We start from the raw sequence: 72089 nt of genomic DNA, 5'->3' as shown, positions 1-72089 counted from the left end.
GCATTTCCCGTCAGCTAGTGTAAATATCTGGTCCCAGTCCCTCTGTGTAGTATAAGCCGTCGGTGGACAATATATTGATATTACATTTTCTAAGAAACTACAGTTTAGTATCTTCATATGGATCAATTCAATATGTGTGTTGGTTAGTTGAGAATTACATTGTTGTGCTTTAACTGATTTGTGGGCTAACACTGCCACACCCCCATATCCATCGCCACGATCAGATCTGAATATGTTGTAACCACTTATCTTGAATTGGCTAGCCGGGTCAAGCCATGTCTCACTTATTAAAGCAAGGTGTATCTTTTCTTGATGTAATAGCGATTCAAATTCTAGTCGTTTAGGGCGAATGCTTTGGGCATTCCATTGTATTACATTTAGGGTGACCCTATTACTAAGACTGCTGCTCGTCTGTCTGTCACCAGGCTGTAACTCATGAACCGTGATAGCTAGACAGTTGAAATTTTCACAGATGATGTATTTCTGTTGCCGCTATAACAAATACTAAAAACACAAACATGGTTTTTTTTGCGGGTTTTTGCGCAATGGTACGGAACCCTTCGTGCGCGAGTCCGACTCGCACTTGGCCGGTTTTTTTTCTCTTAGTTCCTAAAACTAAAAATAGAAACAAAGTTAAGCCGGGTTTTCATTAGGCAACTTTTGTTAATAAACACTGTTTAATGACTGTTTATAAACAGTGTTGCACAATGTTTCATCACCTCTGTAAACATGTTTATAAACAAGGATGATGAAATATTGTTGCATAAACATGTTGCTGTGTTCCCCACTCTAGGTGGAGAACAAGACGAAACATTCAGTTTATAAACGTTTATAAACAGATGTCATCGAGTGTGGACGTGTGTGACGCAAGTTTAGAAACATGGAAATAGTACTACCTCCTCGGGCGACATCCTAGCAACAACTAAACTAGTGTGGACTGCTAAGTTTCAGAAACAGTGTTTACGGTAAACTTGTTGCAAAACATGGTGATCAAATTCATAAACAGTTGTAATCAATCAGTTGTTAATACAAATGTTGCCTAATGAATACCCGGCTTTATACTTACTGTTGATCTGTGCTTGCAGTCCAACCCATGCCTCTGAGCATTGCCATACCAAATTCTTGAATAGGCACAGCATCATAATCTTCCAATGTTGACTGAAAAAAATATATATTGCTGTTATTAAATTTAATTTTAAACACAAGACATCCAAGGAAATAATTTTAGACCCAGCCCATAAATACATACACGCACCTTATACCGGGTGTCCCTAGCCATTGGACAAAGCCGAAATGTACATATGCATTAGGGTATTTAGAACCAGTACACAAAGTATCATAACAATCGGTGTAGCGGTTACGAAGAAATTAACAAATTACGATTTTTTTACTTTGGAGCAACCTGTATGTGTTAGTAGCTCCTGAGGTAATAAATAGTATGAAACCTTCTTCGACCGTTTTGATTATCTTTTTTATTTATGTCATTAATAAGATTCTGACTTTTGACAAATGTCATCATTGCCGCACATTTTCAAAAGCACTGCCAACGATTAATACAGTATGTTTCTTTTTGTTGTTGTTTATTTGAAATAACTTTTGTTTGATAATTATTTATTTTATCTTTTGTTCTAATTAAAAAAAATATTGCCGTTAGAGCATTTCTGAGAAGTAACCATACGTGGGATTTCAGGGTTTGTCCAATGGCTAAGGTCACCCTGTATATGACAATATAAACATCACAAAAACTTAATCTAAACCAACACAAAAATAAATTAATAAAAATTCTAACATCGTGACATCTAACTGAAGACCTTAATTCCTGAGTCACCGACGATTCTGTGGGCGTTTCTCATAAAAACTCATAGAACTTACAAACTTGCCTATAAACCCGGGCCAGAAGAAAGTTAACCTTAAAACTAATGAAATAGGGGTGAGGATGACTGTGTATGTTCCTTCATAAACTATAAAATCTGTGTTTTGATATAGGTTTAGGCTTGTATTGCCATAAGCGGCAATGCATTGGCCGTCTCAACCGCTCTTGATACAGCGTTGCAACAATCATCCGTCAGGGGTGCAGTGGCAATTGATGACGATGAGCACTTTGTATGTAACATCACCTTGTGTTGGGTGTAATAACTAAGAAGACATTCCATAATCTTTTATTTAATAATTTTACTGAAGACTAATAAAAGTAATAATTTTTTTCCAAGAGTGTAAAGTTTCTTTGGGCTCTATAATATTTTTTAATATGTAAATTACAATTTTACAAATCTAACGGCCAAACGCTTCTCGTCTTTTGTCAATTGAACTGTTCATATTTATGATTCGCCAAACTGCAGCTTTTTAAAAAGACCATGTCATTATAGAAATTAAGACAAATATGGTTATTTTTTTATTGTTGAATAAAGCAGAATATATATTTACCTCCTTTTGTCCATCTAAAACAGGTTGCGACGGCACAGCAACCGTCAAAACTGGCCCTTCCACTTTCTTCTCCTGCTTTGCTTCATTGAGCAACTCTCGGACAGCCATCTGGTCTATTGTTTCACTCTCCGGCTGACTATCCTCCTTAGCCCCATTATCTCCTGGTGCTGGCACCTCTTCTGCACCTTTTTCCACTTCTTCCGCTATCTGCTTCAGTCTTTCTGCTGTGATCAGCGTGTTTGGCTTCATTGTGATCACCAGTGGTGCCTTTTCTTCCACCACTTCACCGCTGGAATTGAGAAATATTACTAAGTATCATATGTCATACCAAATACGCGCCCATCCCCGAGTTGCAGAAACCTGCCCATGCTACAATACAATAGTGAGTAATAGTATATATATATATATATATATATAAGTTGATATTTTTAAGATTATATCATTGTTTTCATATTCTAGAGGTGAGTTTAAATATCATATGGGATTGCGTTTTATAAGAACCTTGTAACCTGTTTATATATTTTACTAATGTTAGTGAACTAGTTTCAAATCATAATCATTTAAGTAAGCTTAAATACTGTTGAAAATGCAAATATCAAGATGATATGATATGAGTCTACACGTCTTACAATGAGCAATAAAAATTTTGAAAGAAAATACTTGAGGTAAAAGACTCGTTTAATCTAGGAATTATGCGTTTAAAAGTGTATTTGCAAGTTTCTTACCCAACAACTTTGATCGATTTCTCTTCTAAACATTCTATATACTCCTTTCTTTCGACGGCCACAGGTTTCTCAACTTTTTTGGTTTTTGTGAAACCAAAAGATATTTTTTTACCCTCCATTGCGTTTTAGGTAATTAAAACATTAAAAACAGGACGAAGTTCAAAGCACACTATATACAATTAATTTCATTGTTATTTTATTAAAGTTTTGTTTCAAATTAAGAGGTTAGCATCAGTCTCACCCACCACCATCTTGCTTGACACTGACAGACATTGACAATGACATTTTCAATTTGGCACTTTTGGCAGTTCATCAGTATGACCCAATGCAGCCAATGTTGCCAAATTGCCAAATATGTATGTTCTGATACACGCACCACAATAAAACGAAATTATGAGGGTGCCGTTTTCTCGGTTACGGAACCCTAAACATAGGGGATATTACTGCAATGTTCTGCCGCCAGAGTGCAGCACTACCGACTCAGTAAATTCATAGACTACAGCTGGTCAAGCAAATCTTGTCAGTAAAAAAAGGCGCGAAATTCAAATTTTCTATGGGACGATATCCCTTCGTGCCTACATTTTTCAAATTTGCCGACTTTTTCTACTGACAAGATCTGCTTGACCAGCTATAACTTATACATACTGTGCCTTAAACTGTTTTTTGACAAGTATTCACAGATAATAAAATATGACCTTGTTAACCCTTAAACAGGTTGTGTATCTATAAGTACCACATAGCCAGAAGATTCTTGGATTGCTCCATCTGCCACGGGCGATTCTGCCTTAGTTGCCTAGAATTCATTGGCGTAAGTTATAATCGCTATTCCTTGATGACTATCGAACAGAGAATCAACTGGAAGTGCCGCTATTGCTATGATAAACCTCCTATTTCAATGAAATTGAAGAAATCGATTACGCCTTTGAGCAAACCGAGTACTTCGAACGCAATGGTGACCCCTCTCGACTGCTCCAATTCTAGTTCAACCCGACGGCAACCCGACCTTAGTCTAGACGATTCTAGCGTAGAAAATTACGCTTTCAATGAGCTGGCTCGTGAAATTAAGGCATTAAGAGATGAGGTAAGACTTCTGAACAGCCGATTCACTAAAATTGCAGACACCCCCCACCTCTATGAAAACTGCAATGCTAAACTGGATCCCTCTGAGAAAAATGTTAAGTCCACAAGCACCAACCAAGCTCCCTCTCAATCTGCCGAAATAAAGCAAGCACACAGTACTGCTAAGCGTAACCTCATTAAACCAAATAATAATGCACTAGTGCAGCTCAATTCTACTCCTCTTACAATTCCAAACCAGATTAATCCTCCTTCTAAACATCCTGTTATTATTTGCGAAAATGTTGAGAACGGTTTGCCATCTGCAAGCTCTGGAATCGCCCCCCAATCCATCGCAAATAACGCAATGCCAACGGCATCCATAAAGGAAAACGATAAGAAAACCTCAAGCAAAGACCCTGTTTTAAAAGTACACCACATGAAATCCATACACTGCACAGCCGGTCCAGATGTCACTACTTTAAAAGCTGCCGACGCTTTCAAGCTTATCCATCTCTGGAACATGGCATCAGACCGTAATGAAGTACTAACATACCTTCGACAACTTTGTCCGTCTGGAAACTGTTCAGTTGACGAATTAAAACCCAAAGGTAACTACAAATCCTTTAAACTCACCATTCCGAAAGAATATACCGATACTTGTCTCTCTGCTGATGTATGGCCTCTCAACGCAAGAATTAAACCCTGGACTTTTTTTCGAGGCTCTCACGTACCCGAAAACTAAAACACCCAGCTCCCCTAGCGCAAGTTACACAGATCACTGCACTCAACACCTTAACATTATTTACCAAAATGTAAGAGGACTCAAGACCAAGCTTCAGCACTTCAAACACGCCCTCCTTTGTCAGGATGCAGACATCGTCGCAGTTACCGAGACTTTTCTTGACAATTCCATAGAAGATGCTGAATTAGCTCCTAATGGATGGACTGTTTTTCGTCGTGACCGCCCCAATCGACGTGGAGGAGGAGTATTGCTCTCTGCCCGACCTGGCGTCATACTACAGAGACACATCGATCTTGAGACAAAAGGCGGCGAAGATCTGTGGTGCTCTTTTTCTCTAAACAACTTTAAATTTTATATAGCTGTATCTTAAGAAAAGGACGTCGGTTTACGGCTGTTTTCTGGATCTAAGCCGTGCTTTTGATACTATTGACTATAATTTATTATGGGACAAAGGGGCTATTCATAAATTACGTCATTTCAAATTAGGGGGGGGGGGGGGTCTGGACATCGGATGACGGTAGCATGAAGTAGGAGGAAATGGGGTCATTTGAAGCATGATTTTTGGATGATTATAGGGGGGGGGGGGTCCAAAATCGTCAAAAATCGATGACGTAATTTATGGACAGCCCCAAAGTATCAAAAGCAGGTGTACCGAGTAAAATAACCAGTCTGTTGAGATACTGGTACGGGAACCAGATGAATAGCGTCAGATGGGGAAATGCCAATTCGGACCCGTATAAGTTGCAATGCGGAGTTAGACAGGGTGGACTGACATCGCCATTGCTGTTTAACCTTTACATGAATGACCTGATAGAGGAGCTCAGCAGCGCCACCGTCGGGTGTCATGTCGCGGGCGTATGCGCCAACAACTTTAGCTACGCGGACGATATGGTGCTGTTGAGCCCCTCTATCACGGGTCTTAGATTACTAGTATCGATATGTGAGCGTTATGCTGCAACTCATGGACTAAAATATAATGTAAAAAAATCAGAATTAATTGTTTTTAAATATGATAAGGGCCCAGATAACGTTCCACCCGTTAGGCTAAACGGGACAGAATTAAAAATTGTTAATAGTTTTAAGTATCTGGGACACGTTTTGACAGACAGACTAAAAGACGATGACGATCTCGAAAGACAGCGGCGGGCCATAGCGATGAGAAGCAACATGTTGGCGCGTCGGTTTGCTCACTGTTCTGACCAAGCCAAAATTACTCTGTTCAAGGCATACTGTCAGGCGTTCTACACTAGTCAGCTGTGGTACCATTTCACGAAACGATCGTTCAACAGACTCCGAGTACAGTACAACAACGCGTTTCGTGCAATGTTACGGCTACCGTGGCGGTGTAGTGCGTCTGGTATGTTCGCCGAGAACAGAGTAGATGACTTTTACGCTATAATGCGTAAAAGGCACTGGTCGTTTGTCGGGAGAGTGAGTGAATCGACGAACAGCATTGTTAATGTAGTGTACATAACCTGCTACTGTATGAGCAAGATTTCCGCTGCACCTCTATAATTAGTACCTACTTTTTTAGTTGTAGTATATAGCTTTAATTTTAATTTAATATTGTAATATAATAGTACTTAATGAAATGTAATGGGTTTATACCTTAATAAATAACATTTTTATTATTTATTTATTTATACCCTATAATGGACACGGAACCAGTAATGGGACAAAAAAACACAATTCCTCTAAAATAAGTATATAAAAGTAGTTTATAAACACTGGATATATTTTTATCATAAATAAGAGTCCTAGAGCTGATTATGTTTGATTTTTTAATCAATTCGGTTATTTTTTAAGACATGTGCGTCAACCCAAAAGTTGTCATGCCACTGAAAAAAAATATCACAAAAAATTCTTAACAACTTCGCTAAGAGAGGTGAGTTAATTTATTAAATTTTAATTAATTAATACTTGATGAAAACTAGAATGTGTTTTGTTAATTGCATTTACCATGAGATAAGGTATACAACACACTATGTTGTGACTCCACAGATGTAAAAAAATTGTGGTATTTGGCCCAATCCCATTATAGGAGCTGTAAAACTGCATACCTCCTATGATGGGACAATTGACATAATGATGCTTGCCATGCTATAATTTCATGTTTTAAACAATACAGAAGTAAAATGTAGTTACGAAATATGTCAACCAGGAGGTATTCTCGGACTTAGGATAAATTAATATCGTTTTTCCAAACTTTTATTTAACTTGCCTTGTTAGTTAGTGTGAGTCAAATCTTGGTAGCTGAATTTGACCCACTTTTCGATTTCCGATTCAGTTGAAATTTTGTGTAAGTACGTAATTAAGTATGCAAATCGGATGATAATGCAATATTATGATAACATGGACTTGATCTGATGATGGAGACAGGAGGTGGCCATGGGAACTTTATCGCAATAAACCCTAACTAATTGTGTTTGGGTATATTAGAATTGTCTCGAAAAAATCTAATACAATAATAATTGGCTGTGGAAAGAAAAATATATTCAGCGATAAAAGCTTATACCAAAAATTGATTTTTTTGCCATAACTTATTCCCCATTTCAATATTTTATACTGATAGAGCAATGTCCATTATAGGGGGCCCATTACTGGATCCACGTCCATTACCGGGGGCCCATTACTGGAGCTTTGGTGTCCATGACTGGAGAAAAAAAGCATAGTTTTAATTTGTTAATTATGTGGAAACTCATTGCAGTATCTTTGATACAACACGCCTAAAACATGAAAGGCGGATAGGACTTTCATCTTTTAACACGCTAAGCGGAAGACCATTTACATGTACAAGGGAAATATCATAAATACTCCAAATTTCCTCTTAAATGTCCCATGACTGGTGCTGTTACTATATGTACCTACTATCATTACTTTTTAAATTATTGCGACATTTCTGATCGAAATAATGTTTTAAATCTCTTCGGGAGCAAACTTGACGTAGTTTTGGTGCAAAATTCTTTCACAGCAAATGTTCATAAACTAACTGGTGACGGTCTGGTCCCCCACTCTGATGCTTACCATCCACCTCTTGAAATCTCAATTAAACATGCTCTATCTCGCTCTAGGCAAGAGTCCTGTCTTTACCCCAGTAATTTCGACACCAGCAGAGACTGGAATTTTGCGAAAGCGGATTACGATTTACTCTACCAAAGGCTCCAAAATAACAATTGGTCTCTTGTCTATCAATACTCAGATGTCGATAGTGCTGTTACTGCTTTTTATAGTTTAATTTACAGTATATTTGATGAATCTATCCCTAAGAAGGTACGATCGCAAAAAAATAATAGATGTTATCCTGTTTGGTATACATCTGAAATTATAAAACTAATTACCAAAAAAAGTTACCAACACAAAATGTGGAAGTCTACAAATGATTTGAAGTTTTATCATTCTTTTAGCCAGCTAAGAACTCGCGTAAAGGTGCTCTCAGATAAAGCTTACAAAGATCACATGCAACTTCTTCAACAAAACATCAGAGTTAATCCTCAACAATTCTGGAATCATATCCGCAGTTTGAAAACGGGCGGGTTCGAAACCTCTGTTTCATACAAAGGCGAAGAGTGTAAGGGTGTTGACACTGCGTTAGCTTTCTCCCACTTTTTCTCTAGTGTCTTTTTACCAGATATCCCACTTTTAGACTCCGCTCTTACCATAAAAAATGATTCGTTCTGCTCAGCTACTCGAATTGACGTTAAAGAAATATATTTGGATGATATAAATAAAGCAATTAATAAGTTAAAATCCAAATCCGCGATTGGCCCAGATAATGTGCCTCCGTATATCATTAAAGCTTGCAAGAAATTTTTGCTTCATCCTATCCACTTCATTTTTAATCTTTGCATAACCACCGGTACATATCCTACTGCATGGAAAATCTCTCGTGTAAAACCCATTCCGAAAACTAAAGACTCGTCAAAAGTTGAAAACTACCGTCCTATTGCTATTCTCTCTTCTTTAGCCAAAGTTTTCGAATCTATTCTACATCAAAAAATCTCTGTCCAAATCAGACCATACCTCAGCGACAGTCAACATGGATTTCGTCCTAAACGCTCGATTAACACAAATTTATTATCACTAACAGATTTTATTTCCCATCACCTTGATTTAGGTTTACAAGTAGATATAATATATTTTGATTTTCAAAAGGCATTTGATCGTGTCGATAACGACATCCTTTTAGAGAAACTCACCGCGTTTGGCTTCACTCCGCAACTACTTAAACTCATTGCTCACTATTTTAAAGATCGAAAACAGTTTATTCGTCACGGATGTTATGATTCACCTCCATATCATACCCGTTCTGGAGTAAGCCAAGGCTCGATTCTTGGTCCTTTGTTTTTTATTTTAATGATAAACGATCTCGAAAATGAAGTTCACCACTCTCGCACATTACTCTACGCTGACGACCTGAAGCTCATTCGTTGTATAAATAACTCCACGGACTGTGACCTACTCCAACAAGATATTGATGCTCTGCTTCACTGGAGTAAGAAAAACAAATTACTCTTTAATCTATCTAAGTGCAGTGTCATGACTTTTAGCCGTGCTCACTCTCCATTTCATTATGATTATATGCTAGACCATATTCCACTCACCCGGGTTAACACAGTTAAAGATCTTGGCATAATGTTTGACTCTAAACTTACTTTTAACGAGCATATAACATCTCTCGCTAAAGATTGTTATAATAAAAAACTGGGCTTTATCATCCGTAATTCGAAAAACTTTAATGATCCCACAGTAGTTCAGCTATTATACTTTGCATTAGTTAGAAGTAAAATTGAATCTGGCTCTTTAATCTGCAACCCGCATGAAAAATCCTACACCTTGCTTTTAGAAAAGGTACAGAAAGCTTTTCTCCGCTTCTTATATAAAAAAACTTACGGGTATTACCCCTTTCTATACCCAACCAAATTTTTACTGGGTATGCTACGCTTTAACTCCCTCGAGATAAGGCGTAATGTTAATCTAATGTCTGCTATATCTAAAATATTAAGGGGAGAATCAGACTGCCTAATAGACTTGGTGGCAAAAACGACTACCTTTTTTGTTCCCGACAACTACCTACGTTGTCGCAGCCATCGCCTCCTAGATAATGGAATCATTCACACGACTGCACACCAGTACTCTGCAATTGTCCGTTCCCGGACACTTCTTAATAATTTCTTATCTTTTGCACCTAACTCCGACTTGTTTGCCGACGAAAGTCATAAACTTGTTAAAGATTTTTTACGTTTTTGCGAACAAACACCCAATAGCTAGCTTATTAATCGCTCTATTATTAATTAGGTACTTAATTTTATAGTGCATTGGTGTTAGCTGTAATGCTGTAAAATTTAATTTCAATAAATATCAATATCAATATCAATAGCAAATGATTTTTTTTTGGCGAGCTGAGTAAATACAACGACCGCAAAATGTCATTGCCGTAAAGTCTATTAAGTGGGTGACATCGGAACGTAAAAAAATGACAGGTGTCAAAACAAATTTCTTTGAAAATTTAATTGTCAAGTTCAAATCGACTTAAAATGGCATTTTTTGTACGTTTCTCCCGCTGTATAAGTTCGCCACACCCATAAAAAGTACTGTAAGTATTTTATTGTTTTGTATTTTTATGGTAGATTATTAGATAATGTATGTGTAGTAAGTCATAACTTACCTTAGTTATTGTTTTCTGATAAAATATTCGATCTAAAAGTTTGTGGTTCGTATGAAACCTCTGCCCGTCTGGGGCACGTTCGAGTGGTTTATAAGTGGCCTCTTCTCTGCAGGGAGTTTACATGACATTTAAGGGTAAGATTCATTACTATGAATGAACCCTCATAGTACAAAAGTAATATATTTTCCTTTGGTTTTTAAATTAAATATTTATTCAACGGTCAATCTTACGAGCCACGACATCCATGCGAGCCAAGAAAGTGTTGGTAGTTAGTGCATTTTGTGACGCAAGTGTAAATGTGATAATATGCACATGACTTGTCCTTAAAACTACTCTGTATGGCTAACAAGGCAGTGGCCATATAAGGACCACGTAGCACCATTGCTCACGAGCAGTGGGCATATATGGCGTAATAAAAAAAATCAAGAAATTACTTTTCTTTTTAAGCTATTACCTACCCGAATCAGTAATCAAAAGTAAAAAATGCGTCAGGCCTGTTTAAGGGTTAAGGTCACCGGAGGACGCTGGATGCGGGTCGCTGCCAACCGGTGCGAATGGAGGTCCAAGGGGGAGGCCTATGTTCAGCAGTGGACGTCTTATGGCTGAGATGATGAAAATATGACATTGATGCATCAAGGCTGTTTGTTAACAAGGGCCTACCGGTAAACGCGAAGATCGAAATTTAGTTATCTGCCTCTTTATCGCTCGAATATGCAAGAGTGATAAAGAGATTAGATAACGAAATTTCGATTTTCTTGTTTCGCGGTAGGCCATATGTGTCAATGTGCTTTGTTTACTGTATGTACCACAAAGGTGCCACCTACGCAGAGCTTTGCCTAATATTCCCTATTCGAAGAACTGTTTTCTTATATATAAAAATATTGGTTTGCAATTAACTACATGATTTGGAAGCAACAAAGAAAGCGTAGGGGGCCTACCGTGAGCACCGATGTTCGCAAATTGCGGGCATATTTCTCTGTCAGTCTAACTACGCCTTGATTGGAGTAAAAGAGAAATATGCCCACAATTTGCGAACTGTATCTAACAGATCTTATTCTTAATCGTGTGAAAATGAGACCGAGAAATAAATATTATGCTGACCGGACCAAGGTCGCGGTCCCGTACGCCCGTCTGTTACAACCTTACAACTACTAAAGTTTGACAGAGTAGGTCGAGTAGGTATGCTAGATGAGATTGACAATCAAATTGGCAATTCAATTTATGAACAAATTGACAATCTATTTTACTGTCCCGTCTGGACTGTCTTTAAGAAGAGGTTAATTTAATTCTATTCTGACGGAAGAATTGCGCAAAAAATCCTAAATCAAGGAGTTTGTTGTTAGAATACTAAATTGTATAATACTTATAGTTGGCGCTGTCACGTGTTGTAAAATCCCTGGGGGCCAATTCCAGAAGGCACATTTGACGTTTCGATGGAATATCCAGTTGACGCGGATAATTCGTCACTTGTCGAATTGCGTACACTTGCCATCTGTCAGTGAACTATATCCTCACTAGAGGTGGGGCGTTGTACTGAAATAGTTTTTGGGACAGGTTTTTCTTAATGGACGACTTTTTGTTTGTCGAGTATTTAAAAGCACGGACTTTAATTTTCAAAATATAACAAATATGAAGTTGCCAACACCTCGTACCTCCATTCTTACCTTTACTTTAAGTAAAATATTTTTTTGTTAACTGACAGTCGTACGGGTATCTGTTGGATCAAAAAATAATGGAAATAATTTTTACATTGTTAATATGTCATTTGATTAATGGCCTTGACTCAAAACGTCACGATACGTCGGATCCCTACTAATGAAAAGTCGATATTTGCATAAATAACCCTTATTTGTAAGACGCTTAAGTACGGTAAACACTTAAATTGCCTATTTGGGGTGGTACACGTAAAACTGGTATTTTCATAGAAACGTACTTTTGGTACGCATTTTGCCAACGTGTCCCAGCTCTAGTTAGGATCGCAATGGATCGCAAGTTGTTGCATTTGACAGCGTGCGATCGTAACTGTCAATGAAATCACATCATCACTAGACTTTTTTGTCGATGGGTATGGCCGCCATATTTGGATTTATGACATTCAAAAGGGGATCCTACGGCATAGAGTAAACTGCATTCTTATTTTTCTACAATATTTTGATTCTTCTACTGGACGCAAGATGGAGTTAGCATCTTGGCGTTATAAAAATAAACCGCAAGAACATGACATGCAGTTGCGTGTGGTTGCGTGGGTGTAGATCTATCATGAAAACGAACATGACTGTGACAATTGTCTATGATTAAAAAAATAATTGACAAATATCATAAAGCAATACATATACTCCAAAATGGCAAAAAGAAAACAGATTTATTATAAACATACTTACAAATGATATAGGTAAAAAGTTTGATTTGTAAACCAATGGTCGTGGGTCCTAACCCCGGCTATTATTAACAATGAACTTGTTGTAACTATCTTAACCGATTGCTTTTCGGTGAAGTAAAATATCACGAGGAAGACGGAGTAGCTACTATAAGGTATATATTTTTCCCCTCTGGGTTAGATGGCAGGGAGAGATAGTGAAGAATGCCTGAAAATAAGCATTTATTTTGTTGTTAGACTAGTTTTCTTTTATAAAATTTTTAATTGTCACAACAGCAAGCTAAAAGCCCTAAGCCATGAGCCAGGGTATGTTAGGTGCAGGCTTAGGGGCTAATCTCGAGGAAACCGGAGCTTCGGCGACTAGCTGCCAACTTTCCCAACTCACTTTTACATCAGCTCCTTTGATTAATAAATTCAGGTAAAATTCGTAAGAACTAGTGCCTGTGCCATACTCTACATTGGACGCTATGCCTAATAAGTTGTTATTAATGTTGAATTTTCAATGGCATATAAGACACCGGTCGTATACCGACTTAGAAATTTGGATTTTCTCAGTTTGAATGAATAGCAAATTGGAGAGTTTTAGATTAATTTAAAACTTTACTTATTATTCATTTTAGGTATTTTGTGAAGAAAGGTCTTCACAGACATTGACAGAAAATCGGGAAACACCGGCCAGGTGCGTCAGACCACGCAAAATGGAGGATTCCATGCCTACTTATTTTACCATGTATATCCATATATCATTAAAATAGGTACCGTTTCTTCGCAGTACTACACTTCAGTCCTTTTATTACAAAAGTAATATGTTTACTTGTTTAGGTACCTATATGTAAGTAATTTTGTTCTGTGAAACTTATTGTTTGTGTTACGAGACTTACGAGTAGGTAACTTTGGCACAATAAAGCCTAGATCTCAATAAGGCCTCGTTTACCCTCTGGGTTGGAAGGTCAGAAGGCAGTCGCTTTCGTAAAAACTGGTGCCTACGCCCATTATTGGGATTAGTTGTCAAGTAGACCCCAGGCTCTCTCTCATGAGCCGTGGCAATTATGCCGGGATAACACAATAAATAATATTTGGCTAAATAGTTAAATCCTTATTTGATTAGACTCGTGTATTTAACCTACTCGTATTTTGCCACCTAGAAGGCTCGAATTGGTTGTTATTTGTGGCTTTCCATAAAATAAGGGCACGTCTTTATGCTTCAAGTGCAATAAGGACGTTTTCATCTGAAATTCCAATATAAATTGGACTAAATTGAACCAAAAGCCACATTTTTACAAGTTTTTATGTAGTTTCACTTTCACCTGTCCCGTTGTCTGTTTGTAACAATCAAACCTAAAGACCCAAGTAATCAAGTTTTCACAGATGTTCCGAATAAATATAGTTTTTTCAAAGGACTGTCTCATTTCAATCGTATACAGAGACAATCATAGGTACTATCTTTGTCTTACACATTACACTAGTACTAGCATCCAAAAGAAAAGGACGACTATAGTTTTCCCGGTTCTTACTGACTGATAAATTGGTTTGACCAACTATATAACATTGATGGATCAAGGCGGTTTGTTTACAGAGGGCTTGCGGCGAAACCCGAAAATCGAAATTTCGTTATCTGCCACTCTATCGCTCGGATATGCAAGAGTGATAGAGAGGCAGTTAACAAAATTTGGAATTTCGTGTTTCACGGTAGGCCCATTGTTTGTGGTATTTTTTCCGCAAAGACGAAGTACGCACGATAAACGCCAAAAAGTTAGTATTTAAATGTTTATGATATTCATTTAAATCGTCGTTGGTGGTTCTTGCTTGTGTGAGTTATAATGTCACTGTACCATCACCTGCGTACTCAACCTTCACGTTATAATTTTTTTTTTTAATATTAACGCTGTCATAGTAACGAAAATAATAAACACGTCAATCGAAGTAAAGAATTTAATATCCAAGAAAAAAATGCTGAATATGTAAAGCATCATTTATTATAGAATTAAAATGATATACCAATTATACGGGTTACATCTTAAAAAAGATGATTATCTTGGAAAGGATACAAAGGTGAACAAAGTTAAGGTAAAATAGGTAAGTACATAATTCACTCGGCTTGCCTGGCCCACGCATGTTGCACCTACCACGACCACAGCCCGTAGAAACCTGGGGGCCCGTAGGCCGCCACGCCAGGGGCCTAGCACGCGTTGCCTCTATGAGGAGCTGTCAAAGCGCCTTAAGGCCTGCGCAAACCGGCGGAGCGCAGCGCAGATCACTTTAAAATAAAATTATCAATGTATTTTCTTCCCTATTTCAATTACCTTCGTGTATAAATTTAAATGCTTTGAGACCGACTTCGGAGCATCACGGAGGATTGTTACTCCGTGGCATCGAGGAGCACGTTAGAGGATACCACGGCGGTAGGCGCCGGCATGCCGCGGCATCCCCCGGCATGCGCCGAGGCCTCCCGCGGCGTGCGCCGGAGTAGCGCCGGGACGACGGGGGAGAACTCGTGCACACTAGTCACTAATCCCTTGTGATAGAGTACACGCGGCGGCATGCCGCGGCATTTCCCGGCCTGCGCCAAAGTGCTCTCTGGTGCGCCGGCCGCCAGCGCTTGGGCTGTGCGCGCTCGCGATATCGCGGGGGATTTCACCTCGCCGGTGTGCGCTGCGCGGCGTAAATCCTCCTCGGTGATCTGCGCTGCGCTCCGCCGGTTTGCGCTGGCCTTTATACCTATATGCTTCTGGTAATGCTCTAGATAATGGGACGAACATCCACTTTGGTGGACACGTTCAGAAAAAGGAGAATATTATACAATGAGCTTTATTTCCATATGACCCAAGACTCTTTCGAAGATTTCAGAAACCAATATTCAGCAAGCACCGTCTGGCTTTCCGCTTGGAAGATATGGAAATACAATGCACGTACCTACATATATAAATATGTGTAATCATGTGCCGAAGCATATTAAGTTATTAAGAGGAAAGGGGATGACCGGTTCTCCATACAAACGTAGTCCCCATTTTCCTCTCTGGATATTTATATTATGGAATATAGGTAGTTAGCCATCAACAAACTGTAGTGCCCAATGCATTTTGCTACATTGTACTAATTTAGATTTCAGCTTGTCAGGTTTTGGCATTATTTTCTTCCATCAATCCCACGTTCTTCAGTGTTCATGTGTACAGATTTTTTCAGTTTCAGGAACGCGTGAAAATCGAAAGTTTAAATAAAAGAGAAGAAATTTCCGATGGCTGTGGGAATGTAACAAAATTTTAAAGTAGCAATTTAAGATAATCAATCATCTACAAACATGTTTTCGGCCACAGCGAATACGTTCACCACTAAGAATGTCGGTGGTGCACTCTCAAAGTAAAAAAAATGAGTAAGTAAATATTAACTATTAAGCTCATTACACGAATTGTCTAACAGTTACAAAAAATAAACTACATACTTATTGGGAAAAATATTTTGTTTGTCGATAATAGGTAGTTGAAATTTACTAAGCACTGTAAGTTTAGGGTTCCGTAGCAATAATGGCAAAAACGGAACACTAACAGTTTCGTCATGCATCTGTCTGTCTGTCCATATGTCACAGCAATTTTACTCAAAACTATAAGATAATGAAGGTAAGGTCACTGTGGGCAAGTCCGTCTACAAGGCAAGCCCGGCAACATCAAAGAGATACCTAATCACTACGTTTTAAGAGACGGGACTTCCATACTAGCGACTGGAATCAGTTTTTGTCAGTCTGTGTGTGAGTTTGGTTCTCCAACCACACCAACATGTACGACAAAGAACTGTCAAAGAACAATAGTACCAACATAACAGAGTCCAGGGCTCGGAACCGGTATTGATATACCGGTTAATATCGTTCATAAACCGTTATATTATTTCGTACATTAATAAACCGGTTAATTGATGGAACGCGAACTTTAAAATTTAGTTCTCTCTTCTAACCGGTTAGTTGAGAGAACCAAATGTTTTCGTTCTCGAGGAACGATATAATACCGGTTAATCTCAGCCGTCTACAATATTAATACATTATCCGGCTACCCGCTCTAAGTACTCGATCTCGATGTTGACTTGACGGTGCTGCTTGCTGACTGAATTGTTTATTTTTAGGGTTCCGTACCCAAAGGGTAAAACTATTACTAAGACTTCGCTGTCCGTCCGTCCGTCCGTCCGACCGTCCGTCCGTCCGTCCGTCCGTCCGTCCGTCCGTCTGTCTGTCACCAGGCTGTATCTCACGAACCGTGATAGCTAGACAGTTGAAATTTTCACAGATGATGTATTTCTGTTGCCGCTATAACAACAAATACTAAAAACAGAATAAAATAAAGATTTAAATGGGGCTCCCATACAACAAACGTGATTTTTGACCAAAGTTAAGCAACGTCGGGCGTGGTCAGTACTTGGATGGGTGACCGTTTTCTTTTTTGCATTTTTTTTTCCGTTTTTTTTTTTTGCATTATGGTACGGAACCCTTGGTGCGCGAGTCCGACTCGCATTTGCCCGGTTTTTCTTATTTATACTTTTTGGGCGTGTGAGTTTTGACTGTTGGTGTTGGTGGTGTTTTGTTACATTTAAAATGGATTCACAAAGTTGTAAATATATTCCGGACAGTCAACCATTTTTCAATGAAGAAGAGACCGATAATTTCGATTCTGACAACTGTAAGTAAAATAAGTGGGTACACATTTTTATGATAATCCTAGTCTGAAAGGATATAACGCTCTGAATTGTATTAGCAGCTTCTCCTCCTCTCCTCCTTGCATTTTGTATGCAAATTAAAAAGAATATTAAATGTTGGTGGACGTAATTAAGCAAACAATGCTGACACGCTGGCGTGCAAATTATTTATTGTCTATAGATATTCATTTTGAATTTTGTTAATCCTTTTTAACCGAGTTCCAAATCCCAAAGGAGGAGGTTATCAATTCGATTGTATGTTTTTTAGGGTTCCGTACCCAAAGGGTAAAACGGGACCCTATTACTAAGACTTCGCTGTCCGTCCGTCCGTCCGTCCGTTCGTCCGTCCGTCCGTCCGTCCGTCCGTCTGTCACCAGGCTGTATCTCACGAACCGTGATAGCTAGACAGTTGAAATTTTCACAGATGATGTATTTCTGTTGCCGCTATAACAACAGATACTAAAAACAGAATAAAATAAAGATTTAAATGGGGCTCCCATACAACAAACGTGATTTTTGACCAAAGTTAAGCAACGTCGGGAGTGGTCAGTACTTGGATGGGTGACCGTTTTTTTTTGCTTTTTTTTTTGTTTTTTTTTATATATGGTACGGAACCCTTCGTGCGCGAGTCCGACTCGCACTTGCACGATGTTTTTTTTATGTTTGTTACTCCATATCTCCGTCATTAGTGTCATTACTTAATTACTGGACCGATTTTGAAAATTCTTTTATGATTGTACGTATATGCATACAGATTGGTCCCGTTTTTGTCAAAACCCAGTTCTGATGATGGGATCCATGAGGAATCGAGGGAACTCCTCAAATCTTAAGGGCATACATATAGTGATTTTTGGGTTTTTATCAACAAATTAAGCATATACATCCAAAAAAGTGACATTTGATGAAGTGGAACTGCTGATGATGATCAGAACGGAACTCTTCAACGACGCATAGTTCACGTTTGGGGATTTGTCGTCTTCGTTATGTTTGTTAAGCAAGTTAAGTTTTTAAGCCACATTTTTGTCAAGCTCCAGTTCTGATGACGGGATCCATGAGGAATCGAGGGAACTCCTCAAATCTTAAAGGCATGCGTATAGAGATTTTTGTATTTACATCAGAAAATCAAGCATTTTCATTAAAAACTGTCGCATTTGATGAAGTGGAACTGCTGATGATGACTAGAACAGAACTCTTTAACGACGCATAGTTCACGTTTGGTGATTTCGAATTTCGATTTTGACTTGGACTGCGACCCGGACGCGAAACCAGAACCGGACTCATACCCGGATCCGGTTCGGACCTGGACCCGGACCTGGACTCGGACCCGGATTCGGACCCGGACTCGGACCCCGGACTCGGACCCGGACTCGGACCCGGACACGGACCCGGAACCGGATTCGGACCCGAGCTCGGAACCGGACTCGGACCCGGACTCGGACCCGAACTCGGACCCGAACTCGGACCCGGACTCGGACTCGGACCCGGACTCGGACCCGGACTCGGACCCGGACTCGGACTCGGAACCGAAATCGGACCCGGACTCGGACCCGGACACGAACCCGGACTCGAACCCGGACTCGGAACCGAACTCGGACCCGGACTCGGAACCGGACTCGGAACCGGACTCGGACTCGGACTCGGACTCGGAACCGCACTCGGACCCGGACTTGAACCCGGACTTGGACTCGGACTTGGACCCGGACTCGGACCCGGCCTCGGACTCGGACTCGGACCCGGACTCGGACTCGGACCCGGACTCGGACCCGGACCTTGACCCGGATAACCACTATGATACCTTAGGAAAATCTGTTAGAAATGTGCAGTCCAGCGTGAGTCGGACTTAATTACTTCGTTTTTGATCCGACCCTACGGGTTTTTCACTCACGTTTCACATAAAAAATACATTGTCAAAAATTGTGTAATGTTACATTTCTAATGTACGAACGGAACCCTTGCAACGCGAGTCTGACTCGCACTTGGCCGGTTTTTTTTTTATTTTCAAGCAGGGCTAATTGATGGTGGCAAAATGAAACTGATTAGTTTTCTTGTATAAATAAATAATTGGTTGATTTTAATCAATAATAAAAATAATTAATAATACCCTCTTCTATAATCATTCTAAAGCTGCTATAAAAAAAAATATTAAATAAAATTATAAAATAAAACATCTGAAACTATTATTTATTAACAAACAGGAAAAACATGTAACAAACATACACTAATTAATTAATAAGTAGAAAAGTAATAAAAAAACAATAAACAAAAAACACATATTTCGGCGCACACAGCGTACTGCAGGACGCAAAAGGATTCCTACGCAGCGATACGCTTCGCTTTTTCGAGGAAAGCACTGATATTCTGCCGGTTACAAATAATAATACTCATTTTATCTTGCTGCGACGTTTTCAATTTAACCGGTTTATTTCGTTCCTCAAGAGAGCGTAATTGGTGTAAACCGTTATTTCAAAAGAACAGTTCTTTAACCGGTAACCGCAAACGGAAACGAAATCCATTTCGTTCCCGGGCAAATGAACGAAACCGGTTTGAGCGTTGAGGACGGTTTCCGAGCCCTGTAACAGACTTAAATAGTGTAGTATGCTACATGCTTGCGTATTTTATCGATATCGATAAATTGGGGAGGGTTGAAACATAGGCCTGGTTAGGCATAGGTTAGAATCGATCACTGCGCACGACGGCCTTTCAGTCCTGCTTGTGACTTGTGACCAGTTAGAACTGTTTGACGGGATGACGAATAGGAACAGATTTGCCGTGTGACCAATAGCTACAAAACTATGATGTGACTTAATGACTGACGCTGACGCTTTTGTGATGATGATGCTGATGATGTGACTTTTTTTTTGAGAACTCAATTTACTTGTGACGAATTGAAACAAATAATTTCGCTTTTGGCGGTGTGACAGGTTATAACAAAATTTTGGTGTGACGAGTTGATGCCTGAATCCTTTTCGCATGGTGTTAGGTACTTTATTAAATTTTGATCTCAGTAAATTAAAAGAAACGATTGAAATTCAGTTTAAATGACTATTGATCCTTTATTTCGGAAATCAAAAAAATAATTACCTACGTGTAATTATTTGCCAAAAAAGGTTTACCACCCCATTTTCGTAGTATATGGGCGACTTGCCTTTGTATTAGAAAAATGGTGTTTATTTCTAATCTACACCCCATATTAACAAGTTTAAAGTACACTTTTCATTGTCTTGATTCGTTCCTTTTAGGAATTTGACTACGAACATAATATACGCACCCATAGATTGGCTGATATCATTACTAGACGGACTTCCCTTAAACTGCACGGGAAGTCCGTCTACTCGCCAAATTTTAAAAAAAAACTATTGTTTTTGCTTAATTTGTGTTTGAAATGATCTGTCACTAAAGCTAAACTATTAATCGAACGAGCGAGCGAAGCGAAGTATGTACTTACATTCGACTTTGAACACGCGGCTGGCTAGGGGCACGTCCTGGCATTTCGATGTTTTTAAGCTGAACTGGCAGAAGATAGTTTGATACTCAATAACTTAAGTAAATTTGTTCTAATTTAAATGAAATTAGGTAAACGTGTAGTCGAGGGCATTATATTTTAGTCATTAAATTATGAGCAGGCCCGATCAAGGGGTTATTGAGCTAGAAGAGCTTAGAAGGCCAAAAAGCTGTTTGTAAGAGGTCTTGCTATTCTGGTCATTTTAATTGCAAGAAACATGGTCGAGTTTAGTATCAAATGAAAGTGCTTGGTTTACACTTTTATAATATCGTTTTTAAATTTACCATTTTGGAATAATTAGCAAGATAAAAATAAAATAAACATAAGTATTTGACATTTGACAGGAAATGTTTCAGGTTAGCACAGATACAGTTTATTTTTATCTCTATGGTGGTGACTTAAGTCCAGGGGAGGGACAGCCGTATACAAAGCCCTTTATTCGAAAAAATAGCGCCATCTATATTACTTAACGCTAAACTTTTTTTTGTTAATATGGCTTCACTTTATTTCGTCAGAACGTCTTAAAAGTCTTGTATCCAGGGCATGAAACAAACAAATAAACATCTGATAGAACAGATTATTTATCGCGTTGCCATACTTGCCATGGAGGCAATTGTCACAAAAAAACAACTTTGTCGAATAAAACTCAAAATATTATAACACCGTATTTATAGTCTGTACTACGACATAATTCATATAAATAAAAATACTTTCAGTTTTACAATGTTAAAAGAAACAAAGTTTTCATACGCCATCACAGTTGCTGAGAACTTTATTATCAGAAAATTCAGAAAAGGGCGGGTAGATTCACAACCTGTGCTGCGTTCAATTGTGTTTCGTGGTAAATTGTGTGTTATTCCAGCCGTGTATGATAGGTACTTTATTTACATCAACAGTCAAGTTAAAAGTACCTAATCTGTTTTCGTGTATTAATAAATATCCTGAAGCCTTTCTTCAAAGTCGAAGTTTTTTACGTTCGCAACATAGGTAACGCTATTTATGCCCCTTCACCCCTGATATTGACGTTGATGTTTCTGGTTAAGAATTACAGATGGCGCTTCAAAATTGATGCAAAAAAGTTCCACGAGAAGGTCTCTTTGTCCTATACAGGGTGTCCCTAGCCATTGGACAAAGCCGAAATGTACATATGCATCAGGGTATATAGAACCAGTATACAAAGTATCATAACAATCGGTGTAGCGGTTACGAATAAATTAACAAATTACATTTTTTTTACTTTGGAGCAACCTCTGTGTTAATAGCTCCTGAGGTAATAAATAGTATAAAACCTTCTTGGACCGTTTTGATTATCTTTTTTATTTATGACATTAATAAGATTCTGACTTTTGACAAATGTCATCATTGTCGCACATTTTCAAAAAAAATGCCAAAAGCACTGCCAATGATTAATACAGTATGTTTCTTTTTGTTGTCGATTATTGTTAATAACTTTTGTATGATATATTTTTTTTTTAATTAAAATCATGGTATAATAATATACTCCGCCTGGTACTCTATTCCGAGATTCGCGTATGACCTAACTGACACGGGCCTACGTCATCATGCTGTTTACAGGTTCTCAAACTTTAAAATGTGGGAGAATTTTAACCAACGGTGAAAATTATATTAACGGCATTAATTTTAAGTTATTCATGTAGAAACATAGTAAAATAAAACAAATCTAATGTATTAAATTAAACTTTATTTATCTATACAAGACAAATGTTTAAAAAACGAATTCACAGTTACACATTAATTACCAAGCTTACGACGTGAAAAGTTTGGAAAACACTGCGACTGCTGACACTGAGCGAGAAGGAAATAACAATTAACACGCGTTCGACAAGGATGACGGTCAGGGCATGAAGTTATCTAGATCCGAATTGTCAAATGTGACAGCGCTATCCTGTGTTGCCAGTAATGTAAACAGAATTACCCGAACGTCTGAAATTTCTTTCGTGAATCGGAAGATATTGCTAACGAATAATTAAAATTGACGTGTTATTGTAAAATTTAAGATAAAATACATTATAAATGAAAATTATAAAATTATAAAGAAATATTTTAACTTATTAACCATAGCTATAATGTACCCATGTAACATGTTATGTTGAAATAAAGTGGCAATGTTATTGTGACGTAGGCCCGTGTCACTCTGGGAATAGAAGACCATGTTTTATTAGACCATGATTAAAATAATAATAACCGTTAGAGCATTTCTGAGAAGTAACCCTACGTGGGATATCAGGGTTTGTCCAATGGCTAAGGTCACCCTGTATATAGATGGTCAAGCAAATCTTGTCAGTAGAAAAAGGCGTGAAATTCAAATTTTGTATCAGACGATATCCCTTCGCGCCTACATTTTTCAAATTTTGTTCTATATATAGATGGTCAAGCAAATCTTGTCAGTAGAAAAAGGCGTGAAATTCAAATTTTGTATCGGACGATATCCCTTCGCGCCTACATTTTCCAAATTTGCCGCCTTTTTCTACTGACAAGATCTGCTTGACCAACTATATTATACATACTACTCTTTGCTTAAATCTGTCAGTTGCCGCCTATAGTGCGACATAAAATAGTAGAAATTAAATAAAATGGAACTCAAAAATGTCCATACTAAATTGTTGCCATGTGTAAGCATTTTACGTCAAAAATGTGACAGTTACGTAGAAACTGGCGCCCTCATTTATTTTCTATTATTTTATGTCACTATACGAGTACCTAAGTAGGTGCAACAAAGTCAATCGCTATATAATTTTTGGTTAACCGCGATTTCTCAGTTCGGGGCGAACTACTAGTTATTAAATACTTCATCGTATGCGATTACAAGCGTTAATGTAGGTTAATAATTAACGGAACTAGATCACTCCAAAGTGAAAAAAAAATATGCCGGTCTTGCCTACAGTGACCTTAAGTATATTTAATTTTGTAAACCTCTACTTAGGTTACAAGTTCAACCGGTTGGTGGTGGTGAACCGATTTGGAAAATTAGTTTTTTGTTTGGAAGTATATACATAGTTCCAAGTTGGTCCCGTTTTTATCCCAGTTCTAATGATGGGATCCATGAGGAATCCACGGAACTCTTCGAATCTTATAGGCATACATATAGCGTTTTTTGTGTTTTCATCAATAAAGCAAGTAGGTATTTACATTCAGTTTTTATTTATATCAGTTAAAGTGACAATTAACGAAATGGAACTGCTGACGATGATTAAAACGGAACTCTTTAACGATGCATAGTTCACTTTGGCGATTTGTACTCTTGGTTAAGTTTACTAAGGCCGTAAGATTTATAAAGAACATTTTTATCAAGGTTTAGTCTGATGATAGGTTCCATGAGGGATTGAGGGAACTCCTCAAACCTTATAAGCATACATACAGCGAGTTTTGTATTTTCATCAACTAAATAACTAAGCATTTACAGTTACAAAGTGCCATTTGATAAAGTGGAACTGCTGATGAAGGCTTGAAGTCGGTTTTACTTTTTTTAGGGTTCCGTACCCAAAGGGTAAAAACGGGACCCTTTACTAAGACTCCGCTGTCCGTCCGTCCGCCCGTCTGTCACCAGGCTGTATCTCATGAACCGTGATAGCTAGGCAGTTGAAATTTTCACAGATGATGTATTTCTGTTGCCGCTATAACAAGAAATACTAAAAAGTACGGAACCCTCGGTGGGCGAGTCCGACTCGCACTTGTCCGGTTTTTTCTTAATTATCTTAAGCCTTTTTACGTAATTATATACTTTTTTCGACTTATAAATATTTGACGCTGTCATGTTTTTCGAATAGTAAAATAAACATGTCAAGAGAAAAAATAGTGATCTTATTTATAGAAAGCTACTAAAGTATGAATAAATACCTACGCAAGAGTAACATAACAACATAAGATGTACTAATTAAGGTATTTGCTTAAGTATGATATGGTGTAGGTTGTTTGTGTTATCCGCCTGTATTTTAGGATTTCGTTATCTATCCAAAACATGGGCACCCAAGTTATTTCCATGTTTTTGTCCCCCAAAACCCTGATCGTGTGAAGAGATTTTATTTACTTTGACAAATAGAGCATTTGCATTAACTACAGATATGAAAAAACGGGACCCTTTAGGTATCACTTCGTTGTCCGTCCGCCTGTCGGTGGGTCTATCCGTCCGTCTATCCGTGTATCCGTCCGTCCGTCCGTCCGTCCGTCTGTCAAGACCCTTGATCTCGGGAACGGGTGGAGGTATCGAGTTGAAGAGGAATAAAGTAAATACGAGTATTATTATTTACTAGGTATACAGTATGTCCAAAAGAAGAGTGCTATGATAAGCAGAAGTAATTTTTTAGGGTCCGGTACCTCAAAAGGAAAAAACGGGACTCTTTAAGGATCAATTCGTTTTCCGTCCGTCCGTCTGTCCGTCTGTGAGTCCGTCCGTCCGTCTGTGAGTCCGTCCGTCCGTGTGTCTATCTGTCTTTCCGTCTGTCCATCCGTCCGTCTGTCCGTCCGTCCGTCTGTATGTCAAGACCCTTTATCTCGGGAAAGGGTGGAGGTATCGAGTTGAAGAGGAATAAAGTAAATACGATTATTATTTACTGTACAGTAGGTATGTCCAAAGATTTTCAAATCTTTTATATACAGGTACTTATAGTATATTTTTTCCACGACAAAGCATGGTTTCATGAAACATTTCCCGAAAACGCGTAAAGAGGCACAATCCACCTGATGATGCCGACATGGCTCCCAGCTTCAACTGCCACAAATGCGGTCGCAAATGCCGGTCCCGCATTGGCTTATACAGCCACGAGAGACGTTGTTCCTCGCTTACAGACGCTGCATAAATCATCTGTCAAGATGTTAAAGGCCTGAATGATGATAGTATTTTTTTTAAAAAGCTTTTATTAGGTCGACCTGTATGTAACTAACTATGTAATGGAATCTAAGGTAACTAATTTAACCATCTTCCAAGGATCGTAGCGTCATGAAAATTGGCAGCTGTATGTAGTTCTGATGACAATACAATAATATTATGGTACTGTCGAACTGATCTGATGATGGAGACAGCAGGTGGCCATAGGAACTCTGTGATGAAACAAAGCAACCTAATTGCGTGTGTAGGGAACTTGTCCATGACAAGTATTTAATAGGTGTTTGGGCTTAGGCTTTTAATTATTTATTATTTATATCCTCCCGGGTGGGGAGAGACGAAGGAAGAGACATTGACCAAATTCCACACGGGCAAAGCCTTGGCCACAGCGAGTATATAATCACTCCACCTTATAAAACAAAGTCCCCCGCCGCGTCTGTTTGTGTGTCTGTTCGCGATAGACCCAAAAACTACGGATCGAATTTTCATGCGGTTTTCACCTATCAACGGAGTGATTCTTGAGGAAGATTTAGGTGTATAATTTGTTTAGGTATTGTGTAACCCGTGCGGAGCCGGGGCGGGACGCTAGTACCAAAAATGGCGTAGTTGGTGTCAATTTTACGTAGGTTTAGGTAGAGAATCTTCAAAAATAAAACAATAGATACCTACAAAGCAGTTGTTATTGGCCCGTCTTTATACACCTGTATACAGTTATACATACACCATACGGAACATTTCATTTAATTGGATGGGTGATGGGAGGCATGTTTGACCTTATAAATGACTGTGCCCAAACATTTCCGAAACATATCGAACGTTTTAGTTGCAGTTTTCAGTAGTGTAAAATAATTGGTATATTTATAGTACCTCTTGTTATAAATGTAAATATAATATATTATTTTTTAAGGTTCAATGGACTGGCACTGGTTTCACCAAGAACGATGAGCGAGAAGCTATTGGAGCTACAAAATAAGAAATGAGTTGGCGCGCGAGCAGGGAGAAGCGAGTATAGTTCTGGTACTTACTTCTGATAGTTTTGTCGCCCGGCTATAAAGCGAGTGGTCGAATGCGAGTTTGACGTTTTAAACACTGTATTTAAGGTTAATAAGGTCTACAAGGAAATATCAGCCTTCGTGAATTAAGTATTGTAACCTTAGTCACAGAATAGAAGTACAATGGAACCTCGATAGCACGGATCTCAAGGGAAACGCCAAAAACTTCGTGTTAACGAGGTTTCGTCTTATAGAGGGCATCGACTTAGAGAGGTTCTTGTAGGTTTTTGTTCGTCTTAAAAACGCATTAAATCGAAACATCGGCGCCGACCATCTACTTCATTCAGCCTCGATTAGCCTTTTATAGAAGCAAATTTTAACTACGAGCGTAGCGAGTAGTTCGAAAAGTGGAATCTTGAGTGTTGCAAGGGCTTCAAGGCTGTGAAGGCTGGCAGTATTTTCCCTCTGATCCTCTGAAATACATACAGGTCAGCCCTCTGGTCATTTGAAACCTCCATAAGGCATCTTGCTAACTCATAGAGGCGACGCCCGCTAAGCCCCTAACAGTTAATCTATGGCCTGAGGGTTTCAATGTTAGAGAAATTATGTACTACCTACTGCTTTTTATTTCTCTTAGAGTCTGTGCGGAGAGAGACGACTCATAGAATGTATTGATTCCCTTATGTTCCACGACTCTTCTCTTTCCGCACAGAGTTTATAGTTTATATTTGTAGTGCCAGGCAATGATAATAAAGGTCTAATTAATTTTAATATTTTGCTCAACTACGGCAGAATTTGCTGTCTATGCGTGCATGTACTGTTTACATGAAACTACTGAACTTATTTAATAAATGAGGTGTCAATTCATTCGTGTTTGTAGCCCAGGTGACAAAAGCCACATTTTAACCAACTATCAAAGGAGGAAGGTACAGTTCGTTTGCTTGTTTAACAAGCAAATTCAATTTATAAATTAAGATTCCAGTCGAAAATGTCGTTTTCATGTATTTTATGTAATGTCCTTTCATTTAATACTCGATAATTAGAACAATTCTTTGCAATAAGAGCGCATTAAGATAGAATTGTACAAATACAAATACAAAAATAATAGAATTGTTGGCGCGCTTTAGTTTTTTTTCTACAACTTTCACAGTTTTTATCGGAAATTTAAAATTTAAATTGTAATGTATAGTTGAATAATTGGTTTCTTTAATATTATACGCAACATTTTATTAACGTTTTTAGTTTAGCCAGGGGTGCGAAACTCCTGACTTCGGCCAAACTCGGCTCCGCTCGGCTCAGCATTGCTCCGAGCAATTATTAGGGTTGGCACCACTTGACTTCCTTTTGCATGCACGACCACAGATAAGATAATCACTTGAATTTTGGCAACCCTAAATAGCAGAAAGAGATAATGCCATATATTAGAAAGGGATAGCATGATTCGACCCTGAACCGCTGTCAAACTTCGGTTTTGTAGGAAGTTTCCTTTCTGTACGATAGTACTATTATTTGAGTCGCTTAAGTTCAAACTCGGGTAAATCCATCTGTCAGATTATGCGATAATAGGGTAGATATTTGCTGAGAGGGTCGAATGGATTTACCCGAGTTTGAAGTTAAGCGACACATTTATTCTGTGGTTTAGCTATAAAATCGATATACACCTACTTTTTTCATAAAAAATGGTATTCCTGTGTTTATAGCTCTTAAACCATATTTTTTTTCTGCAAACAATGTTTAGGTGACTTATAATACATTTCATTTCATAATTTCCACATATTTGGTCAAATTTGGATTTTTGATATCAGTGTATGCCTTGAGATGTCATCTTTAATGTTGTAGTACATTTCTTTAACGTCCGACTTTTGGTTTGGTTATAAAATCCAAATAATCGAATATTTTTTTACCTCATTTTGTTTATTTTGTAAATAGCTCTTAAACTGTTGTATATTTTGGTACACACTGTATAAATGAAGTATAGAATATTTCATTAGCTTTCATTTAATACCCCACACGTGTATGTGCCATGCATTGACTAAAGGAAAATTAAACAAAAGTCCTCTCCTTCACGATTTTCGTCGACATCTCTTCTAAATACCTAAAACTGGTATGGATGTGTTCCTCGTGGTCTCTAGAATACGAATTGACCGGTTTTAGTTTATGGAGGGGGGGACGTGTCGAAAAAAAGGGGGGGAAAGTGGTAGGCCGACCAGCATTGATATTTGTTCACATCTTGAGTCCTATGGGACCGATCGGTTCATGTGAGGTGTCGTTTGAAAGAGTGTTAAACGTGCTATTATTGTTTCATAATAACCGTAGTCATAATTGTAGTCGTTTACAAAATATTTTAAAATATATGATTTTTTACCGTGCATGGATGGCATAAGTACTGACAAAACATGCGTCTAACTCAATAAATTATAACTTTACCGCAATTAACGTTATTACAAAATATACGAGAAATTTCATTATCTTTCCAAAAACATAAGTTTTATTGGTGTATAATATTATATAACCAAGTAATAACGAATTTTGTTCACCATGGGTCACTACGCACGGTCACGTAAATGGCGGGCGACCGACGTCAACTTTTCATTATTTCTCGGGTTCTAATTTATTGATAAATTGGTGATAGGTACCATTTGAAAGGTTATTAAAGGTACTATAATTGGTTTCAAATAACTGTAGTCATTTACAAAATAATTGAAAATATATGATTTTTACCGTGCATGGACATAAGTACTGGTAAAACATGCTTCTAACTCAATAGATTATAACATTACCGCAATAAATGTTTTCAAAATATACGGGAAATTTTATGAGCTATCCAAAAATATAAGTTTTATTGCTGTATAATGTTGTATAACTAAGTAATCATGAATTTTGTTCAGCATGGGTACTGTGCACCGTCACGTAAATGGAGCCCTGCCATCGTTGAGTTCTCATTATATTTCCGGTCCTATTTTTCTGATACTTGGTAGATACCATTTGCAAGCATATTAAATTTTCTGTGAATACTCGATTGTTTGAAATTTGAGGCCCAAAATTAACAATTTTAAAACAATTGAAGAAAATGTTTAATTTTTACCTAAGAGGTTCGCTTAGTGACTGTAATAATTTGAGAAAGAGATATTGTAGTAAATATAGCGTGAAATTTTTAGAATAAAATCAACAAACTTTTTATTAACTTTCCATAAATATTGTTTAGTTACCGTATAATTATAAACATATATGTAAGCCAGGACCAATTTCGCCAAGCAAGCAAGCGGCGAGCGCCTGGTAGACCAGCAGCAATCTATTATTGTTTGACAGTACATTTTATAATGTAGGTACCTATCCAAAATGTGAGGTTCTGTTATGAAATATCGATATAAATGATGGTTTATTTGTTTTGTCTTTTATCACAGGAAACTTAAATATGTTTTGACAAAAGCCCAGTTCTAGGTTCATACAATTAATAACTCATAACATCCTTAAGTTCGTAGCTTTCATGATTGCAAGACCACTGCATATAAAGTACTTAATATCTGTGTTGTTATTTGGTTAATTTTGGAAACAGTGAACAATAACTATCCGTGAAGTCCGGTTTTAAGTATAGTAATAGTAACATTAGGCCAATATAGTAAAATATCTACATTTATTTACTATTTTATTTCACAGTCTAATTTATAGTTTTTGCTTACCTATTGATTCATTGGCGTTTGGCATTGTAGTTTTAGCTTATAAATATGACTCTATTGACAGTTATGAGATTAGAGAGTACTACGGTATTTAAATAACGCTCGTCCGACTCATAACATCTCTGTTCGACTGTAAGCCATACAAGAGAGTTAAGTAACGATTGCGATATAAAAAGCTATAAGTAGAAGACTTTATCACACGTTTAGAACCTTAAGTGCAAATTGCAGATTATTACTCATATATACTGCGTCAAGCAAATCTTGTCAGTAGAAAAAGGCGGCAAATTTGAAAAATCGCGGGCTAGCAACACTGTGTTCGAATAATTCCAAAATCGCGTGTCGTCTGTGTTTTATCTGTGGCCAACTTGTTTGTTGACATTCTGAATCGTTTTTATTTCAAGAGATATTTCTGCTGTGACCTGTGATATTTTCTGATATTTAATAAGATTGTGCATTACCTTAAGCAAAGCTAAGCCTGCAATGTATAATCATACTCGTTCATAGTAAACATTACTAAAATTTTAGGTTATGACAAGTACTGGAAGAACATGGGAAGAACTTGGGAACTTTTAAGATTATGTGCAGTTTTTTTTGTTTTAGGGTTAAAAGGCATAAATAAAATTAAAACGTATGCCTAAATCTATCCAATAAGACCACACATTGTGTCCTGGAAACCGTCCATAGGCCCACATATCTTACTATTTTCAGCGACTGATTCGACTACATAATTTACAAAGGTAAACTTTTAAAACAGTATTAAGAACTTTGATTATATCGCCGTTCTTTCGCAACATTACCTAATCCTTACATATGTTTGTTGCAGGATTAAATCTCGCTCAATATGAGGCGTTCGTAGTAGGTAGTTTCTCTTCAGAAGTTCAGTCAGACAATACTTACCTACGGCGGTTTATATACGTGTACAGCGCAACCAAGACGAAAAATAAATTTATTATTTAAAAATGTAACAAAAATATTGAGATATTGATGGAATAGATTATTCTTGTATAAGTTGTCCTTATGTTAGTCATTAAGAAAGTATATTATTTAGGCTAATTTGTTTCATGCTCTCAGCTACTGCACATATATACCTATGGGAAATCCTAGTTTATACTTGCTGAAACAGGTACAGTCAGCAGCAAAAGTTACTAAGCGGGCCAGGTGTGCAAAATGATCTTGACGCGACTTTATTATTAAGAGAATAAGAGTGTGTCAAGGTAATTTTGAATACCTGGCCCGCTTAGTAACTTTTGCTGCTGACTGTACCTATGTATCTTTTTAAGTCGCTTTACATGCTTTGTTCAATAAAAGAAAATAATGTAGTCAGCATTCATATGGAGCACTAGACGCAGTGTAGGTATCATTTTAGAAAAGTATTTTCACATTTCCAAAATGACAAGTCTTGAATAGCCTAATGTACAAGTTAATAAAATTTCCTAACAGTATTTTTTATTTTTATTATACAATATTATAATTGTGTTATATTTCTCAAACATATTTCCTAAACTTTAGCCGGGCAAACACAACTAGCCAGTTAGTCAGATCCAAGAAAATTATACTCATAGCTTTAGCATAAGAAAAAGAGTATGATTCCCTCTGTCTTTAGACAGTCAGTCCTGGGCCAAACTACATAAAGAATCTTTTTTATGCCTGCCACAGAACCCTACAAATTATAAATTGAATAGAAGAATAGTATTTCTTTACCATGAAATAAAATAGGTACCAAGGGTTAAATTAGACAAATTATTGTTAAACTAAACTAAAAATATTTAGTTTACCCAAGAAATGTTTATTGTAAGATAATTAAAGTTATATAGGGAAGATAAAAGGAGTTAACTCCTTATGTTTGGAAACTTAAATTACACATTTTGTAACAAATCTGTTTTATGCTTAAGATGCAATAGATGACTACAGAGTATTATGATGCTTGGTTGAAGTGACCAGGTAACCTTGGTAACTTCATATTTTTTCAATGAATGCCCTGAATTAAAGTGTAGGTAGGTTAAAGTGACCCTTATCTTCTCTTACATTTAAATTAAATAAGCACCCAAATATCATTTGTTTTATTTTTATTATGTATATTGTACAATATATACCAATCAAAATATTACACAGGTAGGTATGTGATATTGATCCAGCAAAGTACACTAATTTACATTAACAAGTAGCATATTATATTGTAAGTATCAAATATTCCACAATTTCCATTTTGCTATCATTAAAATTGAATTGCAACTGAGAAATCTAATAAAATATTAAAATTCAGTAGGACATCTACCTGCGGAAGCAATGATTTTATTCATACATTCTAGTTTAATGGCATCTCTTCTTCTTTGTCGTTCCCTCATGACTGAGGATCGTGACCAATAACTATGTCCCTCCATTTATCGCGAACAAGGGCTATTTGGGCTGCCCTCTGCATGGAACCACATGCTTGTTTTATGGAATCCGACAATCTTGCAGGGGCTCTTCCTCTAGCGCGCTTGCCTTCAACTTGCCCCGGTATGATGTCACGTTCGAGGCTGTGGTGTGGCGACCGCAGTATGTGCCCAAAGAATCTAAGAGCCCTCTCCTGGCAGATTGTTGAGAGTCGTTTGGTGATTTTGAGTTCTCTCAGAATGGTTTAATGGCATAGTCCGTTTCTAATTGTAATTTGATATCTTCAAATTTGTTAATCATTTTGACTAACATGGCTTTTAAATTGTCCGTCCATATTAAATAAGAATTTCTAAAATTTTCAATAAGTCGCAAGTGACAATTTGAATTGACGTACGTAGGGCGCGCTCAGCGGAAAAAAAATCATATTCGTTTTGGTTCGACGTACATTGCTGCTTTTCTTAGCGCAATACTGCTCTTTGAGTGTTGCCCTACTTTAGTTTGCTTTACATTGCTACTGACAAGATTTGCTTGACGCACTATAGATGTTAAGGTTGTTCAATTCACTTTGAGCTATAAGCTATAACACTAGCAGCTTAACATGCATTATAGCGCCCTAAACAGCTACTGTAGATCTTAAATCTATAGACAATGAACCTTTTAAACACTTTTATGTCACCAGAGCCTGTAAACTGTAAACTAAGACTAAATATGTAGCTATTCTAGAGCAAGGCTATGTCTTTAGGTAAGAAAATAGCTGCTAAGTGTTGCCTAATTGTTTGTTGGGATTTATATGACGGTGCGCAGTGACCCATATTGAACAATAGTTATTTGTTTTACAAGGGGGCAAAGTTGTTGTTTAACTGCTCGTGCTAATATTGATACCCGAGCAAGCGAAAGATTCCAAAATTGAACCACGAGCATAGCGAGTGGTTCGAAAAATGGAATCTTGAGCGTTGCGAGGGTTTCAAAGCACGAGGGTTAAACAAAATTTGCCCCCGAGTGAAACACAAAATTTATCACCACACCAACTTGAAGCAAATATTAAATGTAAAATATCAAACAAAATCAAACCAAATCAAATCCAAATGAATGTAATTAAAAAAATATCATCCAAAATCATCATTTAAAAGTCATTTCTACCAGCAAACATAAGAAACCAACTCAAAATTTGCATTTGATTACTTTGTCTCACATGTGAATAAAATGCAACTTTGCTATCAGTTTTTAAAGTGCAAAGTAAGCCTTTCCGAGCTGGTGTGGTGAAAAATTCATTTATTACTTGGTTATATAATATCATACACCAATAAAACTTATGTTTTTGGAAAGCTTATGAAATGTCTTGTATATTTTGTAATTACATTAATTACGGTAAAGTTATAATTTATTGAGTCAGAAGCATGTTTTAGCAGTACTCATGTGCATCCACGGTAAAAAATCATATGTTTTCAATTATTTTGAAAACGACTAAAGTTATGACTACAGTTATTGAAACCAGTTATAGTACGTATAATATTCTTTCAAATGGTATCTTTTACCAACTAATCAATAAAATAGAACCCGAGAAACAATGAAAAGTTTACGCCGGTCGCCCGCCATTTACGTGACAGCGCTTAGTGACCCCTGCTGAACAAAATTCGTAATTACTTGTTTATATAATATCATACACCAATAAAACTTATATTTTTGGAAAGCTAATTAAATTTCACGTCCATTTTGTACGAACATTATTGGAGTAAAGTTATAATTTATTGAGTTAGACGCATATTTTATCAGTAGGTACTTATGCCATCCATGCACGGTAAAAAAATCATATATTTTAAAATATTTTGTAAATTACTAAAGTTATGACTACAGTTGTTTGAAACCAATTATAGTGTGTTTAATAACCTTTCAAATGGTACCTATCACCAATTGATAAATAAATTAGAAGCCGAGAAATAATGAAAAGTTGACGTCGGTCGCCCGCCATTTACGTGACCGTGCGTAGTGACCCATGCTGAACAAAATTCGGTATTACTTGGTTATATAATATCATACACCAATAAAACTTATGTTTTTGGTAAGCTAATGAAATGTGTCGTATATTTTGTAATAAAATAATTGCGGTATAGTTGTAATTTATTAAGTTAGACGCATATATAATCAGTACTTATTCCATCCATGCACGGTAAAAAATCAAAAATTTTAAAATATTTTGTTAACGACTACAGTTATGACTACGGTTATTATGAAACAATAATAGCACGTTTAATACTCTTTCAAACGACATATCACACGAACCGATCGGTCCCGTAGGACTCAAGATGTGAACAAATATCAATGATGGTCGGCCGCCATCTTTGCCCCCCTTGTTTTCGACCCGTCCCCCCCCTCCATAAACTAAAACCGGTCAATTCGTATTCTAGAGATCACGAGGAACACATCCATACCAGTTTTAGGTATTTAGAAGAGATGTCGACGACTTTTTTCGAAACAGGCCGGTTTCCTCCAGTCTACATAGTTTGGGTGCAATATGCAATATTCGCAACGAGACGGGAGTCATTTTGATGATATCATTCCGCTGAAGGCCTGAAGTAGATGGCCGGCGCCGCTGTCTCCCGGCAGTTTTGGAGACCCAATACCATGCGCAACAACATACTAAAAGTTGGTAGCGGTTTCCGGATCTGAGCTATCTCTTCGACTGTTTCCCATAAGGCATAGTACTTTAAAGAGAGTCCTCGTGCAATGTGAACAGCCAGCGATCAACTATTAATATACCTATCTATCTCTTTTACCGACACGGAATCTCTATCTTATCGCTTACGGGTCATTTTATTTAAAGATGACCCCTACACTTTTTTTTTAATATGGGAAATTTTATGTTATTTCTACTCAGAATCACGAGCTCTTTCTATCCTAATAGAAGAAAAAAAGTGTGCCAAGGTTTTTATTTCCATTCCGGTACCATTTTTCATAGATTTTGTATGGCAGTCACGGAATGTAAAGATCGAAAATTTTATGGGAATTTCGGGACACTTTTTTTCTCCTATTAGGATAAAAAAAAGCTCATGATTCTGAGTAGAAATAACATAAAAAATCCCAAATATGAAAAAGAAAGTGTATGGGACAACTTTAAATAAAATGGCCCTTACACGTCCTTGAACTAGTGCATATCCATCCATACTAATATTATAAAGGCGAAAGTGTGGCTGTCTGTCTGTCTGTTACCTCTTCACGCTTAAGCCGCTGAACCGATTTATTTGAAATTTGGTATAGATATTGTTTGAGTCCCGAGGAAGGACATAGGATAGTTTTTATTCCAGAAATCATCCCTTAAAGGGGTGGTGTTTTGTATGGGGACTTAACACCAACTGCACAACAAACTTTGTCAATAGGAACTGTCCCGCCCGCGCGGTGTAGTACCGGCGCTGGTGCACGATTTAGTTGGGTATAGAATAGGGTTTACTAACGAATGGGCCAAAAACGTTTCCCAAAGTATCACATCCCAAACTATGTTTCCCAAATTATCATTTCCCAAAAAAATGTTTGGCAAAACAACTTATCGCAATTTTTCAGTTAGCAATAGTCTTTTTTGGCAAGTTATTGTTTAGCAAATAATTACTTGGACAAGTTTCATTTTACCAAGTATTATTTAGTCAAATAAGCATAACATTGCATGGCATACAATTTACATACCAATAGATATTTTTATTTTTGTTTTATTTGAAATACTTAATCCCGACCTTGGTATTTTTATCATTTTGGTTATGTTTTACGCATAGGGGGAAGCGGGGCAGATAGGCACAAGGGGCAGTTTTGAACGCCCACACTAATTCCTTAACTAAAAACTTATGTTCACCTTCTGCAACACTAAAACGTGGCTTTGTATGTGTGATTGAGGTACCAGCTTCGGCACATCTCTCCTGCCAGCCGTTGCCGCTTAGTGCGTGAAAACGTGTTTCCGCGGTCGCATAGTAAATAAATTATGATTTTTTTATCGAGTTGTGGTGCGAAATTTTAGACTTTACCGGATGAACATCATAATGAGCGCTTAGTACGTTTATTCAGTAATAGAGTAAGCTTATTATTTTAAAGTAAATAATACTTAATAGTATATTTTTAATAAATTATTTTTCATTTATTTGACCATTGGGGTACTTTGGTACAATAAAGATTGGGGCAGTTTTGAACATGTCAAAGTGCCCCTCTAGTGTATCTAAGTGCCCCTGCCAGTTTTTTTGTTGTGAATTTTTTTTTTACTGAATAGTGCGAACGTACAAAGAGAAAAAAAATTGACAAAGAAAAGTTAAAACAACCAAAGTAGCTTTTTGTGAAAAACTGACACTGATTTCATTAAAAGTTTTTTTTTGTTGTTTTAGTGCACCTGCTTAATAACTGGTTGTCAGCACTTTTTATTTTACTTCGTGTAAAAAAACGCCGAAATAACTATATACCAACATGACAAACATAATTAACTTTAACTTACGAATGTAACATATTGAATATAAAATAACTTATTAAAACAAACTAAAACTACAAAGAAATTAAAATTAAAACTAAAATAAAAGAAACTTACCTATAAAATAAAAACCTAATTATAAAAAGAATACCCCCTCTAGCAGGTCCGCCTGTGGCATGGTACCCATTACGCTGGCGGCGTTTCCTCGCTGAACCGCCAGGGCGATTCGTTGCGAGAAATACGCGCCAGCTCTGGGGTCCCCTGTGGCGTCAATCAGCCGCCCCGACAGGGCCCTCACAAAGGCCTGCATGTCGGCTGACCAAGGGCCCAGTGTCTCTACCGCGAGCGCCGCAAACTCGTAGTCCTTAAGTAAGGACGAATATTTGCGGCGCTTGAGAACCTGGGCCTGGTCAGCCGCGCCGCCGGCCTGGGTGCGGGTCGCCTGGATATGGGACTGTGCGAAGGTATCTACGCACGTTGCGTCCCACACCAGGGCCCTACCTAGTTTCCACGGCACCAATGTGGCCCCGTCGGGGCGCCTGCCATCGTCCCTCGCCATGCCCGCGGGTTCGAGAATCGCAGGCACAGACGCGCTGGCAAGCGACCGACGGACCAAATCATTGATGGTACCGTGGCGAAATAGGCGGCCGGCGCTTTTGGGGCATGAAAGGCCATGTCGGCCCAGCTGATCGACGTTTTTGCCACAGGCGCAAGTGTGAGGGACACATATTTTGGACCCAAGCCTTAAGCATATAGCTATTCTCAAGTTACTTGGGTCAAAAACGGTGCCTATTTGACGGGAAGGGAGTGCTCGTAGCCAATGGCCCGACTCGGGGGCTGATACGGCTAGAATTCGGGCACGTTCGAAGTCGTCCGGACTATCCTGAAGAAGTGTGGTATGAGCTGCTTTTAAGGGAGGGGAGTCCCAAGCCCGCTGAATGTGACGGGCGACTGGGATGTCCTCACCCGGACACGACTCACACCAGGCCTCCCTGGCCTCACTTAGATTCGCTATCTCATCGTCAGGTATCTGAGGAAGGTTTAAAATAATACCGACGAGAGATAGCGAGCCGTATACTGAGGACAGGAACGCGGGTAGAGCCAAACTGGCCGAAGTGCGAACGCCCAGTCCACCCAGCCTTATGGGTAGAACCGCTTGGGTCCATGAACTATTGTCGAGATGAATGTTCAGTGTTTTGGAAAGGCTTGCCTGAAGGGAGGAGTCTATGGAAGACAGGATGGACGGAAATTTCCAAATTGGGCAACTGCGGAGTAAATACATAAATTTGGGTGTAAATAAGCAAAAACGAATGATGAAAAGAGCCATATGGGGATTTATTTTAAATAGGAGGTCTGATGTATTATTGAATAAATTTAATTTACAGTTAATGACGGGTGCGATTGATTCGACAAAAATTGGTGAGCCTAAAAGGGTGAGGGATGTTTTTGAATGAACGGAAATATTAGGTAAAACTGCGTTAAAATTTGTTAGTATATCTATTTTTGTATTCAATGGAACGTGATCTGGAATAAAAATTTCGCATTTAGTGAAATTTAATGCAAGCCCGATTTTCGAAAATTTATCTATGATAGATTGTATATCTTGTAGTACGGTTAGTGCGTCTCCGCCAAGGGAGCCGTCATCTAAGTACCAACAATTGAATTTTGAATTTAGACTAGAGATGATGGGGTGAATGACCAAACTAAAAATGGCAGGCCCAAGCGGATCTCCCTGTTCGCAGCCCATACTTGACAAGATAATATCATTTCCAAAAAGTAATTTTGAAGGTGCTCTGTAGTATTGCCAAATGTATTTGTAAAGTTCTGGTAGCTCTTTTTTTACTTCTGCTAACAGAGCACCGCGGTCGACCGAATTAAATGCATTTTTGACATAACTGTAGTATGTTCTAATAGCACCGCACTTAATAGACGTTTTGTAATGTTTAAAAAGTTTACTACTGGTCAGCTAACTGAGTTGATCTGTAAAGTGTGCTCTGCGGGGCAGTTTGAAACACTTACGGGGCACTTTGATTCACGTGCCAAAGTACCCCAAAACGATGTATCAAAGTGTCCCATGTAATGTATCAAAGTGTTTAGAGTTCATTTTGAGACCTAAAATCGATTTCAAAAAAAGGTGTACCAAGCTGCCCCGCTTCCCCCTACGGATGTGATTAGTTGAACCATAAACATTACAATTTTTAAGAAAAAAAAAACCGATTTCTATGGGGGCCGGTGAAAGATTATTGTAGATGGTGCACTATGTAGAAAAGGAGGTAAAACCACCCACTTTTCTAGTAGCATTTCGTTTCTGTAAGGGTCTTAGTTCTAGCCTAACCTAACCCACTTCTCTGATAGCAGTTCGGTTCTGTGAGGATCGCAGTTCGAACCTAAACAAACCCACTTTTCTAGTAGCATTTCGTTTCTGTAAGGCTCGCAGTTTTAACCTAACCTAACCCACTTAACGGCTTTTTTGGAATATAATATTAGCCAATAAAAATCGTTTGCTAAATATTTTTTTGTCCTAACAACATTTGACAAAGTAAAATCATGCCAAGTGATAATTTGACCAAATAAATTATATGCGAAGTGTAACTTTGCTAAAGGTTCCTTTGGGAAATGAAACTATTGCGATAAGTTTGTTGGGAAGTGAAATTTGGCAAAAGGTATTTGGCGCAAACGAAAGTACACCATAGAATAGAGATAGTTTGACTCCCGGGGAACGACAAAGGGTTATTTTCATTCAAGAAATCACCCTTTAACTGATTGAATAAAATAATATCTACCTACCTAAATTAATAATTCCACGCTGACGAAGTCGCGGGCAAAAGCTAGTATATATATAACAGTAAGCTACAGAGATGGGCCACTGAAAATATAATTGATACACAATTAGACACCTAACCTATTTTTGTAAGGATATATTATTATCACTGCTAAAAGAAGGTTAAAGGTGCCCTCTAGCGTTCCGGGAGTGGGCAGTCAACGTGAAAAATGTTCAAATGCTGGAAAGTGCAGGGGTCAAAATGTCCATACGGAACCGGCTGTCTATGTGGCAAAAAGTAGGTAGGTTAGGTTCGTTAGGTAGCTTCAGATGCCCGAAGGGCAAACCGCCGAGAAATAGGAGCCCCGCGGTCTAGTTACGTCTAGTTGCATAGACAGCCGGTTCCGTATGGACATTTTGACCCCTGCACTTTCCAGCGTTTGAACATTTTTTAACGTTGACTGCCCACTCCCGGAATGCCCTCTAGTAGTAGAAGGTATTGTCATACAATGAATGGTATTATATTTTTTTTTTCATATATATACTATGGACATTCCTCGATGGCATCAAGTTGCAACCGGAAAGCGATGATCACACGGCAAATCAAATCCTGAAGACTATAGCAGCCACGTCAAAGAAAGATATACCTATCTACCTACCTACCTACCTACCTATTAAAAAAATGTTTATTCTTTCTCGTTTGATATGTAAGAATGTATGTCAATAAGATGTTATTAGTTAAGAGCGCTATTACATTTCGGCGTTTAGCGAGTTTAGGTATTTTACGCGCTGCGGCAGGCCGTGCGAGCTCAGTATGCCGATCCCTTCTACCACACTCGCACTACAATGATGGATTAAACATTCTTGATCCTTCGCGAAGCATATTGAAATCAACCATAACAACACTAACTGTGCTTAACTTTTAAAGTCCTAAAACTGTTATTTGGTAAGTACAAAAATACTAAATGCAGTGCAAATGTACATAGGGGCTGTTCATAAATTACGTCATCTATTTTTGACGATTTTTGACCCCCCCACCCCTCAAATCATCCAAAAATCATGCTTCGGATGACTCTGTTTCCTCCTACGTCATGCTACCATCATCCGATGTCCAGACCCCCCCCCCCCCTCCTCCCATTTGAAACGACGTAATTTATGAATAGCCCCATACTCGTACTTATGAAGGTATATTACTCGAAAGAAATTATAGGTACTTACTCGCTTATTTACATGTTTCGTCATAGCATTTGGTACCTATAGGTTGTAAAGTTTGTATCAACGAGGGTTTAAAAACGAACTGGTATTGAGGATCTGATGATAATGATGATGATTAAGGTGGTCACGGATACCAATCAACCATGTAGTAACATGATTAGGCTCGTTTGATTCGTCTCAACAAGATCTTTGACACTGAAGATACACAGGGTCTGATGATGGAGCTGGAAGGTGGCCACGGGTACCAGTCTACCATGTAACTGAACCACTTCGTGTTTGGGCTCGTTTGATTTGTCGCAACAAGATCTTTGACACAAGATAGTACTCAGGGTCTGATGATGGAGCCGGAAGGTGGTCACCGGTACCAATCAACCATGCAACTAAACCACTTCGTGCTTGGGCTCGTTCGATTCGTCGCAACAAGATCTTTGACAAAAGTTAGTACTCAGAGTCTGATGATGGAGCTGGAAGGTGGTCACCGGTACCAACCAACCATGCAACTAAACCACTTCGTGTTTAGGCTCGTTTGATTCGTCTCAACAAGATCTTTGACACTAGGTGATAAACCAAACACGAAGCCCAAACACGATGCCCAAAGGCGAAGCCCAAACACGTAGCCCAAACACGAAGTGGTTCAGTTACGTGATAGACTGGTACCCGTCGCCACCTTCGAGCTCCATCATCAGACCCTGAGTAGTATCTTGTGTCAAAGATCTTGTTGCGACGAATCAAACGAGCCCAAACACGAAGTGGTTCAGTTACATGGTAGACTGGTACCCGTGGCCACAGTCCAGCTCCATCATCAGACTCTGAGTACTAACTTTTGTCAAAGATCTTGTTGCGACGAATTGAACGAGCCCAAGCACGAAGTGGTTTAGTTGCATGGTTGATTGGTACCGGTGACCACCTTCCGGCTCCATCATCAGACCCTGAGTACTATCTTGTGTCAAAGATCTTGTTGCGACAAATCAAACGAGCCCAAACACGAAGTGGTTCAGTTACATGGTAGACTGGTACCCGTGGCCACCTTCGAGCTCCATCATCAGACCCTGAGTACTACCTTGTGTCAAAGATCTTGTTGAGATGAATAAACCGTGCCTAAACACGAAGTGATTTAGTTGCATGGTTGATTGGTACCGGTGACCACATTCCGGCTCCATCATCAGACCTTGGGTACTATCTTGTGTCAAAGATCTTGTTGAGACGAATCAAACGAGCCCAAACACGAAGTGGTTTAGTTGCATGGTTGATTGGTACCGGTGACCACCTTCCGGCTCCATCATCAGACCCTGAGTACTATCTTGTGTCAAAGATCTTGTTGAGACGAATAAAACGAGCCTAAACACGAAGTGGTTTAGTTGCATGGTTGATTGGTACCGGTGACCACTTTCCGGCTCCATCATCAGACCCTGAGTACTACCTTGTGTCAAAGATCTTGTTGAGACGAATCAAACGAGCCCAAACACGAAGTGGTTTAGTTGCATGGTTGATTGGTACCGGTGACCACATTCCGGCTCCATCATCAGACCCTGAGTGCTATCTTGTGTCAAAGATCTTGTTGAGACGAATAAAACGAGCCTAAACACGAAGTGGTTTAGTTGCATGGTTGATTGGTACCGGTGACCACCTTCCGGCTCCATCATCAGACCCTGAGTACTATCTTGTGTCAAAGATCTTGTTGAGACGAATCAAACGAGCCCAAACACGAAGTGGTTTAGTTGCATGGTTGATTGGTACCGGTGACCACATTCCGGCTCCATCATCAGACCCTGAGTGCTATCTTGTGTCAAAGATCTTGTTGAGACGAATAAAACGAGCCTAAACACGAAGTGGTTTAGTTGCATGGTTGATTGGTACCGGTGACCACCTTCCGGCTCCATCATCAGACCCTGAGTACTATCTTGTGTCAAAGATCTTGTTGAGACGAATCAAACGAGCCCAAACACGAAGTGGTTTAGTTGCATGGTTGATTGGTACCGGTGACCACCTTCCGGCTCCATCATCAGACCCTGAGTGCTATCTTGTGTCAAAGATCTTGTTGAGACGAATAAAACGAGCCTAAACACGAAGTGGTTTAGTTGCATGGTTGATTGGTACCGGTGACCACCTTCCGGCTCCATCATCAGACCCTGAGTACTATCTTGTGTCAAAGATCTTGTTGAGACGAATCAAACGAGCCCAAACACGAAGTGGTTTAGTTGCATGGTTGATTGGTACCGGTGACCACATTCCGGCTCCATCATCAGACCCTGAGTGCTATCTTGTGTCAAAGATCTTGTTGAGACGAATAAAACGAGCCTAAACACGAAGTGGTTTAGTTGCATGGTTGATTGGTACCGGTGACCACCTTCCGGCTCCATCATCAGACCCTGAGTACTATCTTGTGTCAAAGATCTTGTTGAGACGAATCAAACGAGCCCAAACACGAAGTGGTTTAGTTGCATGGTTGATTGGTACCGGTGACCACCTTCCGGCTCCATCATCAGACCCTGAGTGCTATCTTGTGTCAAAGATCTTGTTGAGACGAATAAAACGAGCCTAAACACGAAGTGGTTTAGTTGCATGGTTGATTGGTACCGGTGACCACCTTCCGGCTCCATCATCAGACCCTGAGTACTATCTTGTGTCAAAGATCTTGTTGAGACGAATCAAACGAGCCCAAACACGAAGTGGTTTAGTTGCATGGTTGATTGGTACCAGTGACCACCTTCCGGCTCCATCATCAGACCCTGAGTACTATCTTGTGTCAAAGATCTTGTTCAGACGAATAAAACGAGCCTAAACACGAAGTGGTTTAGTTGCATGGTTGATTGGTACTGGTGACCACCTTCCGGCTCCATCATCAGACACTGAGTACTATCTTAAGTCAAAGATCTTGTTCAGCCGAATCAAACGAGCCCAAACACGAAGTGGTTTAGTTGCATGGTTGATTGATACCGGTGACCACCTTCCGGCTCCATCATCAGACCCTGAGTACTATCTTGTGTCAAAGATCTTGTTGAGATGAATAAAACGAGCCTAAACACGAAGTGGTTTAGTTGCATGGTTGATTGGTACCGGTGACCACCTTCCGGCTCCATCATCAGACCCTGAGTACTATCTTGAGTCAAAATTAATACATATAGAATGTCAGGTCGTTTCAAATATTTTTAATCCTGTCCGGTAGTTTATTAAACTGTACCATTATAAATTATAATACTATAAAAACAGTGCTAGGATCAAAGTCTCTCGTTGCGGTTTACACGCACACAGTATAGCGTTTTACACGGCGCCCGCCGCACACAATGATAAAAAATCTCGTCGTCGCCGTTGAAAATGTGCGGAGCCGACCGACACGCGTCCTGCCTCTACAAGCTCTGCCGCGGCACTGAGCTGGCGCAGCGCGCGTCATCGGTAATATAGAGTAGTTTTCAAAAAATTGCCAAAAAATTATAGTAGAATTTCATAAACACTAATGTATACCAACAGTATAAGCAAACGTTGCAGATTGCTTGAGTATGAAAATGACTTCGATATTAAGTAGATTTTCGTAGGAATTGACACTTGTTTCGGAGAGAAAATTGAGTTCGTTTTACTTTGATTTTCTCTTTCTCAAAGGTGTGTAGGAAAAATATAGTTTGATATGCCTAAAGTACAGGGTATTAGTAATACAAAATAGCCAGGTTTAGCAGAGTAAACTTCTCAACATTTCCAAATAAGAGCTTGCCATTCAGTGCTTCACGGGGTTTTTCGGAAATGACCATCAGAAAAAAAATCATTACTAATTTAATAAGTCCTTTTTCTAATATTTACAACGATATTTAAAAAGATAAGAAGACGCTTTTACTGGAACAAGTACTCATTGTTTCTAATAATGAGCACAAAGTCCTGAATTTCGTCGACTAGTATCATCAATTTTGCGTTATTTCGACTTTTCTTGTAAGAGCGCTCTTAAGACTGCGTCGACCGTCCAATGGCACCCTCATTGGGGCAATTATGATTTCTAAAAAATACAAGGCAATTAATTAAACTATCATATAAATGATCATATTAATATAATATGGGATCCTATTTGAAAGCAATTTTACAATCATAATCATACACGCCATATTTGTTAAAATTGTTGTTATTAAAGGCTGCTATTTAACTGATCACCAGATTTAGTAAAATTTAATACCAAAAAAATCTATTTTACCACCCTAAAATAATGAATGATCACCAAAATTATAACACCATTTTAATGTGAAATGATTACCAATTTTATTACACTTTACTATCCTTTTAAAGGAAATGACACCAAACTAATCATTATTAACCCAAAAATACTAAATGATTACCAAATTTCAAACCCCATTTTAATGTGAAATGATAACCAAATTTTACATCTTGCTATCCTATTAAAGAAAATGACACCAAAATAATCATTGTAAACCCAAAAATAGTAAATGACCACCAAAATTAGAACTCCATTTTAATGTAAAATTATAACCAAATTTTTAAATCTTGATATTATATTAAAGCAAATGACTCCAAAATAATCATTGTAAACCCAAAAATAGTAAATGACCACCAAAATTGTAACCACATTTTAATTAAAAATGTGCAAATATTTATGGTAGAAGAGCCGGCCGCAAAATTTCTAACCGACTTGATACCACGATGAAATGCACAATGGTTTCCCAGAAAAGTTATGCTAAGTCCGAATTCGATAGTCTGCCACGGCGGAACTTGCCGAAAGTACGAAAAAGAAGGCCACTTCCGGTGCGAAAAAAGGGGCTGATTTAACCCATCTGATACCGAGATAGTAGTTATGGCAGCAGTTAGAAATTTACATGTAGACACAGAAAAGCGAAGTCTGCCACTATTTTTTTTGCCGGAAGTGCTTGGCAGACGCTCTCAAAGGTGACCATCGGGACCCCTAAATTAACCCATCTGATACCACCATGAAACCAATGCCAGTCGGTAGGTATGAACTCTCATGTCAGGAATATATAAGTCTGCCAAGGCTTTTCCTGCCGAAACACCATGGCAGACGAGATTATGTAAGCAAGGTCGCCATCGGTTACCCTACACTAACCCATCTGATACCACCATGAAACCAATTCCATTCGGTAGGTATGAACCCCCATTTTAGGAATATATAAGTCTGCCAAGGTTTTTCCTGCCGAAACACCTTGGCAGACGAGATTATAAGCAAGATGACCATCGGTTACCGTACACTAACCCATCTGATACCGCCATGAAACCAATTCCAGTCGGTAGGTATGAACCCTCATTTCATGAATATATAAGTCTGCCAAGGCTTTTCCTGCCGAAACACCTTGGCAGACGAGATTATGTTAGCAAGGTGTACATCAGTTACCCTACATTAACCCATCTGATACCTCCATGAAACCAATTCCAGTCGGTAGGTATGAACCCTCATTTCGGAAATTTTTAAGTCTGCCAAGGCCTTTCCTGCCGAAACTCCTTGACAGACGAGATTATGTAAGCAACATCCGCATCCGTGGGACCGGTATACGTGATTACTGTAGGCTTATTTATTACTTTATGCTTTTACATATTTGTATATTATTATGTTATTAATGAAATATATTTATAATTTATTAAACCTATACCTAATACATTGGGAATTCATTACCTGCTTACGGCAGTAGTAGGGAGTAGTGGGTGAGTTCTGGCTCACTTAGCCAGGCCAACAGTCCCTCCCCCTTTTTTTCCCTTGTTGAGGCCCTGCAACCTTACCTTGAACCCAACCTAATGTCATTGTAGCTCGAATCTAACCTAATCTTCTCATTTTTATTGCTTTTAGAAAATATTCTAATAACAATTATCTACTTTTGCAAAGTTTAATGTTGAATTCTTTATTTCGCAAAATGGAATTTTAATGTGACTATAATGTATGTGCAATCTACTTAGAAACTGGGTTTAGAAATATAAAAACACACATTTTATATAGGATAATAAGTTTATTCAAGTAATATTCTGAACATATGAGATATAGTAACATCATTACTTATTCTGTGTACAGTGGAGAAAACATGCAAGTTGACATCTTTCGTTTTAAAATAAAGATAAACTAAACAGTATTTGCCACAAACCGATGTAAAAAAAACTTTGCAGTTGTTGATTACAATACCATATCTTAAGGCCCCAGTACACAATGGGCCATCGCCGGCCATTCCAAGGGACACATTTATGCGTTAGAGGGAGCAAATGATATTGCTATCTCATTCTACCGCATGGCTGCGTCCCTTGGAGTGGCCGGCAATGGCCCATTGTGTACTGGGGCCTTTACAATTTCTCTCCATGAACATTTTATGATACCCAACCAACCTTCCGGTTTTCGCCCGAATGAATTAAAATATTCACCAACACCATTGACATTAATATAAATGGCTATCCGATGTCAGCCAGGTTTAAAATCCGGATCTAAATTGATAATAAGCAATTTAAACAGGTGAACAGGTAGCTGAACAAACATTGGCATTTTGTTGGCTGCAAATACATTCGATTCCACGCCTATATTCATTTTACTCATATAGTGTTACACAGAACTCATTTGCTGTCAAGAATTACCGACAATTGTCGTGTTTCTTGTGACAATTGTCATTAGCTTCGCAAAATAAGTACTTAGTATTTGGCGATATAATGGAGTTTTTATTTTATTAACATGTTGGTGGCAAACAAGCACACCGCCCGTCTGATGGTAAGCGGTTACCGTAGCCTATGGAGGCCTGTAACGTCAGTACCAACTGTGATGTCGACAAGTGTCGCACCTGCCACCGTAGTGAAATAGAGGCCAGGCCCCAATTTCACATCGGTGACAGGTGCGACGAATTGTAAAATCACTATCGCTGACGTCACAGGCATCCATGGGCTACGATTACCACTTACCATCGGGCGGGCCGTATTCCTGTTTGCCACCATCATTGTATTATTAAAAAAAAACTTTATTATATCGGAAAAAACAGATATTTCTCCTGTGAAGTTTCTGACAATTGTCAAAGATCTAGAAGAATTGTAGGTAATTCTTGACAGGTAATGAGTTATATGTCGGAATTTCGTGACAATTGCAGTGTTTCTGTGACAATTGTCATAAACTTAGCAAGAGAAATATCTGTTTTTTTTCCGATATCATAAAGTTTTTTTTTAATAATACAATGATGGTGGCAAACAGGAATACGGCCCGCCCGATGGTAAGCGGTAACCGTAGTTCATGGATGCCTGTGACGTCAGCAACAGTGATTTTACAATTCGTCGCACCTGTCACGTTGGTGAAACAGGGGCCAGGAGTTAAGTCAAAAGCTAGTAAACAGTAATCTCCTCCATAGTCCTCTCTAACTTTCAGGCAGTTTTTAACCGACTTCAATTTCATAGAAGGAGGAGGTTCTGTATTCGGTTGTGGCTATTTTTTTTTTTTTTTTTTTTCTATGTACGTTCACCGATTACTCCGACATCCGTAGTCCGATTTGAGTAATTCTTTTTTTGTTTGAAAGGAGCTACCTCCGAGTTGGTCCCATTTTAATTTGGTTCTGTTCTGATGATGGGATCCATGAGGAATTGAGGGAACTCCTCAATTTTTAAAGGCACATGCATGGTGTTTTGGGCGTTTTCTTAAGCAACTCGAGCACTTTCTCCCGAAAACCACTAATTTGATGAAGTAGACCTGATGATGATGATTATTTTGATGATAATGATGATGATTTCTTTAAATATAAGTATGTTCACCGATTACTCCGATTACCTGTGATCCGATTTGAGTAATTCTTTTTTTGTTTGGAAGAAGTTACCTCCACGGTGTTTCCGTATTATTTTTGGTTCTGGTCTGATGATGGAATCCATGAGGAATTGAGGGAACTCCTCAATTTTTAAAGGCACGTGTTAAGTGATTTCGGGGTTTTCTAAAGTAACTCGAGCATTTGCTTCCGAAAACCACCAATTTGATGTACTGCAACTGTAGCCTTACCACGAGTTTGACATTGACATATTCGCTAACGTTTTATGCATCTAAATGTAACTTTTTATGCATCTCGCTCACACTAAGGTTAGTACGAGCGAGATGCATAGGAAGTAAGTTACACACATGCTAGCGAATATATCAATGTCAAACTCGTGGTAAGCTGGTAAGGCTATTACTGATCGGGGGTTAGGGTTAGGAGTTAAGGGGTCAGAGATTAACGGGTCGGGGAATGGCGGTTGAAGGGTTGCTGGTTCAGGATCGAGGGGTTCCTGGATCAGGGGTTGATGTGCTGTGAGGTTGAGTGATCGGGGGGCTGAGGGATTGGGTCAGTGGCGGGGCGGGCGGATGGATTTAGTTGACAGGAATTATAATTTCCCAGACGGACTCGAGAAAATTCCTGGTTCAGGGTCGAGGGGTTCCTGGATCAGGGGTTGATGCGCTGTGAGGTTGAGTGATCGGGGCGTTGAGGGATTGGGCCAGTGGCGGGGCGGAGGATGGATTTAGTGTAGTAGTGACAGGAATTATAATTTCCCAGACGGACTTGAGAAAATTCCTGATTACATACATATTTATTAAAGTAATAGGTACACGAATTTAGTGTTAAACATGATCTTGTTTTTCATTCATGCGTCGCGCTCTTAACAATGCGTTAAAACTAAAAATGGAAAAATAAAAACTTTTTACAAAAAAAAGCAAACCGACTTCAAAAAGGATGAAATAAAATTTTATCCTTTTTGAAGTCTATGCGTTACCAACTGATATGTTTGAAGTCGGTGCCAAGCCAAGTAGTAACAATACCAGTCAAAATAATCAGCTTTATGGCTATAAATCCCATTAGAACTGCACTAATAACTATTACAAATGTGTAAGTAATTTTGTCTGCCTCTTTGTCGCCTTTTCATGGCTAAACAACTGAACCGCTTTAGGTGAAATTTGGCAAGAAGGTAAATTTCTTAAATTGTTTTATATTTTGAAATGTAGTCCTCTGGATAAGGGACGGGAAATTACTCAGTCCCAATCTCACACTTGCGTGCTATAGACTGTTCGAGCATTAGTAAGAAATGCTCTTTAAAAAATACGACGAAAAAAATGCATTGGATTTCCACTAATGTGCCGACAAACATGGTACAGACTGCGCCAAGAAGGTTTGATCGTGTGTTCTGAGGTGTGTTCTTAAGCCTCCTCCACACTCGTGCGCGAATCGCGGCGCAAAGCCGCGAACGCGAGTGTGGAGTCCTGAACGCAGACCTGCGAAATCGACTCCACACTCGCGTTCGCGGCTTCGCCCGCGATTCACGCGCATAGTCTGGAGGGGGCTTTAGATACAATCGACGTCAAAGATATATTTACACTTTTGCACCTTACTCCTTTGTAATAAGGCGAAAAGTGTAAACATATTTTTAACGTCGACTGTACCTACAGAAAGTACGTTCATTGTCGTCGTGTAAGGCAATCCAACGTAGGTACATCCTTATCGAATCGCACCAAAATCATGGTATGCTTCAAAATTTGGCTTGGCACCGACTTCAAACATATCAGTTGGTAACGCATAGACTTCAAAAAGGATAAAATTTTATTTCATCCTTTTTGAAGTCGGTTTGCTTTTTTTTGTAAAAAGTTTTTATATTAACTTCTTATGGTATCAATGTGGAGTATAAATAGTCTACTATACATATATCCCAAAAACTTTAACGTTTACGTTTTTAAATACAGGGTGACCTTAGCCATTGGACAAACCCTGAAATCCCACATAGGGTTACTTCTCAGAAATGCTCTAACGGTAATTTCTTTTTAATTAGAACAAAAGATAAAACATTAAATTATCAAACAAAAGTTAATTCCAATAATCGACAACAAAAAGAAACATACTGTATTAATCATTGGCAGTGCTTTTGACAATTTGTTTGAAAATGTGCGGCAATGATGACATTTGTCAAAAGTCAGAATCTTATTAATGTCATAAATAAAAAAGATAATCAAAACGGTCGAAGAAAGTTTTAATTAATTTAATTTAATTTAATAATTTAATAATTAATAATTAATCTTATTTAAAGCTGCAACACGACTGATTAATTGACATGATTGTTCTCCCAGAAGGAGGTTCGTGGGGTGTTAGACTTTGGTACGGTCGTATAGAGGGCGGTCTCGTGACTTCAGAAAATTCCGACTTTTGGCCTACCGCTTCCGGTCAGAAAAATGTTCGACGGCCCGGCCAAACGGTGGGAGGTAGGTGGGGGGTGCTCGACCAAATGTCATAGAGGGTCCCTGGCAGTTTTTGACGCCGCCATTTTTTTTCAAAATGGCTGACTTTTTTTTTTTATTTTTTCAAGTTTGTCCTAGCGCGCTGAAATTTTGGTCACGGAATCTCGGGGTCCTCTAGATTCGTATGGGAAAAAAAATTTCGAAAAAAATCCAAGATGGCGGAAAAAATGGCCCCTTTTATTTTGTATGGCAACTTTTAAACGGTGCGAGATAGGTGGGGGGTGCTCGACCAAATGTCATAGAGGGCCCCGAGACAAAATAAACTGCATTTAAAAACTTTCAAACGGGCCGACTTTTTTTTTTTTTTTTTCAAGTTGGTCCGAGCGCGCTGAGATTGGCATGGCGAGAGATAGAAGCCTCTAGATTCCTATGAAAAAAAAATTTTTGGAAAAAATCCAAGATGGCGGAAATAATGATCATTTTAATTTTGTATGGCAACTTTTAAACGGTGCGAGGTAGGTGGGGGGTGCTCGACCAAAGGTCATAGAGGGCCCCGAAACACAGCAAACTGCATTTAAAAAAATTCAAAATGGCCGTCTTTTTTTTTTAATTTTTCAAGTTGGTCCGAGTGCGCTGAGATTTGGCATGCGGCGAGCTAGGGGGCCCAGCATTACCATGTAAAAAAAAATTTTGGAAAAATCCAAAATGGCGGGTGACAAGGGCAAAATTCAAATTTCCAAGTAGGTTAAGCGAGCTCGAAGGGCGAGCTTCAGGCCGTCAGGCCCGGAGCTTCACTCCGAATATCCAAGCGTGCCCCGCCCCCAGTAATTTTGGGCGAGGCCGAAGGCCGAGCTGCGGGAATGACGAACAAAGCAAAATCCTATACAAAAAGTGTGTTAAGCGAGCCCGAAGGGCGAGCTTCAAGCCGGGAGGCCCGACGGCGAAGCGTCGAGGCTCGCGAAGGCCGAAGGCCAGCTCCGCGTAGGGCCGAAGGCCCGAAGCGTCACACGAGAGGGGGAAGTTGGCCTACGGCCTTCGGCCTTCGGCCCGCCGTTTCGCTTGTCTAAGACACTTTTCCTATTGGGTCGTGTTTAAGCTCCAACTTCCCGCTTAAGCCCCGAAGCAAAACCAACCCTCCCAACTGTTTTAATAAGCGAAGCGGCGGGCCGAAGGCCCGACGCTGAGCTTCGAAACCCAGCGAAGGACGAAGGCCGAGCTCCGCGTAGGGCCGAAGGCCCGGAGCGTCCCTTACGAGTTCCCAAGCACGCGAGGCCAGGCCGAGCTGCGGGAATGTAGTGCTTTCACGCGGATCTTTTCGTCCTAGCAAAAGTACAACTTTATTTCTTTTTCCCTTTGGAAAACAAACTACTACTACTACTACTACAACAAAAACAACAGCACCAACAACAAACTACAAGAAGACCGCGGGGCCCTCGGGCCCCGCGCACAGGGCAAAATCTAGTCATACTATTTATTACCTCAGGAGCTACTAACACATACAGGTTGCTCCAAAGTAAAAAAATCGTAATTTGTTATGATACTTTGTATACTGGTTCTAAATACCATTGACGTGTAAAATTGTATTGATTTTATGAATAAATTATTGAATATTGAATATAAATACCCTAATGCATGGACACCCTGTATATCAACTTGAAAGAAAATGTTCAATATTTCTTTATAGTGCGACTCCTTAGCTCGATTTAGTATGGAGGTAGAGTCTGGCTAATAAAAGATGAACCTGCAAAAATGCGGTCCTGGTCTGACCCATCCTAAATCCTGTCCCATCCGGCAGAAAGCACGAAACTTGGCATGCAAACTTCAAACTTCAACATTTATTCAGCAAATAGGCCGCAAGGGCACTATTACACGCCGCTAAAGAAATTTTCACTTCAAAAAGTTTTGAGATGTAATGTGAAACCAAGTCGGTTATTTTAATCAGTGCCAGGGGGTGTTAAAACAGTATCAATAAGATATCTTTAATTTGTAATTTTTAGCGAGTTTTAGCGGTGGGCAAAGTAATCCGGTGATTTGGCATCCATTCCAACATTGCCCACCACCAAAAACGGATTAGGGTTGTCACTTTCATCTAATTTACCCAACTTCGCATGTAAAATAAGGTTATGTTTGTACACTAAAGTAAGTTTATAAATATATACTGTATTTAATTTGTCTTATTATCCTTTACTTAGATGTTTTATCCCGTTAACTAATGAAAACACAGCAAAAATCATATTTTTGGCCATTAAACTATTGTAACAGATTTTCTCAAAAGTGACAACCCTAGCCTTTGTAAAATGCTTAGGCGAGCCTTATATGGAAATGAGCAAAAACGGGTAGGCAACATTGCCCAGCAAATTTATTTAAAAGTTTTTACACTTATCGCTAAGTTATTAACAGGGAATGGTAGGATTGCCCAAAACCAGTGATCCTTAGACATCATCATCATACGAGCTGTATTTGAATACCAAATTGACGTGGGCAATGTTGGCGAAAACTCCGGATATCTTTGCCCACCCTCTAAAACGCAAAAAAATGGGTAAAAACACGATAAAAATATTTTTTCTTCAAATAAACTGATGCGTTTGATCACAATGGACGTGCTGAGCAAAAAAAGTAATTACGATTTGTTTTTTTTTTTTGAGAAATTCGTGTTTTTTTTTAAATGCGGGCAAAGTTGGTGATAATGACCGGTACCTACTCTTCGAAGGCCGCAAAAATATATGACATGCTCTTATGGTTCTACAAATAAGATCGTGTCAGATATTTTTGCGGCCTTCGTTGTGTGTTGTGTAACATAAATTGCAGGTGACTGTATATTAGGAATAATTATTTTATTTAGTTTCAACGAAAGTTTCAAGTTTAGTACGAAAATACTTCAGATATACAATATGCACAAAATGTAGACCTAATCGAAATAAAACATTGCTTTTTATAGTAATTTTTTTTTAAAAACGTTCGATACATAGGTATACATAACAATAACCAGGCCACAGCGGTATTGGCCTGTAAGCTTTATCTCGGTCTCCAAAGCCGCAAAAACTCGCTAGTACTTCGTGCTGGTCTAGCCGTTATTTTTTCTTGAAGATTTTCAGAGAACAGCACGTACACGCATTATACATATAGACGGAACGAACGGCATAATCATAATCATTTATTCGTCGCAATCCATGGTATTACAGATCTAGGTACAAGACTTTCAGGTATTACTTATACGAATTACATAACGCTTCCTGTTAATAGGCAATATTTTAAGATAAAAGTTCTATAATATATTACAAGATTACAATTGTCATCAAAATTAATTGACGTACAGAAGTCAAATACGTTTTTAAAATGACGCAAAATGAAAATTAATCCCAATCAGTAAAGGATGAGTCTTTAAACTTTTTTCATTTTAAGCGAGTTTTGATTTGAAGGAACATAATACTTAAATTCGACTGTAATCGTATTGTTTTAAGATAGTTTACTGAGGTTTTCAACCATTATGACCCGTAAATAACAGCAAATCAAATTTAAAGGAGACGCGAGCTGATATTTATGTACCCTATTTTTTGAAATACAATTTATCTACTGGTATACTTTCTCGTGTGCGTATATGATTTAATGTCAAATCAAGCTGTCATTTTTATTTGAAGAATTATACGTGTGCTCCGGTGCAGCCCCAGCGGGCATCTGACTTGAAGAAGAATTTTGAGTGATGTCGTCAATGTATGGAAATTGTTCGAAGGTTTACATTTGAGATTGAATTTCTGTGTTGTCTTTGTGAGTAAAAATATAAATCTTGAATTGTCTAGCTTTCAAAATCACACAATAATTCAATTACTGTCAAAGACAAAATTGTTTTGCTTCTTTCTCAAACGGAACTCCATATTTTGATATTTTGATACTTTTAGTGTCGATTTGTAGAGAATAACAGCAAATTAAAAATATAATGGCATGAAGAGTCGGTACACGGTTTCTTCGTGAACAAATTTACGTGTAATAATAATAATTATATTATAATATAATATATATTATAGTGGTTTTCCGGGTCAAGGTCCGGGTCCGAGTCCGGGTCCAAGTCTGAGTCCGAGTCCGGGTCCGAATCCGTGTCCGAGTCCGTGTCCGGGGCCGAGTCCGAGTCCGGTTCCGAGTCCGGTTTCAAGTCCGGTTCCGAGTCCGGGTCCGAGTCCGAGTCCGGGTCCTAGTCCGAGTCCGTGTCCGAGTCCGAGTCCGGGTCCGAGTTCGATTCCAAGTCCGGGTCCGAGTCCGGGTCCGAACCGGATCCGGGTATGAGTCCGGTTCTGGGTCCGAGTCCGGGTCGCAGTCCAAGTCAAAATCGAAATTAGAAATCACCAAACGTGTACTATGCGTCGTTGAAGAGTTTTGTTCTGGTCATCATCAGCAGTTCCACTTCATCAAATGCGACAGTTTTTAATGTAAATGCTTGATTTTATGATGAAAATACAAAAAAAATCTATACTTATGCCTTTAATATTTGAGGAGTTCCCTCGATTCCTTATGAATCCCATCATTAGAACTCGAGCTTGACAAAAATGTGGCTTTAAAACTTGACTTGCTTAACAAACATAACGAAGAGGAAAAATCGCCAAACGTGAACTATGCGTGGTTGAAGAGTTCTGTTCTGGTCATCATCAGCACTTCCACTTCATCAAATGACACTTTTTTGAATGTGTATGCTTAATTTGATGATAAAAACCCAAAAATCACTATATGTATGCGTTTAAAATTTGAGGAGTTCCCTCGATTCCTCATGGATCCCATCATCAGAACTGGGTTTTGACAAAAACGGAACCAATCTGTATGCATATACATACAATCAAAAAACTAATTTTCAAAATCGGTCCAGGAATGACGGAGATATAGAGTAACAAACATAAAAAAAATAAAAAATAAAAAAAACATACAACCGAATTGATAACCTCCTACTTTGAGATTTGGAAGTCGGTTAACAAACTAATATTAGCCCAAAATCTAAAATAAATGAAGTACCGATCACATAAAAAGTAAAAAATTAAAATAAGTAAATAAAAACAGGAAGGTATCATACAATGTTAATGAAGAGAAATTGTAAGAGATGGTATTATGCCAACCAACAACTGCAAAGTTTTTTAACATCGGTTTGTGGCAAATACTGTTTAGTTTATCTTTATTTTAAAACGAAAAATGTCAACTTGCATGTTTTCTCCACTGTACACAGAATAAGTAATGATGTTACTATATCTCATATGTTCAGAATATTACTTGAATAAACTTATTATCCTATATAAAATGTGTGTTTTTATATTTCTAAACCCAGTTTCTAAGTAGATTGCACATACATTAAGTGTACATTTCATGTAAGCCATCTGATGTTGACGATGCTTTAGTCAAACTCAACACTGATCTCCGTAACATAGCTTCCTGGGCTTCAGATAACTGCCTGCTGCTCAATCCGAACAAAACCAAGTACCTAGTCTTCGGTAGCAATCATCAGCTGGCTCGTATCACACCCTCTGTGAGAGTCACACTGTTGGGAGAGCCCATTGAGCAAGTTTATGAGGCTAGAAATCTGGGTCTCATGATGGACAATGGTCTCCGTTTTGAGAAGCATACTGCTGATGTAGTTAGGAGTTGTTTTTATAAGCTCAAGGTGTTATACAAAATCAGACCTTTCATTAATGAAACACTGCGCATTAGGTTAGTAGAGTCACTTGTATTATCAAAGTTAAATTATGTAGATGCGGTAATTGGGCCACGACTTCTTTGTAAAACCAAGAGACTTATACAACGTATCCAGAACGCGTGTGCTCGCTATTGCTTCTGCATTCCTTTGCGGGGCCATGTGTCACCATTCCTTAATCAGCACAATATTCTAAAAATGCACCACCGCCGTAAGCTGCACCTTGCTTCTTTACTCTTTGGAGTAATTAACTGTCAGACACCCATTTATCTGTACGAGAAGCTGTCCATAAGCAGGCCACGCGAGGGTCGGCGGTCTGCGACCCGACTTCTTACTCCTAGGCACGCATCGGCAGCCTTCCGGGGCAGTTTTCGCTACGCGGCCAGCCGATGTTGGAACAACATCCCTCCTCCCATCAGGAACCTGCAAAGTATTAACAGTTTTAAAATAACCCTAAAAAAATTCATGCTTGAACACCAGCTTAGCGAGGAATGCCTCAAACTTGAGACAAGCTGCATTTAAATATTCATGTATGTATAAGTACTTACCATCTTTTTCTGTCCCTTCCGCAACTGCCATTCAAACTCATTTTTATTGTTTTACGTAGTTCTTAATTTAATTCTCAATATGTTTTGTCGTAGTTCTAGTAATTGTAGTTAGTATGTATTATTTTCGCTTATAAAACTTTCCAACACGTGAACTATGGCTCACGTATATTTGTTGTTTTTGCTTAACGCGTTTTAATCCTTGCTGTGTTGTAACAGATGGCGCCAACTGCTCGACACTTATGTCACAATTGGTCGCGTTCACATTTTAGTCTTTCGCCATTATTTCTTTTGGTTTTTATTTTATTTCCATAAAATGTAATTATTTTATAATATTAATGAATTACTGTTATTTATTTATTTCCAACTCGTTTGTTTTTTTGCCACTGTTCATTATTTAAATGTTGTGTACTATCCGTTTCCGTGATTCACTCGTCCATGGCCCCGACGGAAGACCAGCGTTGGCCCATCAAGGCTAACACCATGCTGAGTCGGGACCATTTCGTGGCTATTTACTTGTTCTGTTATGTAATGATATGTGTTGTAATGTTAAGTGTAAATTTTAATTTTCGTTCTTCTTTTTTTCTCGTTTGTCTGTTACCAATTTTTTATGCCACGAATAAACTATTTCTATTTCTATTTCTATTATAGTCACATTAAAATTCCATTTTGCGAAATAAAGAATTCAACATTTAACTTTGCAAAAGTAGATAATTGTTATTAGAATATTTTCTAAAAGCAATAAAAATGAGAAGATTAGGTTAGATTCGAGCTACAATGACATTAGGTTGGGTTCAAGGTAAGGTTGCAGGGCCTCAACAAGGGAAAAAAGGGGGAGGGACTGTTGGCCTGGCTAAGTGAGCCAGAACTCACCCACTACTCCCTACTACTGCCGTAAGCAGTTAATGAATTCCCAATGTATTAGGTATAGGTTTAATAAATTATAAATATATTTCATTAATAACATAATAATATACAAATATGTAAAAGCATAAAGTAATAAATAAGCCTACAGTAATCACGTATACCGGTCCCACGGATGCGGATGTTGCTTACATAATCTCGTCTGTCAAGGAGTTTCGGCAGGAAAGGCCTTGGCAGACTTATATATTCATGAAATGAGGGCTCATACCTACCGATTGGAATTGGTTTCATGGCGGTATCAGATGGGTTAGTGTACGGTAACCGATGGTCATCTTGCTTATAATCTCGTCTGCCAAGGTGTTTCGGCAGGAAAAACCTTGGCAGACTTATATATTCCTAAAATGGGGGTTCATACCTACCGAATGGAATTGGTTTCATGGTGGTATCAGATGGGTTAGTGTAGGGTAACCGATGGCGACCTTGCTTACATAATCTCGTCTGCCATGGTGTTTCGGCAGGAAAAGCCTTGGCAGACTTATATATTCCTGACATGAGAGTTCATACCTACCGACTGGCATTGGTTTCATGGTGGTATCAGATGGGTTAATTTAGGGGTCCCGATGGTCACCTTTGAGAGCGTCTGCCAAGCACTTCCGGCAAAAAAAATAGTGGCAGACTTCGCTTTTCTGTGTCTACATGTAAATTTCTAACTGCTGCCATAACTACTATCTCGGTATCAGATGGGTTAAATCAGCCCCTTTTTTCGCACCGGAAGTGGCCTTCTTTTTCGTACTTTCGGCAAGTTCCGCCGTGGCAGACTATCGAATTCGGACTTAGCATAACTTTTCTGGGAAACCATTGTGCATTTCATCGTGGTATCAAGTCGGTTAAAAATTTTGCGGCCGGCTCTTCTACTATTAATATAATTACCGTTATCCTATTAAATTAATTAACCCACTTCGTCACCTTTTTCTATTAGCATTTTATTTCTGTAACAGTCGTAGTTCTAACCTAACCTAACCCACTTTTCTTGCATTTCGTTTCTGTAAGGGTCGCAGTTCAAACCTAACCTAACCTAACCCACTTTTCTAGTAGCATTTCTTTTCTGCAAGGGTCGCAGTTCAAACCTAACCTAACCCACTTTTCTAGTAGCATTTCTTTTCTGCAAGGTTCGCAGTTCAAACCTAACCTAACCCACTATTCTAGTAGCATTTCGTTTCTGTATGGGTCGCAGCTCAAACCTAACCTAACCCACTTCTCTAGCATTCAGTAGCATTTCTTTTCTGCAAGGGTCGCAGTTCTAACCTAACCTAACCCACTTTTCTTGCATTTCGTTTCTGTAAGGGTCGCAGTTCAAACCTAACCTAACCTAACCCACTTTTCTAGTAGCATTTCTTTTCTGCAAGGGTCGCAGTTCAAACCTAACCTAACCCACTTTTCTAGTAGCATTTCTTTTCTGCAAGGTTCGCAGTTCAAACCTAACCTAACCCACTATTCTAGTAGCATTTCGTTTCTGTATGGGTCGCAGCTCAAACCTAACCTAACCCACTTTTCTAGTTGCATTTCTTTTCTGCAAGGGTCGCAGTTCAAACCTAACCTAACCCACTTTTCTAGTAGCATTTCTTTTCTGTAAGGGTCGCAGTTCAAACCTAACCTATCCCACTTTTGTAGTAGCATTTCTTTTCTGTAAGGGTCGCAGTTCAAACCTAACCTAACCCACTTTTCTAGTAGCATTTCTTTTCTGTAAGGGTCGCAGTTCAAACCTAACCTAACCCATTTTTCTAGTAGCATTTGGTTTCTGTAAGGGTCGCAGTTCAAACCTAACCTAACCCACTATTCTAGTAGCATTTCGTTTCTGTATGGGTCGCAGCTCAAACCTAACCTAACCAACTTTTCTAGTTGCATTTCGTATCTGTATGGGTAGCAGTTGAAACTTAACCTAGCCCACTTTTTAGTAGCATTTCGGTTCTGTGAGGATCGCAGTTCTAACCTAACCTAATCCACTTTTATAGTAGCATTTCGTTTCTGTAAAGGTCGCAGTTCAAACCTAACCTAACCTACTTTTCTAGTACCATTTCGTTTCTGTAAGGGTCGCAGTGCTAACCTAACCCACTTAACTGATAGCAGTTTGACTTACTTTTCTAGTAGCATAACGAAATGCTACTAGAAAAGTAGATTAGGTAAGGTAGGTATGCGGTGCGGGGTACGGGGGGTTGAGCGGGAGGGGCTAGTAATTTTGGCATCAGTTTACTTTATTGGGTAATATGTATAAATTTTTTGGTAATCATAGTGGTTTATTTAGGTGAAAATATCGCATTAATTTGGTCTTCAAGATTTGGTGATCATTAATGATTTTTGGTGATCATTCAATATATTTGGTATTTGAATACAATTTGAAGTGCAGTCGTAATTAAAATGGTGGTACTTTTGTATTTTTAGGCCTTATTTTTTTGGTGTTCAGTAATTTTTTTTGGTAAGCATGATTTTTTTATTTAGGGTACCAAAGTATTTTTTGGTGGTCATTATATTTGTAGCCGTTATTAAATTACCCTATGATTAAAAATTAAATTAAATTGATTTAAGACCAACAAAGGATCAATTTCGTCATTTTAATTTTAATCTTTCAACGAATGTTAGTAGGCATACACACAAATTTATTAACGAACTACATATTTACAGATGATGGTGTAATAACAACAATTTTGTGTGGTACTATACAGCACGTCCACGGATGATTTTATTATTTCTTTTGCGGTAGATATTCATGAAAAGAAATGTACTTTTATGTACTTATGTTTTAAAAAAATGTACTCGCTCGGTTTTGGCATAGCGACATACAGGTCGTGGTCGTGCTGGGTAGATACTGGCCTGGCACGACCACACTATATTTATGGTTAATTTAATGTCAAATGAATACAAAACAAATGTACTCAAATTGTACTATGTACAAGCACATCAAAATGTGACAGTCATACTGCAAAAATCGCTGTCATGATTAAAAAAGGTGAACCTAAGGGCTGATTTAGACGGCGCGCGAACTCGCATGCGACTTTCATTACATTTTTTTTGATCGGCTGGTGGCATCGTTTCCGCCATTATAAACGATGCTCCGATACAAATACAACGCTGCTCGTCGCAGTGCGGCGTAAACGCCATCGACAATAAGGTCCCTTTACATTGATGATCCCACATTTAGACATTATGCGCGCGCGAACTCTCATGAGATTTTAGTTATTTCAACCAGCCGATCAAAAAAAATGTAATGAAAGTCGCATGCGAGTTCGCGCGCCGTCTAAATCAGCCCTTAGGTTCACCTTTTTAGAGCACCGTACAAAACTTTGTTCACGGTGCTCTTATTTAATCATGACAGCGATTTTTGCAGTATGACTGTCACATTTTGATGTGCTTGTACATAGTACAATTTGAGTACATTTGTTTTGTATTCATTTGACATTAAATTAACCATAAATATAGTGTGGTCGTGCCAGGCAGTATCTACCCAGCACGACCACGACCTGTATGTCACTATGCCAAAACCGTGCGAGTACATTTTTTAAAAACATAAGTACATAAAAGTACATTTCTTTTCATGAATATGTACCGCAAAAGAAATAATAAAATCATCCGTGGACGTGCTGTATAGTACCACACACAATTTTAACAAATTTGGCGTGTATGATCATAATTGTAGGATTGCTATCAAATAGGGTTCCATATATATGATCATTTCTATGATCTCATTGCGGCCTTTGTATTAGAACAATAATAATCCAACCTAAATTTCGGGTCGACTATTGAGTTCAGGACTGCTGCCAAGATACTTGATGTCCTAATATTTAAGGTGAGGCGGCACCAAGCATAGGTCCCTTCGTGCATGGAATACTGCTGCAACCTATGGGACGGTTCCGCCAAGTATCAGCTGGCAGCCCTGGACTCGATAGAGCGCCGGGCTCATATACTTTTTGGCGATGGCTGTCAAATCAAAGTTACAAAGTCTTGTTCATATCATCGCCGACGAGTTACATGTCTATCGGTGTTTCTAGGGAGTGCGCAAAAGAATTGCACGACCTGATCCCAGCTTTCCCTTTCCGGACGTCCAGGCGCGAGGAGCGAATGCACCCGTTCGTTGTTAATATTCCATTTGTCCGCACAAAACGATTTGCCTCATCTTTTTTGGTAAGGACGATTAAGGAATGGAATGCGCTTCCGTCATCTGTGTTTCCTGGGAAATTTGACCTCGGTCTCTTTAAAGCAAGAGTGAATAGGCTATTACTTACTGAGCCGGTAAGCTCCATCATCTTAGGCTCTGTTTTCACTTTCCATCAGGTGTGACTAGAGCCAATGCCCGTTCAGTTTATTATAAAAAATATATATACAAAGAGTACTATTGTATTATTTCAGTAGTTAGTGCCTTTGGGTATAGTGCGACATAAAATAGTAGAAATTAAATAAACTGGAACTATTAATATTCAATACTAAATTGTTGCCATGTTTAAGCATTTTACGTCAAAAAAGGGATAGTAACGTAGAAAGTGGCGCCCTCATTTATTTTCAACTGGTTTCTGTCGCACTGTAGTTTGAGGCAGGAAATAGGCAATATTACGCAAAACCCTGCGTAGAGGGCGTTACCGTCCGTGCATTACATGACATGCACCGTCAAACTATTTGTATTTGTGCATTACCTGTAATGCACGGACGTATCGGTCCATGTCAGTAGTGAAGGCGAGGGACAGTTAAAGTGTTCATAATAATAGCACAACCCAGGGCCTATCACTCTTGGCCATTCGATCGACAGAGAGGCAGACAACGAAATTTCGATTAACGCGTTTTGCGGTAGGCCATCTGTAAACATAGGTACTGTAAACAAATCACCTAGATGCATCAATATCATAGTGAAAATTGTGAAGAAACTCCGGGGGGTCAGGGCTTTGCACATAGCAAGACCGGGCCGGGCCCGCACCGTGCCATTCCCGAGCCCTGCATGGTGATGACATAACGCTTTGCATAGAAAACGAAGCTCCGGAAGCTCCGGCCCGGCCACAGCCCGGTCTAACATGAGTCATCCTAAACTGGAAAAAAACCGGATAACTAAATTTTGTGAAATGATCGATAAGCATTTGATTTTTTCCGGGATTTTCATCCCTAATTCCACCCAGTAATAAAAAACGGACTTTTCTAAATATGGTTAAATTACAACTTGGTTTATGAACGTGAATAAGCATTTTTGAGCGTTCATAGGTGAATGTGTGGAGCGAGCATTATTTGACGTATAGGTGTGGGTTTAACAAAAAGAACGCTTGTCAATAAGGCGTTCGTGCTGTTAAAATTCAATTAACAATAGCCTTTATCGACCATCAACAGTGTAGTCCCCTTTTGATTGATGGAAATTGTCACGTATAGTTCCACTACTCGCCGCCGCACCGTGAATAGCGCGTTAGTTCATCTATCGCTCACAAGATGTCATTAATTCCTGTAAACGTATATACTAAAAAAAAGCTTTACTCTATGCTATAAAATACCCTTTCGCACGTCAAAAACTCCAAGATGGTGCCCAAGCCCATGGACAAAAAAGTCTAGCGATAGTATCCACACCTGTCAAAATTTGACATTAGCAATCCACAGTTAGGTGACAACGAAACCAAACCGACGTAACCGACATACCCCGAGTTCAAAGTTATAATAAACCGTATAGTAGTAATAAAACAAAGTTGATTTTTTCTTACTTATTTTTTCGATCGCATGTTTGCGATAGAATGCGATTCGACGAACATGCGATACAATCAACTGAGGATATGAAGTGGATTTCAAATGTCAGATAAGTACGTGTCGAATTTGGCCCCTGAATCGCGGCTATGATCTCGATCGGTTCGTATACCTACGGATATCGACTTTGCCACATTTCACTTTAAATTCTTACTCTACTTATTGCAGACGTAGAGTAATGTTCTTCTAGATATAGAGATAAGCATTGCTCGGAATTAAAACTCTTAAGGTATGCTAGGGCAAGTTTGGACTGTGTTTTGACGAAATTGATAAGTCTTCAGGCTGTTTGGCTTTAGGTCGTACCTAAGTAATTTCAAATACAAACATTATACCTAATAAAATTGTTACTAAAGTAAAGCAAAAATATACTGGATACCGCATCAATTATCTAGTGTAAATGTAGTAAATGGTGTGATTTTAATTTCATGAATTGGAATTTTAACTCTTTAATATAGCAACTTTCAAAATCGACATTATGTATTAGGTATAAGTAGGTACTAGTACCTAAAATAGATAGGACAAACTTAGGCGGTCACGATAGGAAGGATATATTCTCATTAAATTTGTCCCCGGCGGATACAAGAAAAATTTAACGTTTAGTTTATTAGAATTCAGGTTTTGTCCCGATCCAATCTTGCCCTAACATACCTCAAGTCTGTCTCTGGCCGCAAGACGTCGCCGCGAACTAAAGGAAATGAAATATTTTCCCGACAATATATCGACATGTATTGGTCCAAGCCATCTTATTGTCTGGAGCCTGGGATTTATTTGCCATTGAATGGACTATAATTTTTTTTATTGCCTGCGTACCTTTTCTATAAGTAATGATTTTCCGACTATTTATTTTTGTCACAATACCGATTCGATTTTTGGGGATTTGTCCGGTCTTTGTGGCTTGTTCTATTGTGTGGCTTTGAATTGATTCATTGTGTCATTCGTTTTTTACGGCTGGCTGTTACAGTACCGCACCTACGTATAAAATTAATATCTAACATATATATGTCTTCCCAATTTTGACACAGAAGTAATAGTATTGGTATTATATTTTGATATCTAAGACGAATTACGTACGGCTAGGGGTCACAAAACCGTGCGTATTTAAGAAAACCGGTTTTTCGGTTTTTGTGAAACAGCAAAACCGGGTTTCCGGTTTTTTCGGTGATTTCGATTTTACGTATTAATCTGTAAAATAAGCAAGTATTTTTAGGATCAATGCTTTAATATTACCTATTTACCTACTTTATTGTTACCAAGACCATCAAATTCCTTCATTAAGGATTTTAAGGAATTCTAAAACGGAATGCCTAAGGAAAATATTACATGACAATGGTATTGACACAGTCCTCCTTCTGGAAACATACACCGCTGATTGATGCCCAACTCGCTAAACGAGGTAACATACCGGGATTTGATTTGGTAGCGGCATTAATCGTTAGGATACCATAAACAATATAGAACTACAACATACGCCCAGTCTTCTCTTACTGCCCTGGTCAACGTAATTTCAAATAACGTCGATGGCAACAACATCGCCACTACCATTATTCAAATCGACGAAACGAGGATATGCAACATATATAAGCCTCCACGTAGCCGCTGGCGTACTCCACGCCTTCCTTACTTGGAACATCCATCCCTTTACATTTGAGACTTGTATAGCTACCATACCAGCTGGGGATATAGTAAATCTGATGCTAGCGGGGACTCGGGGAGGCGATCATAGACTGGGCAGATAGGAACAACACTTTTTTAGCCGTTTCTAACAAAGGTAAAGGAACGTTCAAAGGAGCTCGATGGAGAAGTGACCACAACTCGGACCCAGTCTTCACAACAAAAGCAATAGATGGTACCCCAGTGGCCGCCGAGAGGTACGTGCTTGCGGATTTCCCACATTCTCAACACCGCCCAGTATTATTTGTTATAGGTCTGAAAATACCGATAGTTGAGTCGTAACCCGCCTAACACCACCTCGCGGGTGTTTGCTTATGCTGATGATCTGACACCCTTGACCCTTGTGACACAAGAAGACAGTTTGGAAATGTCCAGGTCCAGGTCCTAATATCTATTAGACGACTATTTCTCTCGGTGACGTTTGTGCCCCAGCACTTCCAAGACCGAGGTGTCCATCAATGAGCGTTACTACTACAACGTTAAACTAGGGAAATTAAGGGATATTTAGTGAAAATAGCTGTTTATTTATACAATTAGTGCGTACTTATAATATAATGTATTGTCTATACATATAATAAAGCTGAAGAGGGTCGAAAGTCTGTACATGGAAGATATTCGAAAAAAATTTGGCTGGGGATACTTAGAATCGATAACAGAACACGTTCCAACAGTTTTTAGAATTTTTGTCTGTTTGTCTGTTTATCTGTTTATCTGTTTGTCTGTTTATTTGAACGGGCATCACGTGAAAACGGCTGAACGGATTTTGATGAAAACTTTACTAATCTGTCGAAAAAATCCCCGGCCAGGTTATAGGCTATAAAAATTCAACCCCTAAAAGGGGGGGTAGCCACAACACTCGATTGACTTAAGTTTGCCCCTGAATCTTATGGCGTTACTTAGGAAAGAGGGGCAAACTTTTTCGCACCTGATTGGGACTAAAAGTAAAAATGTACAACTGTGTCAAATTGCGTTTTTTATATCGAAAAATTTTCGCGCTCGCTTCGCTCGCGTTTTCAATTACATTCTGAGATATGATAAAGGTGATATTCGGGTGGCAACTGCAGCAGCATTACGAGTACTCTGTTGCAACGTTACTGGTGCAGCACTGTCAATTTTCGTGATAAAATGATGTGACTGATTTCCATACTAAAAGTAAAAATGTACAACTGTCTATCAAATTGCGTTTTTATATCGAAAAATTTTCGCGCTCGCTTCGCTCGCGTTTTCAATAACTTTCTAAGATATGATAAAGGTGATATTCGGGTGGCAACTGCAGCAGCATTACTCTGTTACAACGTTACTGCTGCAGCACTGTCAATTTTCGTGATAACATGACGTGACTGATTTCCATACTAAAAGTAAGAGACTTGCTTTCGGGCTTGCGGCCAGCCGATTTTATCGACATATGTTACCGATTTTATAGCGAATTTTGCTCTCTTGCACGGCAGATTTGTCGGCCAAGGCGAGTTGCTCCTTAGCCGCGATCCTGAGACCTAACTGTCTCACTGTGTCTGTGTTTGTAACTGTCTGTTAGGTCTCAGGGGCCCCGTGAAAGCCGAAAACTAAAAGCATCCTATCAAGTAGCGCTTTCGAGTGAAGACAAAGAGCGAGCAGTAGAAGAGTCGTGATTACATGCATAGATTCAATTACAAGCCACTCTTTTACAGTTCGGCGTGAGGTCTTATGCGAGGCCTTCTGCCTTACGGCAAATTTGATCTTCTGCCTTAATTACACTTGGGCGTGGATCCAAATCCAAGCTCTCCTCTTTCGCAGCTGGGCCTTCTGCCACGCTCTCATTTCGCCAATTCAATTCACTTGGTCAATTCCAAGCTCTGCTTTCTTGCATCTTTTCTGTATGAAAACAACCTCGCTGAGACCCTTAAATATCGAGCCCTATGCGAAGCTAGGCTCATAGAAAACTGTCCCATCCCTTCTCTGTTTGAAATCCTGGATTCGCGCCTGGTTGGGACTAAAAGTAAAAATGTACAACTGTCTATCAAATTGCGTTTTTTATATCGAAAAATTTTCGCGCTCGCTTCGCTCGCGTTTTGAATTACATTCTAAGATATGATAAAGGTGATATTCGGGTGGCAACTGCAGCAGCATTACGAGTACTCTGTTGAAACGTTACTGCTGCAGCACTGTCAATTTTCGTGATAACATGACGTGACTGTTTTCCATACTAAAAGTAAAAATGTACAACTGTCTATCAAATTGCGTTTTTATATCGAAAAATTTTCGCGCTCGCTTCGCTCGCGTTTTCAATAACATTCTAAGTTATGATAAAGGTGATATTCGGGTGGCGACTACAGCAGCAGCATTACTCTGTTGCAACGTGACAACGTGACTGCTGCAGGACTGTCAATTTTCGTAATAAAATGATGTGACTGATTTCCATACTAAAAGTAAAAATGTACAACTGTCTATCAAATTGCGTTTTTTATATCGAAAAATTTTCGCGCTCGCTTCGCTCGCGTTTTGAATTACATTCTAAGTTATGATATTCGGGTGGCAACTGCAGCAGCATTACGAGTACTCTGTTGAAACGTTACTGCTGCAGCACTGTCAATTTTCGTGATAACATAACGTGACTGATTTCCATACTAAAAGTAAAAATGTACAACTGTCTATCAAATTGCGTTTTTATATCGAAAAATTTTCGCGCTCGCTTCGCTCGCGTTTTCAATAACATTCTAAGTTATGATAAAGGTGATATTCGGGTGGCGACTGCAGCAGCATTACTCTGTTGCAACGTGACAACGTGACTGCTGCAGGACTGTCAATTTTCGTGATAAAATGAGGTGACTGATTTCCATACTGAAACGTGCTATTTTAAAAGGTAAATAAGATTGCAAAGCTCCGGCTTGTTCAATAAAGCATAGCACGTTAGCACAGAAAATAAAATTAACTTAATTAGTAAAAATGTGGTGTCAAAAATTGCTTGCTGGAGGAACCTATTTTGGGAGATAAAAAGCGAACAAATTTATATTTAAGGAACTTTATTTATTACTAAAATCTTGCCTATGCAATGTTAGTGGCTTAATCTAAACTTATGACCTCTGTGTGAACCTCTAACTTGATTTGACGACACCTAATGGTAGAACTTAGCTCAGTGGACGGCGGGGCCGCTTAATAGGTCCAGAATAAAGCTTCATACAGAATTCTACTTATTTAAGAACTAAATTATTGTAACACTAAATTCGATGTACCAGGATTTTCAAATGTCTTTATGCTACTTTAATGGTTGCTCATAGTTTTAAATTTACTCTACACTTTACAGCTGGTGCTGATGCCCTACAAAATTAAAACATGGAAAGGACCGACCTCAGGATGAAAACCTTCCTCAGACGCTGCGGGGTGTCAGGCTGGTTTCCCCGAGAAGGCTAGAAGCTGAGCGGAGATGTAGAGCTCAGGGGCCGCGCACGTGGTACCAAGACGACGTGGCAGAGGCAGATGGGATGCTTAAATTCCTCGATCCAGGAGGTCTCCCAAACAATATTCATAAATTGACTTCCAAGCTTTTGAAATGATGAAATAAATTAATCAATAAATTTAATTTAAATTTAATTTAAATTCCCGGCTCCTGTAAACCGAGAAAAGGTTATATTAGCCGATGCCCTTTATGGCCGCTAGAGAAGAAACGAAACAATTGTAAATTTAGCTCACCGCACTGGAAGCTGCTAAGACTTCTGGCGGAGCGCTCCCTTCCCTCGAGCAGGAGTCACTCTGCAAAGAACCAAACCCTGGTTAAGAACAAACCCACAACGTTTCGCGCCATTGTGGAGTTGATCACCACGAAATTTAATTAGTACTCACTCAGTGGAGCTTCCGAAGGACTCAAGCTGTTTCCATCTTTCGGACCACCATGTCGAAAGTGTGGTCTTCCCATGAATTGTGCTCTTGCGAGCGAGTGTCCCCAGAGGGGTTCCCAAATCAAATGTGCAAATCATTCTCGAATGAACTCCTCCAATATGGAGGTCCCTGAGGGCCTAACAAAAGTAGGGTGGCAGTCCCTTGAAGACACAAATCCTTCGAAAATTCTATCTGAATTGTTTAGACAATTTCACTCCTGAGCCTAAGAAATATATTTTTATCATTAAATCTAATATTGTTTCATTCCAGAGCCACTTTGTAAGTCTGTAATTTCTATGTTTTGTTTTATATCAAAATTATTTTTTACCCGAAAAAACATACCTAAATCATACAAAGTTTTCCTGGAGTGACAATATAAATATCTCAAGTTTTATTTATTTTTACTCGTATGACAACCCCGACAACAGATAAGCATCTAGAGGTGCATCTGAATGCAACAGATTATGCAAAGAAGTGCAATTAATATAGTTCGTTTCGGACACTGTTAAAAACGTTGAAATAAGAAAAAGTATTTTTCTTTTGATTATGAATCATCTCAATAATACTTAATATAAATTTGGAAAAATGTACTACGTTACAATACTCAGCTGTAATGCGGCAATGAACGTCACTCAATTTACCAAAAAAATTCAATATAATCTTGATGACCCTAGGGAGAGGGGGCACCATGGTCTAGAAATGCTTAGGGCATCAAAATATCTTAATCCGGCACTGGTCGTTTGCGGAGTCAAACGATTTGGGACTCGCATTTTATACGTATTACCATGCCTTCCCGAAAAAAAATCGAATGATTCGCGAAAGTCTCGCAACGCATTGAGGTTACAAGGGGCACGTGGTTTTCCTCAGGAGTCTAGGAAGAAGACCACGGTGAGTGGCGCTCTAACCAGACAGGCCGCTTCGCTTTCGCTCACGCGCCTATACCTTACTGTATCGTCCGATATACACCTACTACTCTGTCGTTTAAATCACGTGTAAAATTTGAATAAGGGCGAAAAAAACTATTGATTTTGGAGTGTAGTTTTATTTAGTGGTACCTAATTGTAAAATATTTTATCTGGACTACAGTCCTCTAGCATATCCATCTGTCAACTTTACTTCAAGTTCCGCCTCCAGGGGAGAGGGAGAGAAACAGAACAGACCGAATTCCACGCGGGCGGAGCCGCGGGCACAGCTAGTTTTAAATATAATAGTAAACTCTGAAGCGCTTGTTGTTCATCAAAATAATTAAACTATGTATATAAAACTGTAAAATCGAAAAAGTCGAAAAACTCGAAAAAGCCGGTTTTATCAAAGTTAAACCCCGGTTTTTGCAATTGGCTGTAAACCTGGTGTTTCCGGTTTTTTCGATTTCGGTGAAACCGGGTTTGTGACGCCTACGTACGGCATAATATGTAGAATGAGAAAATTTACGTCAGTTGACGTTTCGTTAACCACTTGCCTGTCTATGATAAGGATCCTGACCGATTAAGCGCGCGGTTGTTTCGAAAAAGCGTTAAACGCGATGCGTTTGCCGTACACCATTTTACATGGTCACACATCACACATGGTTTTACGCGGTAAACGCAGCAGTAAGCGCAATGTAATTTTTCCTACATTCCGTTGATCGCATGCGTTTAACGCTGCGTCTATCGCATAAAACAATCGCACGCTTTAGTAAACTTTTTGCATTTTTCCGAGTTGTCTTTCAGATCTTCTGGAGATCTCTCCACATAACGTTGGCAAACACATCTGACGGATACATCTGTAGGTCCCTACATGTCTACATGTAGTCATGGTCTGTAATGTCCCTAGCTTATAAGCGCTTCTCTTTTATTTACACTTACATCTATTGGACAGAAAAACTGTTAACAAATATTTCCGGGATGTTTGAACTAATAAACGATTAGAGCAATACCAATTTGTTTTCCTCAGACAACTTTGTTTATTCCCATTGCTTACAGAGCTTTAAATAAACTGAATAAAGTAGGTACACAACTGGCATACAAGCTTACATGTCAAAATATTAAGTACTTAGTAACAGCTAAAGTGTGGAATGTACTGTCGCTCGCGGTATTTCCGGAGTGATACTTCATTCAAACTTTCAAAATAAGA

At 38.8% G+C, this 72089-nt stretch overlaps 1 protein-coding gene and 1 long non-coding RNA gene across 3 annotated transcripts in view; one reads left to right on the top strand and one right to left on the bottom strand.

Moving 5' to 3' along the window:
* The window catches only part of LOC134798829 (G-patch domain and KOW motifs-containing protein), a 15964-nt gene extending 12565 nt beyond the window's left edge, over window positions 1-3399 (bottom strand). Inside the window, exons 1-3 of the mRNA XM_063771214.1 lie at window positions 3150-3399; window positions 2425-2713; window positions 1067-1158 (exon numbers count right to left, since the gene is read on the bottom strand). Of these exons, the coding sequence (XP_063627284.1) occupies window positions 1067-1158; window positions 2425-2713; window positions 3150-3268 (500 nt within the window). The 5' untranslated portion in view covers window positions 3269-3399. The remainder of the gene's footprint in view (window positions 1-1066; window positions 1159-2424; window positions 2714-3149) is intronic.
* Window positions 3400-24945: 21546 nt separating this feature from the next.
* On the top strand, window positions 24946-63073 carry LOC134798860 (uncharacterized). 2 transcript variants are annotated; one of them, XR_010145278.1, is made up of 4 exons: window positions 24946-25071; window positions 26922-27031; window positions 40830-40965; window positions 62735-63073. It is a non-coding gene; the product is annotated as an uncharacterized LOC134798860 (long non-coding RNA). The 2 variants fall into 2 exon arrangements; XR_010145277.1 differs by lacking the exons at window positions 24946-25071; window positions 26922-27031 and having other exon boundaries at window positions 40748-40965.
* The last annotated feature ends 9016 nt before the right edge of the window (window positions 63074-72089 follow it).

The sequence above is a fragment of the Cydia splendana genome, chromosome 17 (assembly GCF_910591565.1).
Source record: "Cydia splendana chromosome 17, ilCydSple1.2, whole genome shotgun sequence".
Lineage (NCBI taxonomy): Eukaryota > Metazoa > Arthropoda > Insecta > Lepidoptera > Tortricidae > Cydia > Cydia splendana.
The sequence above is the reverse complement of the archived record's forward strand: the minus strand, read 5'-3'. Positions and strand labels throughout refer to the sequence as shown.